General features: G+C 46.4%; 1 long non-coding RNA gene across 1 annotated transcript; it reads left to right on the forward strand.

Moving 5' to 3' along the window:
• Positions 1-24,131: 24,131 nt before the first annotated feature.
• Positions 24,132-54,229, forward strand: LOC146186696 (uncharacterized). The gene is made up of 3 exons (XR_014707874.1): positions 24,132-24,264; positions 37,249-37,409; positions 54,160-54,229. It is a non-coding gene; the product is annotated as an uncharacterized LOC146186696 (long non-coding RNA).
• Positions 54,230-72,089: the final 17,860 nt, after the last annotated feature.

The raw sequence follows: 72,089 nt of genomic DNA on the forward strand, positions 1-72,089 counted from the left end.
ATGAGATTGCGAACTTTACAGCCGTCCACTAACAGCGCAGATACTACAGGCGCGTCGCGCGGTAATTTCAGCGAAGAAAGCAAGGATAATCAAAACCTCATGGTGCCAAGGCAAAAATGCTCTTGCTACTGTTGATATTAGCCAGGGGCTTCTTGCTTACCAACAAGACTCATTCGCCACTCTCTGTGAACAATGATTTGAGGGTGCAATGACCTTTAAAGCGGAATACTTTGTGCGTCATTTACGCGAGCTGTTTACAAGCGAAAAGAAAAAAATCACTCTCTACTTCCTTGACATAAATAGTTGTGAGCATCCAACACTTTGTAATTCTCGACGCGTTCCGCGTTCAGTTAGCTGTGCGAAAACAGCATATAAATAATAACGTCGCCCATTTTCTTTGGCAGGCAGCTTGTGCGTCTTGATCGTACTCTCCGGCTATCATGTCACGCGGGACCAGACGCTGCATGCACGCCGTGTAGGTGGTGTATTTCCATGTATCGTTTTTGTTATAATCCCTGAGGCTCACAAAAAAAGACACACAGTGCTGTGTACATCCACTTGACAGAAAATATGTTGAGTCGAATACTCGAGAAAAAGCCAGTTTGAGTGGGAAACGCTTGACTGGTGGTTTGCTTTTTTCCAGGGTAGGAGAAAGGTGCCCTTTTCCTCTGTGTTTTTCCCTTTCCCTCTAAAAGGAGACTTAAATCTTTTATCGATTCATGTAAAGCCCGGGAACATATGCTTATTTTGTCTGCAAAAAAGGCGCCTGCACATTGCAATATCAAGCTTTTGACAAGCTTGGCCAAAATGCCCCTGCCGTGCTTTTTGCCTGGCCTGTGATTGCAGATGACTGCGGCGTCACCTCGGCTGCCTTGTTGGTTTGTAAACATGGAGGAGGTCTATAAAACGCCGGTAAACTTGATGCGTTGACCTGAACGTTGGTTGTGTTCAACAAAGGCGCGCATGTGTTAAGCGTGCCGCAGCAACGCTGAGGCGCACACATTTCTGCACTCTAGGTTATGCACTAGTACTGGACTTTTTCACACTGTTGTTGCTTGATTACCACTTTATAATAATTCCCACCCAGATGTGCACGCAAACCATGCTTTTTGCCGCTCGTTCACGTTCAAATATTTCAAATTTCTAGCCACCAGAAGTTAGGCCTACTTCACCGAATGTAGAGTTCCACGTGACCCCGTTTGGACGTCGATATTACCCCTCACGACTATTTCAACAGAAGTTCGCTGGCAGCTATCTTGTCTACAAATAACGCACTTATTAGTTCTAATTATTTATCTAATTAGCCCACATCCATCATTTCGTCTCTTGGACACCTTTGTTTATGCTCTAACCGTTGGCAACATTTTTTTTGCCGATATAAGTGCTAGTTCCTCTTTTACATCTCGAAAAAGGTCCAGCTGACGCAAAACCCGCCTGCATAACGATAGAATGCTTATGCATTAAAAAACGAACTTTCGGCAAGAGGGGCTGCCCAAATCTTTCAGGAGAAGTGGGTGGGATGTGCACATATGTCAATTCCATGGGAATGTGAGCAGCGGTATATGGGCGGCCTGCATCTCTCTCAAGTAGGGCTCATCGGGGCGTCTGTCAGCAGCCAACTTTAGGCCGATGTCGGCCCTGTTGCAGCACCCGCATCCAGCCAACCGAAGCTGGTCTACTCAGCCACATCAGACTCACCAGGACCAGGGGCCCTATTATTGTTTAAGCAATACTGCGCCAGGTTTCGAGTCGTCGCCTATACACGCCACGCTTGACTTTGAGACACAGCTGCGTCGACACCGGAACCGCGCTGTAAGGTAAGGGAGGGGGGGGGGGAGTGTTAGCATTAGAACGAAAGCTGACGCACCGCTCTCTTCCGTCCTCTCGCACTTCGCACTCCTGGCGTTCCCCGGATCGCACTCTCTCACCGCATGCGATGCAAGCAAGGTCCGATGTTGCATGCGCGCGTCGAAATCCAAGCACGTGCGCCAAAGAGATGGTCGAGACGCACCACTCAGGATCCAAGGGGCAGACGGCCGCCTCCTAGGGTAAGGAATTGCGCAGTAATCAAATACACAATAAAAGACGATCGCTAACATGAGTGAAAGTGGAAAGAGAGAAATAGGAGTTCGCGTCGGGGTAAATCAGTTGCTATGCAGTCTTACAAGGAGAAGCATTGGCGATGCTACACTGCATGCCGAACTTTAAGCGCAATATTGCAGTATTCCTTGCGTAACTTACCAGATATACCAGAGCTAAACTACTGCAAATTTTTTTCGACAATTCGCCATTTTGATCAAATTGTGACGTTCGCGTGACGTGTGCAGTAGGACGACGCCAGGTTACGTAAGCACACAATCAGGCTAAGCATTCTAAAGAAAAAGAGAAATGAAATGACAGAAAAATGCGCGCTATCATCTCCTACAGTATTTGAGCGCTCAGCATGAAAAACGACTCTTCTTTTGCAGGAACCGAGCCGATGCGGTGCATTCCGCGATTCGGAGAGCGGGTGAAGTATGTGTAGGCATTGCAGTATTAGTAAGTCGTAACATAATTGCTGTCAGACATTTGACAGCAGCTATGCCCGGAGAGGCTGTGCGTGTTTTAGCTGAAGGGCAAGAAAGGCAAGGCAATATGCGCAGAGGGTTGGCGAAGAATGGGCGCGGAAAGTAGCATTGCTCCTCACAACCGCCGTTAACCACTCACATTCACTTATCAGTGGCTTTTAAATGCAATAACTAAAATGTTTAAAGACTTCGTAAAAATAAGGAATTGACAGATTTCCAAAGCAGCTCCAGAACTAACGAAGAGGCGCCGGCGCAGCCGGCAGGGTCCATGTCTGCGAATGACGCTCGCAGTCTCAAAGTATCAATTACTGTGAGGTACTGGCTGTGCTACCGATCTTTTTTGAAAAGCCGCTTTATGACCAGATACCGTCAGTTAGCCAAGTCTGCTTAGTTGCTAACATATTGTGTCGGCTTTAGTTGTGTAGAGCGCAGAAAGCAGCGCAGAGAGAGAGATGAAGAGAGAGTGTCTTACACACACACACACACACACACACACACACACACACACACACACACACACACACACACACACACACACACACACACACACACACACACACACACACACACACACACACACACACACACACACACACACACACACACACACACACACACACACACACACACACACACACACACACACACACACACACACACACACACACACACACACACACACACACACACACACACACACACACACACACACACACACACACACACACACACACACACACACACACACACACACACACACACACACACACACACACACACACACACACACACACACACACACACACACACACACACACACACACAAAGTGAAAAGCATACGCTGGACCTTACACATAGTCGGTTAAAAGTTCCTGCTCTGGTGTAAACAAATGCAAAAGACGCCCAAGAATAAGAAAGAAGCAGAAGAGCGTAATAGCAGAAAAGTTATTTACGCAATACCCAGGCTACCGTACACGTGCAGAGGAGGATAAATGGAGAATAAGTAAAGAAAGCGAAAGATAACTGAGGAAATCGTGGTACGAAACTGGGGCAGCGCCGCGTGCGTGTATTCCTCACTGTCGAAACGGTATAATGCAAATAAATAAATTGAGATTTTTTTCCGGTTGCATTTAAAGTGCAATCAATACAAAATGCCACTCAAGTACATTATATTATTAAAGCATACCATCATAACGTACTCTGGAGTACCTTTTCTATAAAATAAGCTAATGTTGAGCCCACATGCATATTAAAACAAAACTTTACATACGAAACACATCTTATGTGGCAGGCAAATATGTGCCATGTACATTGCATATACATGTTCTTATTAAACTAGAAGCTGAGAGTATCGTTGCTTGCTTTTCCTATCGTGGAAAGGCTGTTCAATTCATTAACATTGCAGTGAGTGCATAGTGCTAGGCAAAAATGCCGTGTTTAGGATCGACGTTTAAGACATTCTTTAGGGATACCTCGCTGCCTGTCGCGCTAAGTTCCTGCACAGCCATCGAGCCATATGACCCCTCAGGTTGTACTCACAAACCGACCATACAGATAATTAAAAGCATAGGTGCTCTCTGAAATTCATGATGGTTTGGTGGGCGCTGGTAAACAGAGCCAAAGAGAAGAAAACACGGGATTGGCGCATTTCTTTCTCTTCTTTTCTTCTCTTTGTCTCTGTGTTAAATAGCGCGCAACAAGCCATCATGAACAGCCTACAAGTCGCCCAACTTTCATTTCCGTTGCTCTCTGAATTGCCTCGTCTCGCGCAGATCAACTGCTTACGTTAGCGGGCCACATTGCTAGCTTGGCAATAACGGCACGGATCGATGGTTTCTCTATAAAAGCAAAGCATTTGCAACGGTACGGTAGCTGCGACTCTCGTGCGACTGTAAATTTGCATCTTAATTATTAGTCCTCTAAAATATGAAGCAGTTGAAAAGTACCCTTATGACGTCGTTTTAGTGCTTTCTGCAATAACAACAAAATGTCTCAGCTTACTTCACCACCCAATAAACTGTCTACCAAACTGCGGTGTGCTTACAGCCGTACAAAATGAACGTCGAATTCGCCATATTTAAAACGCATCCACCTCAAGTGGTTCTAAATGTGGCGCCCAACTTTGGTCATTTACAGCAATGGCGGCACATTCTTTACGTGATGACACGTGATTATGAGAGCATCATATAATGTTTATGCATGACGTATTTCCCGCCACACGACGTCAGCCAATCAGATTTCAGGAGGCGGCTCTTGGCAGTGGGCAGTTCATTTCAGCCCATTTTTAATACAAGCATAATTGCTTCCCTTTCTATCATCTATACCTCTGTTTTCACACCACAATCATTTAGAAATACCATCCAGAGATCATGAATAGCGCCGTTAAAGATCAGTTTTACGTCACCGCGAAAAGCTATTTCGACAGACCGCAGTTTCGCGCCACAAATTTGAAACACGTGACTTTTCTGACAACCACTCAAAGCAACAGCATGGCGCCGAACAGTGGCCATGTGTGTCGATAATAGGGCCCCAGAGCCCCATTTTAATGCCCTCGTTGTGCTGCATGGGTGTTTATGCCCACAAACAAATGCTATCTGCAAAAGCAGCTAATTAAAGATCAGCAAAATTTGCAGTACTTGAAACTGTGCTCCTACAAAACATGTTACACTGAAGTTGGCTGTGATCTATGGTTTGCCCGTGCTCGGCCCTTTTCATTATCGCCAATGAAAACGCACCGAGTAGAGCTTGCGTACCTAGATTGGTTCGAGGACGGGCATTGACTTTGTTTTAGAATCTCGGAGCATTAGTAGTCGACCTCGAGCCAACCGACTTCGACGTCGTGGAGTAATATTGGCCTTATAATAGTTGACCATCGGCAGTCGGCGTAGCGCCATGTAGTGTACTGCCGAATTTTTCAGCCTCCTGCCGAACATAGGATATGCATACACAATGTGATTCGCACGCATGGCTGATCCACTGCCTTAGTCTAGCCACATCGGCAGTGCGTCGGCGGTAGTAGCTTGACCTTTGTTTATCCATACCTCTGCGGCAATCTACTCGTTCATGTCCTTAGTATCGCCCTATCATGGTCCGCAGTTCGATGGTGCATTAAATATTTTGTAACGGCAACATATTTGGAGGCAATGTTTGTGCTTGGGACGCGCTCTTTACCATTCAAGCCATGCCACGTATAAAAGCTGAGGATGTTCGTGTAATCGAAAACCAGCCTATGCTTAATTACGGAGCTTAAAAGTTTCAGTCCGACAAAAGCTCGCAACAAAAGCACATTTTTTCGCCATTTTCTTGAAATAACCGAAACAGGCCAGGACAATTTATAGTACACTGTAAAATTTTTATCCAAATTATTGAGCTCGCGCGCCACGCAAGAAGGTGAAATCAGGCATAGATTGAGGTGATCAGTTTATGCCAGCTTTAGCGTTGTGGTGCCCTGCTCCAAGCACGAGGCAGCGCAGCGCGTCAGCCACATTTTAAGGGCGCGCTACTTCCCGGCACTCTTTTTGCATCTCCCACTGGTCCTCTCCGCTCCCGCCGACGGAAACCGGTCCTTGATCGGTCCCCGCTCGGACCCCTTAAAATCATCCCTTGCCCTACTCCCGGATGCCAGTGCATCCGGGAGTGAGGCAAGGGACGTGGCAGAGCCCGCACAGATTCCCGATGCAGCCGCTCTTATGCAGCACATGACCGCAAAGTTTATGCTAGCAAGTCACCTCGGTTCGGTGGCTAGCGCCGCTGACGGGAAACCGGCTCATGATCAGTCCACGCTCGCACCCCATAAAACAAGGCGCGCGGGCGTCTCGCTCCCTCTACGCGCTCTTGCTGCCCGCTTCCTGGCTGCTCTACCGACCTGACAACGGCACAACCTCCTGACCCCCCGATTTTCCTGACGAGCATATTTGCCCCTGAGGGAAAGATACTTGCTTCACGGCCCGCTGCTTGTGTTTCTTGCGTCTCCCTCGGGTAGAGGAATCGCCCACAAAATGGCACCCATGAGGAGAATTTCTCTGCTTCGAGAGAGCGCACGGCAAGGCTCACGGCAAGCGTCCTTTTTGTGATAGGCGCACCGCCATTTATAATTTAGGGTTATAGGGTGTGTAGATGACGCGGAATGTAGTATTGTGGTGTTTGTACAGCGTTTAAATTTTGTTTTAGGTTATGTGTGTGTGTTTTAGTGTAGACCGGTTTGGGTTTGAAGGTTTATTTTTTGCATATCTTGTAGAAAGACCTGAGGGTTGTCACTGCGATTAGTATTTGCGACTGGCCTGCTGTCACGAAATCGGCGCCCATTTTCATCAAGCCGGCACGGCGCGAGGCCCGCGCGGCGTCGCGTGGAAAGCATGTAGAGAAAAGCCCCCTTCCCCGCGCGGGAGAGCGCGTAGCTTTGTACGCGTTGCCGTCACCCTCTTTCCCATTGCCCGGGGAGGACGGTGGTTCATCGGCCTGGAATGTGCCAGGCCTTTCGAGAACTTTCTATGGGACCTGGTCAATGACGACGCGCGGCTCAACGGGAGGAGAAGAGGGAGCTATAACCAGCGAAGCTATGTGTGTGTGTGCGCTAGCTTTGACTTGTGCTAACAAACAGACGCGGCGCGCCCTATTTAAAGAGACCGCGCCGCTTGATGAGTCAGTCAGTCAGTTCGTCAGTGTTTTGCGACGTATTCGCCTGTGCTTCGGCTGGACTCCCGGGGATCACCCGCTGCTGGCAAGCCCACGGACCTGCAAGGGAGCGGCGCTCGTCTCGTATGGCGGCCACATCGTGACTCTTGAGGCGTCGGACTGCAACAGTGCCCGGTGAACAATTTGGTGTTTGTTTATGTCTCTCTCGTGTTTGATCTGTTGTAAAGCCTGTGTTATTGATTCATTCTGTAGTTGCATGCTTAGCGTTTGTTATTCTGTGAACCTCTCGTCTGTTGTATTTCAAGTGATCTTGTGTATTCCTCTGTATCGTCTCTTGCTGTACATAAATTGTGTTTTGTTTGTTACTTCTGACTCCGATCCTTACTCTGGTTTGAACCGGCGACCGCTGGGCACCAAACGACCACCCCCTTCTGTCACTACAAGGTAGCTGAATTCCGGCTGAGCTTGCCACGCAATTCGAGGGCATCTCCTTTGCGACCGGAGCAGCTACCCCCACTCACTCTAAGGGTGTCTGGGAGTGTGCGCACCGTTAAGGGCGCATCGTTAATAATACCCCCTTAATTATTAACGGGTGACACCTGCTGACGCGGACTAGCATTTGCGCGCGAGAAGTTTTGCTTCTTTCTGGTAGCCACAGTTTGAGGGAGGCATGCCGCCGAGGAAAGACGTGGCAGATAGGGTCACGCCTTCGGATGCCGGTGCATCCGGGAGTGAGGCAAGGGCCGCGGTCGAGCCCGCACAGGTTCCCGATGCAGCCGCTCTTATGCAGCATATGACCGCTTTGTTGTCTGTGTTAGCCCGTCACCTCGGTTCGATGGCTAGCGCCGCCGAGGGGAAACCGGTTCATGATCGGTCCACGCTCGCACCTCATAAGAGCAGGCGCGCGGGCGTCTCGCTCCCTCTTCGCTCTCCTACTGCCCGCTTGCTGTCCGCTTGCTGCTCGCTTCCTGGCTGCTCTTCCGACCTGACAACGGCAGTCCGACAATGGCAGATTTCACAGATCGCTTCTGCGCGGAGTTCTTACCGCCCGATTAGCGTCGGATGCTTGAGGCGCTCGCGTTGCCCACACAGTACACAGAGGGGAGCCTCCTCGAGTATCTACGCGCAATGCAGGAGCTCTACAAGAAGGTAGATTCCGTGGCAACCGATATCGATCAGGTCGCGCGCGCGATCAGGGAGTATCATCCGCGCTTCAAGCCTTATTTGCGGGGAGGTGGTTTTGCGAACCTCGAGGCCCTAGCATAGTACAGGAAGTATAGTGCAGGCGGATTTACCAAGACTACGCGCCGCGCGCCAGCGGCGCAGACTTAATACCTTCAGGGCAGGAAAGGCCAGCGGAAGGCTCCGCTTATTCCTCGCGCACTTGACCCCTACGCGTTCGAGCAGCGGCGTCGAGCTAGGCTTATTAGCGGCGTCCGCGTAGGCGCGAAGAGAGGGGAAAGATGTCCCCAACCACTTCGTGTAACACTGAATCCCCCGACCGCACTACAGGTAAACGATCGGCGTTGCTGGAATTGCAACCAGCCGGGTCACGGGGCACCCGACTGTTAAGCTAGGTGTATGCAGGAAAACGCGGACCGCTGGCGGAGATAATTGATAGCACCAGACTTCAGCCGTCGCCGGAAGAATTCTGTGGTAGCCACGGCGGAAAATGGAAAGTGTACTCCCACGCCGCGTCACCGTACGACCGCACCGTGGAGCAGAGGATTTTGGTCCCCTCACCTGTAGAGCGCAAGGAGTGTTGTCGAGCTCAAGCCATTTCATGCTAGTGCGGTTAGCTGATCAAATCTAATCTGCACTCGTTGACAGGGGCTCAACTCTGTCACTGATCGGTGATGACGTGTTCGAGGCCTGCCGTAGATGTAATATCCGCGAGCCGAAACCTCTTTGAGCTTAGAAGCCGGGACGGTAAAAGCGGAGGGACCAGTGCGTCTTGTGGTGCGCTTTGACGGCAGAAAGCGGAGGCATCGCTTCGTCTACCTGCCAGGTTTAGCCATACCAGTCGTTCTGGGAAGGGATTTTCTTTGAAACGAAGGCATTGTGCTCAATATGGGGGAGAACGGCTATCGCTCCCCTCCGTCTCCCCTTCCCCCACATTTTCTTTGTTAGCGCACCCAGGCAGGAATGCATCGCCCAGCGGTCGAGCGTTCACACTTTTGGGGCAGACGGCTCCCCCGCGATGCTGAAAGGTAGCCCATTAGGAGAAATTATCGCGTCTTTCTCAGGACACGGTAGTCAGCGCCGAAGGCTTGCGGAAACGTTACTTCCGTTTTCGGATTGCTTCACAGAGAAACCAGGCCGAAACGACGTGCTTCCGCACGAGATTGAAACTAGTGATGCGCGCCCTTTCAGATGTAACCCGCGGCTGTTAAGCGCGCATAAGAGACAATGTTCGACAGCGCCCTTGACGAGAAGGTTGATAACGGCGCGTTGAGACCCTCACAAAGTCCTCAGGCGTCCCTAGTGGTTCTAGCGCGAAGAAAGATGGTTCGGTCAGGCAGGGTGTTAATTATCGAAAACACAGCTAACTGACGCCTACGGTTGCTTACCCTTTCCAGTCCATCGAGGCTGTGATGTACGCGTTAGAAAGTACCTGCAGATTGAGGTGGCGGAAGGTGCCATTAAAAAAATCGCATACACCAGCCAGCGCGGGCTCTTCAAATTTACCCGACTACAGTTTCGTTTGTCCTAATGCCCCGAGCACGTTTATGCGATTGATGGACATCGTGTTGGGCGACGCAAGGTTCAACTACCCGATGGCGTACCTTGACGACGTCGTGATATTCTTATAGTCATTCGAAGTGCACATCATTCACCGGAATTTTGTTCTTGAAAGATTGCGACGTGCGTGTCTAACGACCAATCGAAAGAAAGTGCAGTTGTCATCAAAGTGAGTGAACCTCTTGGACTTTGTGGTTGATGATGGCACTTTGAGATCGAACGATGACAAACTGCAGCCAAGTCTCAACTCCCCCTGCCCGATGGAAGTGCAAAGCTTGCAGAGGTTTTTGAGAATGGTTGCTTTCTACAGGCAATTAATCCCTCGTAGTTCGGAGCTCGCAATGCCGTTGAACGTGCTGTTGCGTGAAGGCTCGAAGTTGGTCTGGGGCAGGGAACGGAACGATGCGTCTGTTGCCTTGGTTCGGGCGATAGAGAATACCGCTAATTTGCGCCTCCCTGACATGAACAAGCAGTTTGTCTTGCAGACAGGTGATAGCGATGCTGGTGTTAGAGCTGTTTTGTTGCAGTAACACGAGGGCAAGCTGCACCCTGTTGCGTTCGCTAACCGCATGCTCACACCGGCGGAGCGGAATTACTCCGTGACCGAAAAGGAATGCCCGGCGATAATGTTCGCATTGTCAATGTTCGATATGTTCCTAGATGGAGCGGGCTTCACCGTGCAGATAGATCACCAGGCACTTTCGTGGTTAATGAGGCTGAACAATCCCGCAAGTAGACCAGAGAGATGGGCGCTGACGTTGCAACGTTACGCGCAATGCATCGAGTACTGCCGGGGTAGCACATATAGTGGCCGACGCTTTCTCGCGCGCACCGTGGAAGGCTGCGGAAGCGCATCAGAGGCGCAGTCAAGCACTGCTGAAAGCGGCGTCGCCGCTATTGGAGGAGAGGAGAGGGCGGACGCGAGTGTCGCGCCCAGCGTAGTTAAAGACAACCAGGAGGCGGACAGAGGTGCCGCGCTGTGCTGCGAGAAAGAGAATGCGCAGCAGCTGGGGGCGGCAACTGCTCGCCAGCCAAGGAGCGAGGCAGAGAAAAATCTGTCTTGGGGAGTAGCGGTCAGTAGAGAGGAGCTGATTGAGGCCCAAAAAGCAGACGGTCTATGCCAGCAGGTTCTGACAGAGCTTGCGAGTAGTGCAGCTTGCACCGGGAATGCTTGCAGCGAGTACGACGCGTAACTGCAGGGGATGATGTTTACTGCTCCTCTATATCCCCCAACTTGACGAGGAAGAGGGGATTAAATCCCTTTTTTGAGTCGTGGTCCCGAGAAAGTTGTGGAAATGAATCCTCTGGTACTTTCATGACTCAGCGCTGGCAGGCCACGGCAGCGGCAGTAAGACTTACAAGTTATGCAGTGTCGTGACCTGGCCAGGTATGAGAAAGAATGTGCTGGTTTACGCCCGTACATGTCCTGTTTGCCAGGTAGCCCAGCGCCTCGGGCGGGGAAGCCCGCTGGCATGATGAAACCGGTAGCTAGAAACTACCCATGGCAAGTGGTAGCGTGCGATATCATGGGACTCCTCCGTCGGTCCGCGCGGAAACCAATATATCCTTTTAATAGCGGGTCACTATTGCATGTGGGTTGAGGTATTCCCCCTTATGAAGCTTGTGTCGGAAAGAATTTGGGAGAAACTGTTGGAGACGTTCACTCGTTTCGGTTTCCATATGTCATAAAATCGGCGTACAATTTTACTAAGCCGGCGCGACGAGAGGCCCGCGCGTCGCCGCATCGAAACATCCGCAAAGTTCTAAAAAACCTCTTTCCCGGCGCGAGAGAGCGCGTAACTTTGTAGGCGTCGGCGTCACCCTCTTTCTCGTCACCCGGCAATGATGGTGATTCATTAGTCCGAATATTGCCACACGTCTCCAGAAAATTCTACGGGGCCTAGCCAATTATGATGCGCAGCTCGACGGCAGGAAAAGAGAGCGCTGTAACCAGTGAAGCGAAGTGTGTGTGCGCTCTAGCCTTGGCGCGTGTTAACAGACAGACGCGGTGCGCCCTATTTATTGAGGTCGCGCTGCTTGTATAGTCAGGCAGTCAGTGATTGCGGCATGTTCGCTAGTGCTTCGGCTGGACTCCCGGGGATCACCCGCTGCTGGCAAGCCCACGGACCTGTGAGAGAGCGGCGCTCGTCTTGTATAGCGGCCACATCGTGACTCTCTAGGCGTCGGACTGCAACTATGCCCGGTGCACAATTTGGCCTTTGTTTATGTGACTCTCTCGTGTATTGTTCTGTATTGTAAGCCTCTGTGTTATTGAATGCCTGGTTTGGTGACTGTGTCTATCGCCATTGAGCCCAAATGACTGCTATTGTCAAAACGCACATGAAAACACCTTACTACTGAGATTTTCTACAAGAAGTTCACTAGATATCTTTATGGATAAGGGATTTGCTTAGGTAATTGCTGATAGATTCAGGACAACCTTAGAAATCAATAAAAGAAAGTACCAAGGGGAACTTCGGTAGTTGACAGTATCAAAATACACAGGCTTTCATTTTCAGGAGCCCTATCACAAATCTTCTGAATGGTGGTAGCAGCAGCGATCATCTTACTTTATTATGGTAGTGGAATTTTAACAGATGCTGGAATGAGGGCACGATAGATAAAGATATAGTAGAAGTGAGATAATGGCAAGCTGGATATGATATCGCATGATGCATATAGAAATGTCGTTTATGGAGTACCCTGGATGGTGCATAGTATATGGCTTAGCCGCCATGATGCGCCACGTGCCTAGCGCCGCGCGACAGCCGTGTTTGGTGCCGACGACGACGAAGCGGTGGTTGGCACGAGCGGCGCGCTGGTGCTGGACTCTGTGACTGTGATCGGAACTACAAGCCGACCTTATTCTCGGGTCCTCGGCTACGTGTACCTTCACGGCTCCCTGTGACTTCAGTCGTGACACTGGTGGATGTGCCATCGATGATCCTTTCTCCTGCGGACAACCCAACGGGGCTGCCTCTCGCGACCACTCCGGTCCATCGTACCAGCCGACGGCTCCGAGGCTTGCCCCCCGAGGCCTTCCCTATTGACGAAGAGACTCTAGCTGTGGCAACGACACCGCCCGCCCGTACCATGACTGTCCCTTTCACCCCTTCGTCCTGTCTCATCCTTCAGACCCCACGTACCCCTAAACTATTTCACGGTAAGCAGTTTGAAGACGCCGAGGACTAGCTAGCTCACTACGAAAGGGTCGCGACGTTTAACGGCTGGGACGACGCTGGGAAAATGCGGAACGTCTACTTCAGCCTTGAAGACGCTGCTCGGACATGGTTCGAGAACCGCGAGGCCACATTCTCTACGTGGCCGGCCTTCCAAAGCCAGCTCCTCGGTACGTACGCCAACAGTGACCGCCGAGAGAATGTCGAGCATGCCCTGACCTTTCGAGTTCAGCGTCAGAACGAAGGGGTCGCAATGTACGTTGAAGACGTCATGCGCCTTTGCCATCGCGCCGACTCGTCCTTGAGTGAGGAGAAGAAGGTGCGGCACCTGATGCACGGCGTCAAAGACCAGCTGTTTTCCGACCTCGTGCGGAACCTGCCCACCACCGTCGCGGCGTTTCTGGCTGAAGCTGGGATCATGGAGAAACTGCTACAACAGTGATGCAGCCAGTACGCTCGGCCGCTGAATTCCATCTCCACACTACCGCCGTCTGACAGAACCGACTACAATCCCGGGGCAGATATGAGCTCCCTTCGCGACCTCATTCGCACCGTGGTTCGCGAGGAGCTCCAGCAACTTCATGGATCATTTACTCCTGGCGCGGCTTCCCTGGCCAGCATCATCCGTGAGGAGGTCCAGAACGCACTCACGCTACCGACAAGCACAGTCGTTCCTCCACCACCCCCGGGCCCCACCCAGCGGATGACTTATGCTGATGTCCCACGCCGCCCAGCCCTGCTACCTACCCCTTCGCCTTACACGCCACCTCAGGTCACTGTGCACGCTGCGGAACCACTGCCCCTTTGGGTAGATCGGCGCCAGGCGCCCCGGAAGACTGATCTCTGGCGCGCTCCAGATAACCGCCCTCTCTGCTACCACTGTAGCGAGGCAGGTCACCTCTACCGGCAGTGCCCTTATCGTCAGATGGGCCTTAGAGGATTTTCCCCCGACAGCCCTCGTCCATGGCCTGGTCAGCGGCCTCAGGACATCGCCGAGTACGTCACTCTCCAGCGTAGTCTGCCACATTCTCCTCGTTGCGAGTCGCGCTCGCCTTCGCCTCGTCGCTCTTCACCCTCTGGGCCACCGTATACCGCTGGACACCATGGTTCCTCGAGCCCTAATCGGGAAAACTAGCTCCGGCGACCTTTGGGGGCGAGGCCGCCGCACACCGATTCGCCGGAAAGCTTCCACCACCGCACCGCTCGATTCGCCCCGACGTCGAACACCGAATTCCTGTCCAGTTTTCGCCGCACATACCAGATCGCCCCGACGTCGTCCGCATCGCCGACCAGTTATCACCGCCGTGTCACTTAAATTGTCCCGACGCAGAAAACACAACTGCCGCCCAGCTTCCGTCGCCGCACCGCTTGCTTCACTCCGGTCTGCCGTTGACATTGAATTGTCCCGACGCCGACCACCCAGCCGCCGTCCAGCTTCCGCCGCCACACCGCTCACTTCACTCCGAACCGACGTCGACAGGCCCTGGTCTTGGCCGGGTCTCCCTGGACATCCCTGTCATCGTCGACACGAAGGAGGTCAGCGCTTTAATTGATACGGGAGCCGATTATTCTAACTTAGCGGGCGGCTTACAAGGACACTGAAAAAGGCGATGACGCCATGGAACGGACCAGACATACGGACGGCAGGCGGACATGTGGTTGTACCACTGGGTATGTGTACAGCCCGGGTTACGGTGCGAGGCTGCACATTTATTGCGACTTTTCTTGTTCTACGCGAATGCTCTCGTGATGTTATTCTTGGCATCGACTTCCTTCGTGAGCAAGGTGCCACTATAGATCTACCGAACCGCTTGGTGACGTTTTCTGCCAAACTGACCACTGAAAAGCAAGAGTACCGCGGGTCCCACTCGACGCTGCGAATTGCCGATGGTAGCCTCACAGTACCACCACGCGCCAGCATCCTCGCCAGAGTTACTTGTGACGAGCCACATCACGGCCTCCGGGTTGTTGAGTCTAATGTCTCCCTCTCACTCGCCTTGGGAGTTTCTGTGGCAAGAGGTCTTTGTTTCCTTCGTGGAAGAGAGACGGAGGTGGTTGTCACCAATTTCTCCAATGAACATCGACATCTGTTCCGTGGCATTGTCATTGCTTACGTCGACCATCTGCACGAAGTCGCCGAATGTTTTGCTTCAGAGGAAGCTACGCCTAGCACTGAACCAGATGATGCCGTACACGCTGTCGACATCAATTCTAGCCTTTCCTCCGTTGAAAAGAGGCAACTCCAAGATCTATTGCTGGAGTTTCGTGTGTGCTTCACGTCTTCATCTAAACTGCAGCAAACGTCGGTCATTAAACACCGGATTATCACGCATGAAGGCACTCGACCCATCCATCAGCAGCCCTATCGTGTGTCTCCTCGGGAGAGAGACGCTATCCAACAGCAAGTCAAGGAGATGCTCGCCGATGGCGTCATTCAACCATAAAGCAGCCCATGGTCGTCGCCTGTAGTCCTCGTTAAAAAGAAAGACGGAACACTTCGTTTCTGCGTTGACTATCGGAAACTTAACAGTATGACAAAGAAGGACGTCTGTCCGCTGCCAGGGATTGACGACTCTCTCGACCGACTTTGCCGAGCCAAGTACTTCCCCTCCATTGACCTCAGGAGTGGTTATTGGCAAATTGAAGTTGATGAGAGGGACCGTGAAAAAACTACCTTCGTAACACCAGATGGGCTCTATGAATTCCGCGTCCTCCCATTCGGGCTCTGCTGTGCTCCTGCCACCTTCCAGCCGATGATGAACACTGTGCTCGCAGGTCTTAAGTGGCAGACATGCCTTGTTTATCTCGACGACGTGATAATTTTTTCAGCGACGTTCATGGAACGCCTGCGCCGCCTGAGAGCTGTTCTCGAAGCTGTCCGGTCTGCCAACCTTTCTCTCAAGCCTCAAAAGTGCCACTTCGGGTTCACCGAATTGAAGTTTCTTGGGCACATCGTGAGTGCTGATGACATCCGAGCTGACCCTGAGAAACTTGCTGCCGTTGCTGCCTTTCCCATCCCCGCCCACAAAAAAGCAGTCCGACGGTTTTGGGGGCTGTGCTCCTATTATCTTCGCTTTATCAAAAACTTTGCACAGATGGCCAGCCCTCTGACTCTCCTGACTCGAGATGACGCATCTTTTCCTGGGGCGCCGAGCAGCAGATGGCTTTCGACGAGTTACGACGCCGGCTCCAGTCACCCCCGATCCTGGCACATTTCGACGATTATGCCGACACAGAGTTACACACGGATGCGAGCAACGTCGGCCTTGGTGCCGTTCTAGTTCAGCACCAAGACGGGGTCGAGAAAGTAATTGCCTACGCCAGCCGTGCACTTTCCCGTGCTGAGTGTAACTATTCCACCACTGAAAAAGAATGTTTGGCGGTAGTGTGGGCCGCTGCCAAGTTCCGCCCGTACCTTTATGGCCATCCGTTTCGTGTCATCACTGACCATCACTCAATGTGTTGGCTGAAAAACTTAAAGGATCCTTGTGGCCGCTTAGAACGTTGGGTATTGCGCCTGCAGGAGTTCGATTTCAATGTTATTTATAAATCTGGCCGGAAGCACACCGATGCTGATAGCCTGTCCTGCGCGCCCGTCGGCCCTCCGTCAGATGCCACCGACGATGATAGCTTCCTCGGAGCAGTCACTACGTCCCATCTCGCCTCCAAACAGCGTGCCGACGACGAGATGCGACTGATTATTGACCATCTTGAAGGTGGGCATCCTACAATACCCCGGTATCTTGCTCGGGGGTTGTCGTCGTATTGCCTCCGCAATGGGGTGCTTTATAAGAAGAATTCTACGTCGAGTGCGAAAACATACCTGCTAGTCATACCGGCTGATCTAGGGCACGAAATCCTCCTGGCCTGCCACGACGAACTAACTTCAGGGCATCTTGGCTTCACACGCACCCTAAACCGAGTACGGTAGAACTATTACTGGCCACATCTTTCTCCGAGCGTTAGACGTTACGTACAGACTTGTCGACAATGCCAGCGGCGAAAAAAACCCACGCTCAAGCCATCCGGTATGTTACAATCTATTTAACCACCCCTCACACCCTTCGAGCAAGTGGGCATGGACCTTTTAGACCCATTTTCTTTATCCTCGAACGGACACAAGTGGATCGTAGTCGCCACAGACTACTTAACCCGCTACGCTGAAACGAAGGCCCTTGCCCGAGGTACTGCCAGCGAAGTTGCTCGATTCTTTATGAACGACATTGTGCTCAGACACGGTGCACCGTCGACCATCATTACTGACCGAGGAAAGGCGTTTACAGCTCGGCTACTGCTGGACGCCTTAACTCTCAGCCATACCGAGCATCGCACAACAGCGTATCACCCTCAGACAAATGGATTAACGGAACGACTAAACAAAACTTTGGCGGACATGATCTCAATGTACATCGACGTTGAGCATAAAATGTAGGACGAGATCCTGCCGTATGTCACCTTCGCCTACAATATGGCGCCGCAGGAAACCACGAAGTTTACGCCTTTCCGTCTCGTATATGGCAGAGAGGCCCGCACGATGTTGGACGCGATGCTCCCGTGCGGGGAAGAAGCGGTCGAACCCGACGCCGCCCATTTCGCAGAACAGGCCGAGCAAGCCCGTCAGCTGACCCGCTTGCACATCAAGGAGCAGCATGCCACCGACGCTCGACACTATAACATTCGGCACAGGGAAGTCCACTACGAACCAGGGGACCAAGTGTGGGTGTGGACCCCCGTGCGCCACAAAGGCTTGAGCGAGAAACTACTCCACCGCTATTTCGAACCCTATAAAGTCCTCCGTCGCTTAAACAGCGTTAATTACGAAGTCATTCCAGATGGAACTGTGACCTTCAGTGTTCGACGCCAGCGGCCTGAAATTGTGCATGTGGTCTGCTTAAAGGCGTACTTTTCGCGTGACTGAGCGTTTCCTGCAAGTGAAACCTTGTTTTATTGTACAGTTTATCTCGCGCCTAATTTTTTTTCTCCTCTCACCTTGTCATCGGGACGATGTTTTTTTTCACGGGGGGGGGGAATAATGCCACGTGCCTAGCGCCGCGCGAAAGCCGTGTTTGGTGCCGACGACGACGAAGCGGTGGTTGGCACGAGCGGCGCGCTGGTGCTGGACTCTGTGACTCTGTGATCGGAACTACAAGCCGACCTTATTCTCGGGTCCTCTGCTACGTGTACCTTCACGGCTCCCTGTGACTTCAGTCGTGACAGATGAAAAGTAGAAAATCTATCATGGCATGGTATTTAAGCGAAATGTCAATGGCTCCGTAGGCCATTATTGTTCTCCAGGAGGCATGAACGAAAATCAATGAACATATCAAATTGTAGGCTAGAGACACATCACAACCTTTTCTAAGGTTGAGGTTACACCTTCCCCACTCTTTCTTGGTTCAGATGTATTTCGATATCAGCAAGAAGGCTTAGGTACTTCCGGGCATCCCCAATCTTGGGATGTGGATGAACGTGAACCAATGGGTGGAGGTAGACGAACATCATGAAGGATTCCGAAACATTACTGCAGATAGCATAAATTTGATGTAAAGTTCATTTTTGTGCAAGTGTGATCTGTAGGCGTTTTTCAAGGAATGAAAAAAAATTGCAATAATAAAACAAAAACCATGCTGCGCTGACCAGTAAGAAATGCGTGGTCAAGTATAATAAACACCGCTTAAACGTAATATTAACAGATGACTTCTTCACACACCCGGGTCCTCCACTATGGTGTTAAAAGCCTGAGTTGCTTTCGGGCGTTAAAACGTATAAGCCGAATAAAAAAAAAATGTTAAAGAAAAGTTGAGAAAAATTATGCCAGTTCTCAATTCCAGAAGCTCGTGTTAACATTGGGAAGAGAACGAATTCTATGAGACAATGTTCTGTGGCCATGTAATGCACGATACATATGCGCCCCAGCCACCTTCATGGATCCATCATTCGCACATTCATGAGCTACTGCTTTAAGCTCGGCGCGGCTCATGCGCTTGTATCATCCCTCATGTAGTTGTGGAAATTTCTCCCAAAGAAAAGTAAACATCCAGACTACATATCGCAGTCAGACTGGCATGTTTTGAGACAAATTGCTGCAGCTTCATGATGGCCGAGTTTCGTTGCTGCTTACCCAAAACGGAAAATAAAACGGCGCGGCGACACAAAGAAGACATACAGAACTGTCTAGTGAAACATGACACCAAGATAACCAGGAGCTATATGCGATGAGGCGAGCAAACTGGCTCACCGCTTGCTTTAAAATGCGGCCCGTGACGTGGAACCCAGCCTAGGCGAATCGTGTGTGCGCCTGACCATCAGGGACCGTAAAGGAACGAAACGGCAAATGCTGCCCGCGCACGTATTCTACTAGCGTGCCCCTATTCTCCATTCATCCGATGACGAGCTAGGCCGACTGCTGCTGCGGTTCCGAGAAATTATTGAAGATAGTAGAAAACAGCACCAACGATACTCACCGCCGGCGAAGTGGTGGTCGAAAGCCAACCAACATATATCCTACGACCGCCACCGACGAGCACCGTCTGGTGTCCGACGTAGGCTGCTCATCACGACCCAGATGTGATAGCCGAATGCCCGCACTGTGAAGAGAGTCGTTGCTCTTTATCTCACATGTTTTACACATTCCGATGTAGTCCTCACTTTCCTCCCCATCCCATACCCACTTAAGAGGCTTGGGAGACCTTCCTCCTCGGGTGCCCGTCGGTTGGGGCTCAAAAGGCCCTGTCCCGCCAGTTCACGAGGTGGGATCGCACTTGCCGCGGCACTGACTGGGGCTACTTACCAAATGAGGATGGGTTTCGACGCCGATACGCCGCCGCGGACTGAGTAAAAAGCTCTAGCAGCGCTACTTCGGACCATACAGAATACCTCGATGCATCGCACAGCTCGACTACGAGGTCATCCCCGGCGGTCCAAGCACATCCTTAAGGCGCCGGGAGCGCCCATAGGTCACCCATGTTGTGCGTCTCAAACCTTATTGCGCTCACTATTTGTTTTAAAATCTACTGTTTTGTTTACATTTCTGCTATTTTATAATCGTCTGGTAGATGTCTTTTTAAAGGTGCAATAATGTCGCAAAACATTCTAATCTGTATTTGTTCTTTTTCGACACCAGCCTGGATGGGGCTTTATCACTCTTATTCTCGCACGAGTATCAATTCTTAGTTCTTTGTTTCATCGTTCTCTTTGCCGCGAAACGCACCTTTTTGAGTTTCTTTGCCGCGCAAGATGCTGTGCGATGTTTCCCGAAGATTCCGGCCGCTCGCGTATATTTTTGCATTCTTCTAGTTCGTGTTAGTCACTGTTTGCGGGTTTATCACGATCTTTCTTTGCAGCCTTTAAACAAGCGCTAACGCATAACCGCATTCTTAGTTCGACGATCGACGAGCGCGTTTACTGTTCGCGGCGCCGCCTATTCGCTTAGTTCTATTAGGGGCGCAAGTCAGCCCAAACAGAGAGTTTTTTTCTAGTGCAACACCAGCCTCTTTATTTGTGCCTGCCGGGCTTGGTCACCACTACGTGGCTCTGGTGGAGGTGCTGGACTTCCGGTTTCGCACACCTCCGACAAGCCTAGACAAGAGCCCTGTTCGTGTCACCTCGGGAGACCTGCCTACAGCCCACCGAACCAGCCGCCGATTGCAAGTGCTTCAGGCTCATTAAAAAAAAAAGACTAGTGCATTTATTTATTTATTCAAATAACTCACAGGCTCCTTGTGCATAGGAGAATTGTGAGTGGGACATACAAATGAAGTAACGAAATGTAAGAACAAATACAACAAATAAAATAAAACGTTAGACAATTGTTACCAGAAAGTATTCAACACAAAAGACTAAACGGAAATAAACAATTATGCAAAAATTAAAACAAGGTTACATAGGACAAAACACAGGCACCAATTGAAGCTAACATGAGGGTAATAATGTGAATTTTCCCCTTGTAACACAACCGCTCGGCAAAATTCTTTCATTTCAGATATAACATCCGAGTGGAATCACTTGCCAGCAGATGCTGCACTCACTGACGATCTCGAGCATTTTAATTAGAAAAAGTTGAGTGATTGCTTTTCTTGCTCATGAAATGTGTGCCCTTCGGTTAGTATTGCCACATGAACTCTGTGTCGCTGATTTGTAGTTTGTTTTTGTTGGTTTTTCTTTTTTCTCGTTTTCTTTCTCCATTAATTGTTCAAATTTGTAATAACTCAGTGCAGTGAAGAATTTGTGTAAGGTGGTAACCCATGATTGTATTCATTTTTTGTTATCTGTGCTTGCCCCTCCCCTCAATAATGCCCGCAGAGCCTTGAGGGTATTTTAAATAGATAAATAAATACAATGTCAAAAAGTTATTGTTTCTAAAATTGTATAGATATTAAGCAATTATGCCATTTATTATTTCTCTTAACGCTGCAGTGTCACTGATATTAGTACCGTCGTCAGGAAGGTTATTCCGGAGGCTTCTGGCGCTTGGGAAAGCAGACAAGTTAAATGATTTGGTATGACCGAAACTGCGTATGAAGCTATTGTGATAGTGAAGGCAATGAGATGTAAGGCAGGGCTGTGACAAAGGCAACGTGTTTCCGCGAGAATTGTATACCATTTTATGAAATAAACAGAGAAGTGCGATTGTTCGTGGTGACTCTAAAGATGGAATAGGTAGGGATAACTTGATCTTAGTCAAACTGGAATGATGGGTATATTTGCGAGCGATGAACCGTGCAGCGTGGTTTCATACACATTCAAGACGATGTATTAAGTATGCTTGATGAGGCGACCGGACGGGCGGAGAGAATTCAAGTTGTGGGTGAACAAATGTCTGATAAGCAAGTTTTCAAGTGGCAGAAGGCGTAGCGTGAAGATTGCGTTTTAGACATCCGAGAGTGCGTGAAGCCTTTGCTGTGATTTTATTTATGTGTGTGTCGACCAGGACAGATTAGCGGTGAAATGCATGACAAGATATATGTATGAAGACGCCGCAGAGACTCGTTGATTATTTAGCGAATAGGTGAAAGTTGAATTAGATATTTTTCGGCTGAAAGTCATGAGTTTGAATTTTACCGCATTAACGGTTATTAGCTGTCATTAACACGGACACAGACAAAACAGAAGACAGGACGTCCTGTCTTTTATGTCTGTGTCCGTGGTAAATGCGCTTGTCTTTTTATTAATGATGACACACCAACTAGACCAGCTTTCTGCCATGGCTCCAACCTCAACACGGCCTATACCAGTTTATCGAGTGAGTTGCGCCAATAAAAGAGCTCAATGAATCGGCGGCGACTATAGAAGCAAGACTACTCGACGATTACCGATCTGAGAATGTCTTCAGAATTTGGCAGCGCTCAATTTAAGTGGGCGAAGATTCATCTGGATAACTGGCCAAGAAAACCTGAAAACATCTAGATCGATGTCGAAACAGTCGTGCTTCGTTGCGACCATTGTTGAAACGTTTCGTCGCATCTTGCTCTACAAAGAAAGTGATACAGTAATGCCTCACATGAATGAGCAGAAACAGAAGTAAAGCTTTAAATGGTTCGCGGCGGTATCAATAGACGTTCCTAGGCAGGCTTCCAGATTTGTTTTCTGTATATTTGCAGACACACCCAAATCATTTCACGTAAACAATTTGTTGAGAATGCTGTGCAAACTTCAGAAGACATATTTTTCTATACAGCGGCAGTTCAGCAGAAATCGGCCAATAGGCTCAAAACAGTAACTAAAATATGCGAAACATGCCTCATACTTTTTTGTTTTCAAAATGAACACTGATTGTGTTTTCTACTGCATTTTCGACTGCATGAAGAAAAATTCGTTGAGAACTTTGACAGCAGACAATTCCTACCCGTTGAAAGCTTATTCGATTCCCAATGCTGTGTTTATTACGGCATATTACAATGCCCATAATTCGTGAATATTAAAAATGGTGCCATGACGCATGACCTCTTTCCTCAGTTACTATAGAGCGACCGCACTGGAAAATAATGTTTCCGTGCTCGAATCCCGAATAACGACAGAACATTGAACGCGCGGAAAAGTTGATACTGGTCAATATGTACATTCTGAGATTAAACCGTGATTATTTGTTTTTTGTGGATTGCAGAGATGTTTATGGCAGCTGGAACAGTCGTACAGGCTCTTCGGTATTAAATAAAGTTTTGCTGACCAAAATGAATATTTTCACCGAGAGCCTGCCCTGCCTCCAAGGCTCAATTAATGCATGCAAAGAAGTGCTTGAAAACCTGCTTGCGCGAAATGCCCGTAAAAGAACGTGGAGACCAGTTTAAAAAGTTGGGAGAGGGGTGTGAGTGCAGCAATATCATCACTCAATCATGATTTGTGGGCTCATGCCCATCAAACAGCACAAAAACATACGCCTTCTGACGGCGCAAACTGCAGCACATTTGAAACATGGCATGCTCTCTATTTTAATGCATTGCCTCTGCGAACCAAACAAAGAGAGAATTGCCCGTTTTTTAATGCCCGTGCATTCCCTCTATGTCTAAAATGATAATCGAACGACCTGCAACATGAAAATACAATTTGTAGGGTTAGTTGATTTTATCCTATTTTTAATATTTTCCTTATTTTCGCATCGAAGTTTTTATTAAATGCTCGTCAGGAATTCTCTGAAAGCATGATCATGTGTTCTTTACTGTCATCTTGTTCACTTTCTTACACGTGGTTAGAGTCAGCAGCATTATTGCAGTGTTGCACAAAGGATGACTAACCTTCTTTATCTAATATATATATATATATATATATATATATATATATATATATATATATATATATATATATAATACGCTGGAAACATTTGTGTGGTTCGCCTGAAAATTAATATGTTATAGCAAAGCACATTGTTCGATAGCTGCCTAATTTAATTCTACACCGCTATGTCAAAAACGCGAAACAATAGCGATTTGACTGGTTGAAACATGTGTACGGGCTGCGAGTGGGGTATATAGCGCAATATCGGGAATTATGTGCAGAACCTCCTCCGAAATCTGTCTGAAAGCAACAAAATGACTGTCTTAGTAAAACTTTTTTTGTGCCTGCAAGTCGTGAAAGTGTTTGGAGCTGAAACAGGCACTAGCTGTTCCGCTGCGCAAACAAATGGTGACCACATAGATGGCTATAAGGTAAGAAAAGTTTTCTGGCTGCTTAATTTTTAGACTTTTCCGTGTGATGATTTTATGTGATGAACCTGGAAAACTTGCCTCTAAAGCAATAAAGATTACGGAATGCCTGCAGTGGCTTGTAGCACTTGCAATTTGTTGGAAACATTGTGACTTATATCTAAGATGGGCACATTCTAATGGTTATATTTATCGCCCAGGCCAAATAATAAATGCATCAATGCAATAGCTTCTTTTCAACATGATGTCTTCAGCGCCGGCATAAGCGAAAATTGGGATGAGTCGTAAAGCAATCAAATCACAGAGATCGGAGGAATAAAACGAGAACCCAAATGTGCTCAAAGGGATATTAAGTTAAAAATTAGGACAAATTATCATAGCTGTGTTTTTTCATAGCTTAGTTTACTTTGATACTTTAAGTACTACATTTATTATAAACGCTGGGCTTGGAAGCGTAATTGAATCCTTCAGCTCAGTTCAGTCGTTCAGTCGTCTCCGACTCTTCGTGACCCTATTGACCATGTCACGCCACGCTTTCCGGTCTCTCACTATCTTCCTAACATCACATAACTTCATCTGCAGTGCCTCGAGGATGCCATCTAACCATCGCGTTCGCTGCCTACCCCTTCTCCGGCAACCCTCAACCTTTCCCAACATCAAATCTTTCTCCAGCGACTCCTCTCTTCTCATCAGATGACCAAAGTAGCTGAGCTTTAACTTTAGAATTTGACTCTCCAATGAGCAGTCAGCGTTTATGGTTGACAATATCGACTGATTTGATCTTCTGGCAGTCCAAGGAACTCTCAAGAGTCTTCGCCAGCACCACAATTCAAACGCATCAATTCTTCGGCGGTCAGCCTTTTTCACAGTCCAACTCTCGCATCCATACATCACAACTGGAAAGACCATAGCACGAGATATACGGATCTTGGTTGGCAGACTAATGTCTCTGCTCTTTACTAGGCGGTCAAGGCTAACCATTGCTCTCTTTCCCAGAAGCAGGCGTCTCCTAATTTCATGGCTGCAGTCTCCTTCCGAGGTAATCTTGGAGCCCAAGAAGAGAAAATCTGTCACTGCTTCCACTTCTTGTCCCTTGATGCTCCAGGACTTGATAGGGCAAGACGCCCTGATCTTTGTCTTTTTAATGTGCAGTTTAAGCCCAAACTTCTCACTCTCTTCTTGTACGCGCATCAGAAGTCTCTTGAGTTCCGCTTCACTTTCTGCAATTAAAGTGGTATCATCCGCATATCTAAGGTTGTTGATACGTTTTCCAGCAATCTTCACTCCAGCTGAAGACTCGTCCAGACCGGCCTTCCTCATGATGCACTCTGCATATAGGTTAAATAGGCAGGGCGACAGTATGCAGCCTTGCCTCACTCCTTTCTCAATCGGAAACCAATCAGTAAGACCATGCCCAGTTCTGACTGTGGCCTCTTGCCCTTCATACAGGTTCCTGAGGAGACAGATGAGGTGAATTGGAGCTTCCATCTCTTGGAGAGCTTGCCACAATCTGCTGTGATCTACGCAGTCAAACGCTTTCGCATAATCAAGAAAGCAGAAGTAGATGGGTTTCTGGAACTCTCTTGCTTTTTCCATGATCCAGCGAAGGTTGGCAACTTGGTCTCTAGTTCCTCTGCCCTTGCGAAACCCAGCTTGCACGTCCGGAAGCTCCCGATCCACATACTGCTGCAGCCTACCTTGGAGGATTTTCAACATCACCTTGCTAGCATGCGAAATAAGCGCGATCGTGCGGTAGTTGGAACAATCCTTGGCACTGCCTTTCTTTGGAATGGGGATGTAAACTGACCTCCTCCAATCCTGTGGCCACTGCAGGGTTGTCCAAATCTTCTGACATAATGCATGCAGAATGTTAACAGCGTCATGGTTGAGGTTTTGAAGCAACTCAGCTGGAATGCTATCAATTCCGCTAGCTTTGTTCTTAGCAAGGCTGGCTAAGGCCCATTCAACTTCACTCTTCAGGATGCCCGGCTCAAGATCAATTATCACAACCGTCTTATGTTGGGTTTGCACATTCAAGTCCTTCTTGTACAGTTCTTCTGTGTATTCCTGCCACCTCTTCTTTATCTCTGCGGCTTCAGTGAGGTCCTTGCCTCGTTTGTTCTTTATCACGCCCATCTTAGCACAGAAGCTTCCTTTGATATCTTTGATTGTCTTATACCGAGCTCTTGTGTTCCTTAATTGGCTGTTGTCCTCAACTGCTTGGCACTGTATGTTCAGGAAGGCATTCTTATCTCTCCTTGCTATTTTCTGAAAATCCGCATTGAGAACCTTGTATCTTTCTCTTTCCCCCATAACTTTTGCCATCCTCCTTTCCTCAGCTATTTGCAAAGCCTCTTCAGATAACCAGTTTGCTTTCTTGCATTTCTCTTGCTTTGGAACTACCTTAGTAGCAACTTCTTGTATTATATCATGAACATCAGACCACATCTCTTCGGGCTCTTTGTCTTCTAGATCTAATTCTTGAAATCGATTCCTCACTTCCACAGCATATTCTAATGGAACTTGATCCAGATTATACCTGAAAGGCCTTCTAGTTTTCTGCGTTTTCCTCAATCGAAGCTTAATCTTGGCAACAAGAAGCTGATGATCGGTGCCACAATCGGCCCCAGGCCTTGTTTTTACTGCTTGTATAGCGCTTCTCCATCTCTGCCGGCAAATAATATAATCGATCTGATTCCTGTACAGACCGTCCGGTGAAGTCCATGTGTACAGGCGCCTCTTGTGCTGTTGAAAATGAGTATTCGCTATGGTCAGGTTGTTTTCTTGACAAAACTCTACTAGCCTCTGCCCAGCTTCATTTGGCTCACCAAGACCGAACTTGCCTGTAATTCCGGATATTTCTTGACTCCCTACCTTGGCATTCCAATCTCCTATGAGAAAAACGACGTCTGATGATGGGGTGCGGTCTAAAAGGCATTGTAGGTCCGCATAAAATCCCTCAACGTCAGCTTCTTCAGCAGTAGTGGTCGGTGCATAGACTTGGATAACTGTTATGTTGAAAGGGTGACCTTGGATCCGAAGTGAAATCATTCGGTCGTTTTTGGGGTTGTACCCTAGCACTGCTTTGCCCATTCTTCTGTTTACTATGAGAGCGACCCCATTCCTTCTCTTGGATTCGTGCCCACAATAAAAGACATAATGGTCGCCGGAGTTAAATTCTCCCATTCCGGTCCACTTGAGCTCGCTGATACCCAAGATATCAATGTTCAATCTGTCCATTTCTCGCTTGACAATATCCAGTTTACCTTGCGTCATAGATCTTACATTCCATGTTGCTATGTGATACATCCCCTTGCAACATCGGACTTTCCGGTCGCTTCCCGACACATCCACAACTGAGCGTCCTTTTGGCTTTAGCCCAGCCGCTTCATTCGTCCTGGAGCTACTAGGAATCGCCCTTTGTTCATCCCCAGTAACATGTGGGACGCCTTCCAACCTGGGGGGCTCATCTTCCGGCGCCATATCATTAATGGTATTGTGACTGGCCATAGGGTTTTCTTGGCAGGAAATACTGGAGTGGGTTGCCATTACCTTCTCCAGTGAATCACATTTTGTCAGAATTCTCTGCCGTGACCTGTCTATCTTGGGTGGCCCTACACAGCAGAGCTCACGACTTCATCGAGTTTCGCAAGCCCCTCCGCCACGACAAGGCAGTGATCCTTCAGCAGAATGCAAATTGGTTTAGGCTTGAACCAGAAGCTCACTTATGAGTAGCTTGATTAACGTGGTCGCCAAACGGGTGTGAGCGGTAATGCGCAAGACCAAGGATCTGCACGAGGTTCAACTAACCTGGGCCCTACCAATGTCCTGTCACACAAGCGCTGCTGCTAGAAATGTAGAATTGTGTTTTTTAATGAAGATTATTCTTTACTGCAGCATCAGAAACCAGGCCCACATGATATGTTGGAAGCATAAAGCAGTGACTTTTCATTATCTGCGCAGCTGTCTACTGCACTATTTAGGAGTTTAATTCGTACGACTAAACGACATGTTATAGGCAATGGTGGCTGCGTCAAAAACACAATAAAGTGTGTGCATAAAAATTTCGCTCTCTCTTTCACCTCTCATACTTTATATATCGTTGTGGCTAAATCGAAACGTGTACTGGAAAAGAGCAATTGCTACCTTGGGCACATTAACTAGCTTCGCTCCAGATTGAAAAATGACTTCAAGCGTTGGCTAAAATTATCACTAATGGGAGCGCTCCCAAAGCTAGCAGGAAGTAATTGGAGCTGTACCATCTATCACACCTGCTGGATGTTATTCAATTACCCATTTAGAGCAGTCACCACCGTCCACTGAAACGAGGGCTGAATGAATAGCGTTTACTACCTCTACAAAATGATGCTTCATTTGCTGGTTTATATGTTCACAGTGTTGGTAACCCAGCACCTCCACCAGGTTTGTCACGGGGTTGGTAACTGGGGCTAGCTTAAGAGAGCCGGTACAGGTGAAAATCAACGGTCACAGTTTTAAGATACATCCTGCGAGGGCGGAGCCGATTCACTTCAAAGTCTCACTCCGAGCGCCCCCTGGCAATATTAACTTCTCAAAGTACAAAATGATACTTACCCACTCTATGCGGGTTCTCAACAATAACTCTTTTGTAAATATTATGAGTCTAACGTTATCATGGGACGCTCCGAAACATTGTGTATAATGCAGGAAAAATGTGTTTGTACATTTCTTTCAAAACGTTTTATTTCAGCTGTATATTTATTTCAATTTTCTTGAGCATAGTTTTTCTTGAATTGTAATGATGGATATAAGTAGGGTGAAGCTTCTATCATTATATTCTCTCAATATATTCTATCTATCGAACATAGAGTATGTGTATGTCGCAGAAACACATTAGCCTATTCAAACTGTTTGCATATGTGTGACAGAAATTAAGCTACAATTTGCGAAACTAAGCTTTCAAGCAGCTTAAAGTTTACGTCTATCGTTGGAAGCGTCATCTCAAGCAAAAACATAGTCAGCAGAGAAAGAACTGCTGCACTCATATGAGACTCCTTTACGTAGAATGGCAAAACCTCGTGTATGTCGCAGTTGCAACGCTGCCCACAACTCATGACAGCACTGACATGGAGGTGGGGCTAAATAACTTTAGAAGCGGAGCGAGACGTTGTGAGGTGATTGCCAACCATATGTATACAGGAATCCCAAAGATGACGAAGAGCATTCATCACGTATGAGGCCGCCAAGCAACTGCTGCATAACACCTAATATGAGGTGGAGTACTTCGGTTGCCTCAGGATTGGCAGAGTCCGCCAGATTGCAAATTCGTATCATAACCTTTATGAACATAACAAACCCCGCTTTAGTGGGTGAAACATTAAGCAATGGACGACAGTTGTGTTTGCAGGCTTCGCACAGAAGCGAGATTCCGAAGGGGCGACCAAGGTCAAGGGGCAGCTTGACGCGGGCAGATTTATGACGGTCGCGCGGGCGATCGCTTCTCGGAAGTGAGCCCAGAACACATGGCAGCGGGCGACGCTGCCGGCCCTGTCCGTCCCGCGAGGGAGGCAGAGCAGTGCAAGTAGAAGGCGCAGCGTAAGCGCGTGGTTGTGGGTTCGGCGCTAACTGCGGTGTTTCCCGGTTCGAGTGGAGAGGGCGCGGAGGCCATAAATCCCAAAACGAGGCGTAACACGGACCTGGGAGAACGCGCTGTTGACATGTCTTCCCGGGAAGACGCCTGTGTGTCCCTTTGAATCCGCCACCCGCGCGCAACCGACCAAGAGCAGGGATCGGAATGTTTGGGCCTGAGGTTTGCGCGTCTGTGTTTTTATGTATTTTCGGAAGTGTAACCGTCGACGCCGTTTGTCTTTGCGACTGCTTGGCGCCTCTTGCGTGGGAGGATTTTGGAGAGGGAAAAGTTGCAGATGTATGCATTTGTGTGCGCAACCACTCGCCGCTTAGTGCGTGCTTTGTGTGTGTTTTATTTGACATGCGTAGGAGAGGGGTATATGTGGCACAATGATTGGCCAACCCATTTCAAAAGACTGCACGTTATTGGCCACAGAGTGACTAGTCGTTGATTGGTCAACAGACTAGATTGGAATTTGAGCGCCAAGGAAGGAGCGTTGAGACAGTTTGGCTCGGAGAGAGTTGGGCTCAGACGAGGGCCGAGGGCAGAGGGGTTGTTCGAGGAGGGAGGCTAGGCTGACGGAGGTCTTCTCAAGGGGCTCCGGCCTAAAGTATAGCAGGAGGCCAAGGCCTGATTCTACTGGCCTCTGACCTCCGTTCGTGCACCCAGTTGCAGTTAGCCCTCTATGTTTGACGTCGCATCTGACGACGTTATTGTAAATGGTTTGTAAACAAGTGTAAATAAATGTGTACAGTCGAGAAAGGAAGTCGTCATCTCCACACCGCGATGTGTCGCTGAGCCACGGTCGCAGCGGGGGTCACCAACGCCACTCGGTACGAGCGAAGGCAGCAGAAGAAACAGCAAGAACACCTGTTGAACAGGGAAGCCCATCGATTCCCCACGCCCTTCGCCAGTTCTGTTTAACTACGACTTCGCTTACGTGGCAAGAAACAGATGACGCAAAGCAATTCGTCGGAGAATCACGCCTAGTGTTTCTCGAAACGTCAGGATGAGACTGGCAGTGAAAAATACAAGTTGTTCAGGTATAAGTTGGAGCATTATCTCATGATAGCCCCCCCCCCCCCCCTCCCATAAGCTACACTAGCCAACAAATATTCTTTTGCCGCTAAAAAACAATAAACGTTGAAGGTGGCGGCGGCCGATAGTAGCATAGGAGTAGAGCAAAATTTCAGGGCTTCACCATCTCTCTCATCGAAGTGTGTGTGGGGGGGGGGGGGGGGCGGAGTTTATCCGCTGTTTGTTTTAAGCTTCTAAACTTTCTTAATGACCTGCTTTCTTCAGGCGTACTAACGTTCCAAAATTTATCAATTATTGTGGTGCCTGTGTGTCAATTATAATATTTGTGAAGCTATCCTATTGCACAGACCAGCGTCTTCCAGTGTGAAACAAGTAAGATTTTGCGCTGGTTTTGCACTGGATCTGCTGGGCACGCTGGAGGTCTGCGATATTCACTGGAGAAGTAACGGCAAGACACTGGTTGCATTGGTACGATGGGAGAAAAACGCTGGGATTAGGTTTTTGACGTTAGGTGTGTCGCTGGCATCCGCGATGCACTGGGAGAAGCGCTGTATGTGCGCTGGGACCGTACTGGTCTCAGTGCTCCAGTATAGCCGGTGCAGCCGACGGCGTCGACCGGGGTACCATCCCTCAGGGGCCAAGATGGCAACAGCGTACTCGCAATCGACCATCGGGGCGCATATGAAAAGTATGGTTCAAGCAAGCGCTTTTTGTTTGGAAGTCGTTGTGCACCTGTAAGAAAACAAAGGCAGTATATTTTTCTAGAGTTTCCATGTTTCGATAGGTCGTTTGGAGCGTTTCGAGAGAGACCACGACCGCCGCGCCTCTGATATCTCATGACACACTGACGATTAACGTACAACTAAAACTGGAATTGAATAATGGGGGCTACCCTGCATAATAAACTTCATAGCTGATCTTAGGGCACTCTAACACAATCATTACTGCCAGATTGTTGAATGCGGGCTCACTCGCAGGCTAGCAGAGCCTGCACCACGGCTCAGTATAAATAAACAGCAGAAAGAAAAAAATCAAACGAAGAAGAGAGTAGTTTACCGAGCGATGTGCCCATGAGAGAAAAAAAAAAACATACAGCGCTTGGAATGCATAATATTTTGCTTTTGCGCTCCTTCTTACTCTGCGTATAGAGTAGCCGAGCCTTCGGTCATCGCAACAATTCCCGAAATGTTTACGTACAAATAAGATTTAGTTACACGCAAAATCGAGTCGTCGCTGCTGCGCTTGCCAGTATTGAAGCTCGGTCGCACTTTTTTTCCTTGAAGGTTTGTATTAAAGCTCCGTGGTCAGCGAAAATTACGCGCGCAGTAGCAGAGCACCACCGAAGAGCTGGCATTGGTATATTTACCAGCGTTGTCAAACTCCACTTGTAAAAATGATTCCAGTGCTCAAAATAGCACGCATAGCATCCAGAACATTAGTTGCAAATCGTGAGAGCAGGCAGCAAGCTCCAATGATCAAAAAGTTGTAATCGTTAGAGCGGCAGCAAGGGACTATAAACTGCGAAACATGAAGTCCACACCTTATAAATGCGGTCATGACATAAAATGCAAAAATGTTTCGAAACGTTCCTGTTGTCGATCTAAAGGGATTTTAGAACAACAAGGCCGGCCCCTGGCAGGCTTATTATATCAATGCCTCGTCTGTGTTTGTGTTGTCATGGCAAAGGTCAGGCAATGAAGAAAAAGAAAATTTGGCGTGGCCGAGTGATTAGCGTGGAGAGCTAGTTATTGACTATACTCCGTTTCATACATCAGGTGCAACGCAGCGAAAGCTACGCATGTAGTCCGCAAGGAAAAAAACAGGAGGCGTATCACTACGCGCTCGTTCTGTAGGCGAGTGGTTCCTGCCGAAACGGGCTCTATTCCGAGCATACACGTTTGCAATAAGATGCTTCGCATGCTTAGACATCTTCACAGAGCGGAGCTTATAGAAAAAATGCGCACCAAAGAACCATTTTCTCAAAAAGAGATGCGCAGCGCGGAGGGCACAGCCAGCGCCATCTGGTGGCACAGCTGGCAAGGTTGCGGGGCAGCAAGACGCGACACGAACAAAAACGACATAAAAAAACTTACAAATCAACCGCATCCGAGCTTTTCTCCCTAAAAGAGGTGCTTTTTATGAAGTTGATGGCAAATGTAAAATGTATTAAGCTTGCAGACAAAGCAACTATTATTTTCTCTCGTCAGGAGCAGGCACTATTTTTTAGCGTGGATGCGGAGAGCGCAAACAAGAGCTGTAGCTTTGCCAGTGTTGCACTTGATGTATGAAACGGAGTATAGGTGCCTAGGTACCGATTTCGAAGCGCGCTAGGTGCTACTCTGTTTTTCTTCTTTTTTATTACTTCTTTAAGGTTTTTTTAATGTACCTAACTTGCTTCGTTACTTTTTACCGCAGAAGTTTTATCCCAGACCTTTTTTTCTCCGGGCGAACAGTGCCGCCCGTGCGGAGCGTGCCAGTATGCTGCGTCCCAGTGCGCCCAGTTTCCAGCGTCATACTGGGACCATAAAGAGGTATGGCGCTGGGGCGCTGGGACAAAGTGACACTGGTTTTTGCAATAGGGATCCCAAGCCGAAACGCAGAGTCACGTTCTCTTCACACGCTAGCGGCGTCAGCGGCTTCAGTCAGTCGCTACTATCTGTTCTTCGCGCAACTTTTTTATGGGTCCTCGCACTGCCTCCCGCAAGATCCCGATAAATTAATTCCTGTCTTCATTTCTCTGACCACAAATCTTATTTTCTTTCATGATAGCCTTGAACGTTTAGTGGAGTGTTTCTGGAAGGAATACGTGAAAAATTAAAAACGTTGTTTGCATTGTACATGCGTGTCTTGCTCGAAATCCGCTATTGAAAAGGTGAAACAGCTGATCAGCTGCTCTCAAATCTCGCGTTAGGCAGTAAAATATTCGTCGGCAATTCTTTTTCTACAACTGCGCTGCATTTCGAGTAGTTTAGGCAGACTGCGCCGACCGGTGCCAATTAAATTTTGCCGCTGGTGATGAGGCGCGGTGCGTACGTCTTGTGGCCAACCGGCTGCTCAGGCGCGGTTCATGAAGATCCAGCAGTTTCCAACCACGGCAAGGTGCAATATGTTGTGTTTCTGCGAAACTGACTTACATTTGAATAGTTTGGCTCAGCACACAGGATAAAGTGGCATTTGAGGGAACCAAGGCACGCCGTTGCACACACATCGCATGCTTGCCGGCCGGCGCGGCCAGGCCTTACGCGGTTTGCCGAACAGCTAGTGTTGCTTAGTGTCGCATTTAACAGGGCAACCGTAAGGTGACAAAGGTTTCATTCATGTCAAACTGCGCAGCATTTCGGGCAGCTTAGCTCAGCAAGATCGTCTGCGCTTCACAAAGTCGCGTATAAAGGGCAAGTCAACACTGCGTGCTCACCGGCCGCGGTGAGGCCAGGCCGCGTTGGCCTCGCCTGATGCGGTTTTGTGAACGGCTAGTTTTGCGTGTTGTCGGGTTGCATTTAACGTGATAACGTTAAAGTGAGAAATATTTTATTGTGCTGCAAGCTTCATTGCTTCAGTTGTTCGGTGCTTTTGAAGAACGGTGTTAGTTTCGTGGTTGTTATTTCACTCACTGTAGAAATGCATTTTCAAATAGCTAGGTACGGTTAGCCTGCATTTCCTTACCTGTGCGGTGCATGAGTACATTTTGTATCAATTTTACGAATTACAGCTTTCCTGTTCTGGACCATAACTGCTGCTAACCAAATGTCAGCACGCACCCACATGCACATATGTGTGCGCAGTGCAGTGCAGTGGCCTTAAAGTTCATTGCAACCTTCTGCTTCATGTTGATTCATTTTCCAACAGCGCTGTATGAACTCATGAACTACAGCCGAAGCACGAAAAATGCGACGAATGAACGGTGTGGCCTTCCCCCAGCATAAGTACTCCTGTCTGTCCTGAACAATACAAGTTACTCTTACTAAGATAGCCGCGACTGTGATCGTGTACTTTCTGTGTAATGCCTTTTTTTTATATAGCATTTGCCATAATTCGGAAATCAACGTCATGCTATTTTTCGCCTCTACCTAAGTATTGGTCCTCACCTTGTGTATTTTATTTTCTGTATACTGTCCATGTTGCCAAATGTGTACCAAGTTTTGTCAATGCCTCTTTCTACATCTGTTGCATCTGTTATGTGCTTTATATGCAGCAAAATAAATATTAATATCGCAAATCACTAGGTATCTTTTCTGCAATACTCTTTTGCAAAACGCTGTGACATAGCTGCGTTTATGGCCAGTTTAGAGCACTGGGAATCTATTTTTTTAATTTGTTATTCATGATGAAAGTCTATACAAACACTATCAGACTATGTAAAATCAAAATAAAGCGCCAAAAGGGCAGGGTGCAGCGCATGCTAGAATTCAAATCGCGCGCCTTTCACAAAGACCGGAAGTAGTTGCCGCCGGCCGCTTGGTGCGCTATAGTCAAATGGGCCATTGTGCCCAATGAGAGTGTCCGCTCTTTACGAATCTCTTTCTCTATGAGCAAGTCTCGCGGCCTTTTACTGCCCGGCGGGGGGGCAGCGCGGGACGGCCAGCCAGCGTCACGTGCCAGCGGGACGTGCCAGTACCTCCTTAAAGCTTCCAGAAATGGCCTAGGCGTATTTGCGTCAGTTCCTGCCACGTGAAGAGCAATGTTTCTTGTGCCGCCGCTAGTGCTTTAGCCCTATAGCTCTCCCCATTCATTCCGCAGTGTGTTTTGTTTTGCTGCGATAAAGCCCTGACCCTCGGAATGTTTTATCCTTAGTAGTTTATGGTTGCACGCGTCGACAGCATGTTTCCAGCACAGTGGGTTTCTTCTGCTTGTTGTTCCTTTTTATACTGCGCTTTTCCGTTTATTCGGAAATAAACTGTTGTTTTTAAAAGAGGCTGGGTTTGTCACTCGTAAGGCGAGACCATGGCTCGTGGACCCGTTTCCTAAAGGCGGGGCCTTCAATATATAGATATGAAAGAATGAAGCTACGGTTCGTGAAGTGCGTAATAAAACCTTTTTCTGCCGTTAGAAAAACACCTATTTGCATGCGAACGCACATAGGTGTTTGCCGACAATTTTTGCCTACAATGGAAGATTCTGAGGCGCTATGTAACCTTTTCGTGCTCATGGGACTTTTAGCCTGTGGAGAGCCGCATGAGAGATCGCCACGCAGAGCCACCACGTTCATCGAAGTCTCTCTTCAGAGAACAATGTGCTATTGTGCGGAGGGTGTATGCTGCGCCGGACAGACCTCCTGTCTAGTTACCTTTACTAGGTGCATGTATATGTCTCCTGGAATTTTTGTGTGTACCCAATGTGAGAACTCGATGCTGGTGTAACTGTGTATTGACAGGTTACGGGATGCGACCTGGTTAAATTGGCTCGAAGTAATTCCATGCAATAAAGAAAAGAAATCCGGGGCGTGGTGCAGTGGTAAAGCTGGACTGGGATTCCCAAGGGAGGAGGTTCGATTCCCCGGTTGAAGACAAGGTTTAATAATTTTTTTTAAAGTATCGAATTCACGGGTAATTGGGCATAAAACTTCTGGTTGGTCGCTTTGAATTTAGCGGCTGGTGACATCCCTTTTCTGTTGACCCATCAGGTACGCAGCTCTCGCGAACAGCTTTTGTCGATGACAGTATGAGCCATTAAAGGTTTTCTCCTCAGATCAACCAACTATGACCGTGTAATCGGCTTGTGGATAATCACGTAAAATTCATCTAAAAATATCTAGCATGAAGCATTGTTTGCTTGGTCATGAGATGAGAAATAATTGTGGAATTTGAAGCTAGTTTTTTCACGATGTATGTTTCAACTAACACTGCAAATCATTTCATTCGAAAAAAATCAGTACACCATGAACCTGTGGATTGAGTGCAAGGCAATAACAAATCACACCACATGGTCAGCTGCCACGTTGCGGTTCTGCTTGGGTCAATATGAAGTGCCTTTCTATAACTTGACGCACCCTTCACCTATGCTTTTCATGAAAACTGCCAGGTTTTTGAGCGCTGCGCTCAAAATATGTCACACTGAACAACCCTATAATTTTCATCTAAAGTGAAACCTCCGATACAAAATGCACCTAATGGTTTAGTTACATCAAGATAATTATTGCGCCTCCTTATTCAAATGGGGCTGCCTAAACATTGGTAAATATAAGCGTGTAATAAACTTGGTGGACAGCTTTAGCCCTAAATTACAGGAATTATATAATAAGAAGGCACGTCGCAAAACATTACGAAAGTCAAATACGTAGTGTCACAGCATCCTTTTCAGCTTTCTGCGAGCAACACCTTTGATTTGAATTTATTCTGTTCTAGCTTTTACAGAAGAATGCCACGTTCCGCCTGTCCAAAACAACATTCCAAATCCTCAACAACAATACGTATCGTTGTATCACTGCAACAACGATTGACAAGGTAGACAGCAGTCATGAAGTTACCGAAGAGGTTCGTTACCAGGTGATGCCTTTTGACAAATGGTAAGTTGCCATGCTATTTGGGATATTTAAAAAACGCGCTAAATTGCCAGCATTTTTGAGCAAGAAAATGTTTTCTCTGAAAGTACAGATACATTGTGCATTAACCCTCCGCGTAGGTAATCGCGTATACCGAGAGTGTAGTTTTAAATAATTGGTAGCATTTCTTCATGGCACATACTTGAATTAGAAGTTAAAACTCAGGCACACTAACACAAACTAACCAGTTCCCGGAGGGTCGATATAATGGCCGCTTAGTTTAATAATTTTGCAGTAGAAGCTACGACAGGTAGGTTTTCAAGCCGGCGGCGTCGGACTATAGAAGACGAAGAAAAATTTAGTGGTGAATTACCTCGGGTTAACCCTAGCTGCATTGCGATAGCAACGGCAGAATCTTCATTTGCCTGCAACATTATTTCCCTATCACATCCTATAATTAATAATTAAATTCACCTTAGAATAAGTGCTTCGGCAGATCTTCTTTCCGGACGCTTTTAGTTTTCTACAATTGATAGTAAAACTGCACCCGTTCGCTATTTATGACACTTCTACTACTCTGGATTAGCGCAGGAGAAAGATCAAACGCGTGAGTAAGCTACGCGTAATTTAGACCATTCCAATAGCGCATTCATAACGGCAAATTACAAAAATAAATATTCGCTCGCAACTAAAAATCATGTCCCAGAAAGCTTAACTTAACTCTGAGTTTTGAATACAGTATGTAAAAGAAACTGATATCTTCAGACACACAACACACGCGATGAAGTTGTAACCTGAAAATCACACAAAACACGCGTCATGTTTTACAGGGCCACGTTTTTCTTTTGCAATACAAATTGGCCACCTCTGCGCCGTAAATTTTGTCATTGTGACCAGAGTTTATGGATACAAAATAGAGCGCTGAAAATTCAGTTCAGAACTGACTGGCGTGGTGCGGTCGACATAAATGACTTTCCTTTCTCGCAAGCATATCGGTTATTAACATGAAGATCAAGGCTGACGACATATCGCATCAAATCATGCAAAAAAAATGGTATCTTACCGTACGGCTAGCGCAGATTCGCAGACCTCAGTTGCAACAATCAAAAATGAATGTTGCCACGCAAAGTACACCCCAGTGATCTGATGCATTATTACACCTGTTAAGAAAAAAATAGCTATCTTACAGGGAGACAGAGCAAGAAATAAGCTCAGAAACCTCAGGTATGAACGCACAACTTAAAATGCTGGTGGTACTCACAGATATCCTCTTTCAGGCATGGCCATTAAAACGAATCGGATCTTTCACAAGGCTTGGTTTTTCGGTGCTGCTGTCCAAAGCTGCGGGAGCTCGAGCAGCTCGAGCGGGTGCGGATTGTGTGGACGGCCGGACGCCTCTGAATCAGCTGCTTGTGTCGAGTTTCGAGGCACGGTTAGAAGAAAGCAGAAGGATCCTTGTGTTTTCTCTCTCGCTTTTTTTTTTTTGCATGAGATCTGTCGAAAGAGCAGGCATAAAGCTCGAAAGGGTTGAGAGAAATGAAAGAGGTACCATAGGACCGCACGAGCCCAGAAGGCTGCCGGCCAGGAATGTTGGCGGGAAGGAAGGGAAGAGTGCGGGGAGTAGAGTGGGGGGCATTGTGAGCAACGCATGCCTAGCCGGGAGGAAAGAGGGCAGTGAAGGTCGTTGCTTTTCCGCGATGACTGCTTCACGGGGAGAAAAGGCTACTAGTCGGGAAGTTGAAAGCGGTTTAGAGAATTACTTTAGTCAAGGCCCTCGGGCGGAGAGGTGACAAAAGGACGAGAGAATGGAAACCATATGTTGTTTGCGCCAAGCTTGTGAACAGGAATGCTCGGAGTTTTGCCCTTGGCTTCGCTAAAACGAGGAGTGCGTTCGGAGCTCTTTTGTCGCCTCGACTGTTGGCTCGGTAACGTTTTCAGTGGGATGATAACTTCGCAACATTTTTTTTTGTTAATGCAGAATGCATTTTTCCTCAGTGTTTCAAATAATAATCAGGTACGTAAAACAATCTTCAGTTTTCACGCAATCGTTCTCGGTTCGAACAAATGAACATATTTTTTCCTAAAGATGGCACACAGGTCGCTGTTCATGACGGAGTGCTCTTGAAATGTCATCACGCGCAACAGAGCGATGCAGCAGCCCGTATACGTGCTGCATTCCTAATAAGGAAAAGTAAAGCGAGAACGACCATAACTACGCGTACTTCAACGTTAAAAATTCCCATGTTATTTATTTTTTTTTTTTTCAAATCAAGTCGATGTTTAGAGCAAGAAAAAATCCGCATAGAACTAAGCGGGGGCATATAAAGCAGCAAGAAATACAAAATACTCGACGAGCTGAGATCTGAAGAACTGAATTAGCAGTAAAGAAAAAATAGAAAGAAAGCAAGGGTCAACATTGAGACTATATCTAGGAACTTGGGACAAGGTGTAGTCATCAGAATCTTTTAGCCCGCGGATGCTGCGCTTGTGAAAGCGGCAAAATATTTCAGAAAGGATACCAATTCTCAATCATGTGTTTAATTCTTCGAGAGTGATGTTATCTAAAAAGGCCCCAAAACTGCTTAAAGAATGCACTCGCATTGCTTTTAATATATATGAATTGCCATTAGCTGCCTGGTTGACATGGTGGGATAGAATTATTTAGTTCTCTGTAGAGAAACGCCTTCGGTGCGGTGATTATATGGTTGAATAATAAGGCAATGAATACCTGAAGAACAGTTTCGGAACAGAGCTTAGGAGAACGCTGTCAAACGCTGTAGTCATATGCATCATTGTGAGCCATGTATTGCAGCTTTTAAACATAAATAACTTCCGTAAAGAGCATCGTTATAATGCAATTTCAATTTTGTTACCATATATATGCTGGCGACACATGAGCGCTCATTCATTGCACTGTAGGTAACTATATTTAATTTTTTTTTCGTTTGCTTTGCCCTATGTAGTGCTGTTGATTTTTTGATTATCTTCCACATGCACACAACTTTTTGGCAGTGTGCAATTTACGTCGCATTAGAATACGAACCGTTCCAGGACAGTTCAGATTAATTTTCTTGTCAAGTGAATTAGCTAGACATATGTAGAATATATGTTGCTTGTATTTTTTTAGCTGTAATATGTTATGCGCTGCTGCACCGGTGGCCAAAGTCGGTCAGTCCTTATCTGTCTGTTGCTGAAGCCCACAGCAGAGCCCAAAAGAGTACAGGAATAAGATGCAAATTTGTGTTTAGTAGATATTAGAACTCGAAGGCCGTGAAAGCAGCCCAACATATCTGTCTATAAGAATAGCTTATAGTCGGTGCTCATGCTGAATGCCAGAAACAGCTAGCGTATTGTCGAGTCATGCAGTGCGGGTTTGAGTGGCTAGCGCGATCAATCTCTCCCACCTCTGCTATCGCTTCAACATGTTGGGTTTCTTCCCATCATGTAAAAAAGGCGGAAATAACGATGCTACCCGTACGTGTTTTCAATCATGGACAAGCGTTTACAGAGTGTGGATTCGCCGGATATATATTCGATCATTTCTGCGTTTACTATCCAAGCGTAACTGTTCAAGCTCCTCACACGTTCTGTTGCGTTCTTTTCCTTTGAGTACCTTGTGTTTCTTGACTGCGCAGGAGTTTTTTCGCGGACACTCATCTATTAAACTTTTACTTGTGAGATGTGTGCCCGAGCATGCGCGCATGCTTGTCCACTTGTATGCGCGCATATGTAGGCCCATGGAACAAAATCCCGTGCGCGAGAGTTGTGCGCGAAATGTGTTCAGGACCTGTGCGTGGATATATCTGTGTATCGGATCTGTGCACTGATGTGTCAATCACTTCCAATTAACCTTAATTTACGAGATCAGAAAAACAAATCATCTCCACCGGGAATCGAACTCCCAGCCTAGCTAGCGCTTTAACCAACTGCGCTAAACCCTGGATCGCGAAACTAGCACGATATATAATTCTCCTTGTCTGCCGTGAGGATAGCGGCGAGAATGAAGCTTCAATTAGTGATAATGACAATGACAGCATTAATAGCAATGACACTGCGTTTATTTGATAACGATAACGATACGCGATGCACCATATGCAGCATTATTCTTGCCATCGCAAATTTCGGCAGTGTAGATTCCACGTGCTGTCAAAATTTTTTCAACACTTGGCTAAAATTTGGAACACTATCTGTGTTAGTATACGTCCACACGTGATCGACATCCGGCCATATAGTCTGCAGGAATTGTCTCGAAGAGATTATATGCAGAATTTTGCATAAAAATCGTGCCTAAAATCGTAAATAAAAGAGTAGTCTACTAAAAATGTCAAATATAATCGCAAGTCATATACAACAATTAGCAAATCACAGAAAATGTATTCAGAAAAATATATTCCACATTTTCCATGATGGACGCTTCTGTGCATTTTGTGTGTTCAGCTCAAACAAACAATTTTAGGACAATCTATACATTATACAAAATAAACATTACATATATGGTGGCCCAAATTACGTATGACGCATGAATATCTTCTACAGTTGAATGTAAACTGACGTCCCGGCCTGCGAAAAATTTAGTTGGGACGAAGTTATCTCTAAAACACTCATACATGTACATTGAAAAATGTATGTGTCGGTCAGAACTGCTTCTGCTGTTTTTTTAGCCCCTTATCCTGAAATGTGCAGTGGTGGAGGGCCATCAAAGCTCGTTAGACAATATCCACCACTAGAAACCATGATATTGTGAGCCTTCCGTGGATATTCTTTAATTTGTTCATGCCATGATCTTCCTCTTTCATTTGTACATACCATCATCATCGTCCCGTGACGCCGGCTCCGGCACGCGCCTGGGTTTCTGTCATCGGATTAAAAACGCTAGACAAGGCTTCGCTGGCCTTGCCGTCACGACCTTGCCGTTTCAACCTAGGCTTCTTTCACAAGTGGTGGAGGATAAATTCGATCCCCTTGCTGCCTTGGGCCCTGTCTCTCGCTGGAGCTACGTTCAGGTCGCCGTTTGGCAACTTCCACCATAATCATGTCCACCGAGAGCAATCCCAACCAGGCCGGACCTTCTACCTCGGCTGCACCGAAGCCTCCTACTCTGCCCCCACGTCAACGTGACCCGCCGCTGTTGGCTGGTCGTCGCGACGAAGACGTCGATGACTGGCTCGACACATATGAACGCTGCAGTGCCTATAACCTGTGGGACGATGCTATTAAATTTCTGAACGTTTCGTTCTATCTCATTGAGGTCACCAGAAACTGGTTCATTAATCGCGAACCCCACACTACTAACTGGACCATTTTCAAACAGCAGTTCCGACAATACTTCGCCGACCCGGCAGTTCGGACTGAGATCGCGAGAAACAAGCTCGCTTCCCGCCTTCAAGGTCCTGATGAATCATATGCGTCTTACGTAGAGGCTGTTCTTGCACTTTGTCGGCGCATTAGTCCCACCATGACAGAACCTGAACGTGTGAACCACGTCTTAAAAGGGATCAATTCTATGGCTTATCATACCTTAGTTGCCCAGAATCCTTCAAGTGTTGATTCAATTATAATGACCTGTCAACGCCTCGACCAGCTGCAGTCCTCTCGATTACAGCCCAGCTTCGCAACTGGTCCGACCTCTGCTGACCTTGATCTGCGGGCAATGATTCGAGCAATCATCCGCGAGGAGCTCCAAGCCCTCAACCCTTTTTGTCGACATGGGTGCGATCATTCCTCCGCACCTTCTAATGACGCCGTTCTCCGCAACATGATTAAAGAACAGTTATCAACTATCAGCCACCCTATGGCATCCGAACCTTCTGCAAACCGTCCAGCGCCGACCTACGCGCACGTCGCTGCATCCCCCCTTCTTTGATTTTCCCGCCCCGACCGGCACCAACTTACAATCACGTCAATGCAATGGCGATGGCTCAACCTACACCACCCTATTACGCACCTTGACGCCCTTCCCGACCATTCTGCTATTACTGTGGTATTAGAGGACATATATCCCGCTTATGTCGTCGCCGCCTTCAGAACGAGCGCCGTGGTTACGACACCTTTGAAACTGACATGCCTTCAACCTCATATGATCAACGCCGGTCTATTCCAAGCCCACCTCGACGATCCTCCCCACCTCCAGTATCTTCCTCTGAGCCTCGTGGGAACCATGTATCCCGACGCCGGTCCACATCCCCATATTGCCGCTCAGTTTCCCCTCTCCGCCCCGCAACCATTCTCCCTGTCCGCCATCCGGAAAACTAAGTGTTGCAGTTTCCGAAGGTCAAACTGTACTCTGCGAACTTACTAAACGTCCTCCTGATCGCCCGTATAATGTGATTGCTGTTATCGCTGAAGGTTTACCGGTCGAAGCTTTGGTTGATACAGGGGCTGCAATTACCTGTCATTCACGCTGATTTGTGCTACTCTTTGCGAAAAGTGACAAAACCATATGATGGGCCTGAACTCCGTGGAGCCAATGACGTCACTTTGCGCCCTTCAGCGAAGTGCACCGTACGCGTTGTTATCGACGGCATCCGCCTTCATGTGCAGTTTGCTGTGCTCTCACCTTGTGCGCACCTGATGATTTTTAGATGGGATTTTTTGTCAACCGCTTCAGCGTTAATTTCTTGTGGTGACCGTGTTATCTATATGACAGACAGCGATTTTTCATCTGACTTTTTGGAACATCATCCCGTCGTTGCTGCCGCTGATACTGTTTTGCCTCCTCAGTGCGAAAAACTGCTTACTGGTGTTTCTGACCACATCACTGACGGGGACGTACTCATAGCACCATCATATAGTCATCTTGCAGGCGGCATCGCTTTCCCGTCAAGACTTGTCCGGTTCTACAACGGCTCAGCGACAATACTGGCCACTAACACTTCACGTGAATCTCTCGTGCTCCTAAAAGGAACTTCTCTGCATTGCATGGTGGATGTTCAACCTTTTTCTCTGATGGTGCTAACCGCCCCTCCGCCTCAGCAAAGTGTTTCGTCAGACGTCTCTCTTTCTGTTCTGGCAAAGACTGTTAATCCTAAACTTACGCCAAACCAACGCCAAGAACTGCTGACATTGCTTCGACACCACCAAGCCATTTTTGATGCCACTTCCACACCACTGGGACGGACTAGTGTTGCGCACCATCGCATCGTTACTGAAGGTAACTCTATCGTTCGCCAACGACCTTATCGGGTTTCCATCTCTGAACGAAAAGTAGTTGAAGAAAATGTAAATGATATGTTCCATCGCAATATAATTCGTCCTCAACAAGCCCATGGTCCTCCCCAGTAGTGCTAGTTAAAAAAAGGACGGCTCGGTACGCTTTTGTGTTGATTACCGCGCACTTAATAAAATTACCCGCAAAGATGTATATCCGATGCCACGAATTGATGACGCCCTTGACTCTCTCTAAGGCCCCGAATATTTCTCGACCTTGGACATCCGCTCAGGTTATTGGCAATTACGTATGCACGAGGACGACAAAGAAAAAACCGCTTTCGCAACACCCGATGGCCTTTACGAATTTAATGTTAAGCCTTTCGGACTTTGTAACGCACCAGCGACATTTGAAAGAATGATCGATACTGTGCTTCGTGGCCTAAAATGGAGAACCTGTTTGTGTTACTTGGACGACATTGTTATCTTTTCGGATACCTTTAATGACCATCTCACGCGCCTGGATGAAGTCCTCACCTGTCTCGCTTCGGCAGGCCTTCAGCGCAACACCAAGAAGTGCCACTTTGCACAGAAGGAAATTAGAATGTTGGGACATCTGGTCAGCCATGACGGCATTCGCCCAGATCCTGAAAAAATAACCGCGGTCTTGAACTTTGCTCGTCCACAACGGACTATAGATTTGCGCAGTTTCCTCGGCCTCGCCTCTTATTTCCGGCATTCTATAAGGCATTTTGCAACTATTGCTGCACCACTTCATGAGCTACTTAAAGCACGCAGCCCTTTCGTATGGACGGAGCAGTGCAAAACTGCTTTTAATGACCTAAAGCACGCATCAGATCTTGTTCTTGGCCACTTCACTGACAGCGCTCCAGCTATCCTGCACACCGATGCCAGTGGTCACGGTCTCGGCGCTGTACTTCTGCAGCGCGATGCAACATCGCGTGAGAAAGTGATTGCCTTTGCTAGTCGGACTCTGACTCCAGCTGAGAAAAACTACACCATTACCGAGCAGGAGTGTCTTGCCGTCGTCTGGGCTGTCCAAAAATTTCGCCCTTACCTATACGGTCGGCACTTCACAGTTGTGACCGACCACCATGCTCTTTGCTGGTTGTCTTCAATCAAAAATTTGACAGGCCGACTTGGCCGCTGGATTCTACGCCTGCAAGAATACCATTTCGACGTCACTTATAAATCTGGTCGCCAACACCAAGACGCCGACGCTCTCTCTCGCTGCCCACTTACGGAATCAGTCTGCTGTTTTTCTTCGCAACGCATTTCTACCTCTGACCACAGCCGACCATCTCTTCCCCCGACGCATACAACAGTTTCTTTTGACGATTCTGAGCACAAACACGCACTCCGCTCGCAGCAATGAGCTGACGCCTACTGCCGTCCTATCATCGACCGCCTTATCGGCGCTTCGGACCCACCCAATGCTAGGCTTCGCCGACAGCTTCGCTATTTCAAGCTCGAAGATGGCATCCTACTCCGTTACGTGTATTGCCCTGATGGAACTCGCTGGATCCCAGTCATGCCGCGTGTGCTTCGCCCACGTATAGTGGCGGCTCTCCACGATGACGCTACTGCAGGCCACCTTGGGTTTGACAAAACCTACGACCGCGTGAGAAAACGATTGTTTTGGCCTGGCTTATCTTCCACCGTTGCCAAATACATCGCATCCTGCCCTCTGTGCCAACGCCGCAAACGGCTGACTTCTTCGCCCGCTGGCCTTCTACAACCTCTTCCTTGTCCCGCCACGCCATTCGACATAGTCGACATCGACTTATATGGTCCCCTATCTCTCCCCGATGGGGATAACCATTGGATTATAGCAGCTGTCGACCACCTCACACGCTACGCTGAGACAGCACCTGTACCGACTGGTTCCGCTCAAGAAGTAGCAAATTTCTTTTTGCGATCAATTGTATTGCGTCATGGCGCTCCTCGGGTGCTCTTAAGTGACCGGGGTACAGCCTTCTTATCGAAAGTCGTTGCCGATGTTCTTCACGCGTCATCCACCCTTCATAAGACAACCTCAAGCTACCATCCCCAGGTTAACGGTCTGACTGAGCGATTTCATAGCACCTTGTCAGACCTTATATCCATGTACATCACACCAGATCATCAAAATTGGGACACTATTCTACCATTAGTCACATTCGCCTATAACACAGCAGTACAACGGACTACCGGTTATTCTCCATTTTTCCTCGTTTATGTCCATCCTCCCACTACAATTCTCGACGCTTCCTTCTTCTCTACGCCCGACTACTCCACATCAGTACCTACCCATGTTTTATCTCGTGTGGCCAAATGCCGCCATCTTGCCCGCCTCAACACGGCAGCGTGCCAGGAAGATCGCCAGACTCGCTATGATTCTACACATCGAGTGGTCTCTTTTCGTCCTGGCGACGAAGTACTGCTTTATATGCCATTGCGCACCCCTGGCCTTAGTGACAAATTCCACCCCCGCTACGTAGGTCGCTATGAGGTCATAAGCCAAACTTCCCCAGTGAATTACACAGTGACGCCTGCTGATCCCCCAGCTGATCGACGCCACCGTGGAACTGAAATTGTTCATGTGTCTCGCTTGAAACCGTTTGTGCGCCGCGATGCATCGCTTAGTTAGGAGCGGCCAGGCTGGCCGCTTCCAACCCCCCGGGCAGATTGTGTGAGCCTTCCGTGGATGTTCTTTAATTTGTTCATTCCATGATCTTCCTCTTTCATTTGTACATACCATCATCATCGTCCCGTGCGCCGGCTCCGGCACGCACCTGGGTTTTTTGTCATCGGATTAAAAACGCTAGACAAGGCATCGCTGGCCTTGCCGTCACGACCTTGCCATCTCAATCTAGCCTTAATTCACAATATATACAATGTTGGGATGCTACCAAAGCTGACGGTACAATATTGACCAATCTATGTCAAGATAATTCAATGTTGACAAGCCATCCATATTGGCAGAACATTATTGCCCAACATACCATTAGGGTGCAATGCTGGCTGGCCATCACAGTCCATCAAACAATATTGAATATAGCGCAGTATGTATACATTGTTGGCAGGCCGTCATGACAGGCTGGTCACTATTGCCCAATATATGCCAAGATTTATTTATTGCTGACAAGACAACCATAATGGCCGCACAATATTAACCAATTTACGCCTATATATGTGCAATGCTGGCTAGCCATCAAAGCTCATTAGATAATATTGACCACTATAAACCAAGATATATAGAATGGTAGGATGCCACCAAAGCTGGTGGGGCAATATTTGCCAATGTATGCCAAGATATATTCAATGTTGACAAGACAACCATAATGGCCGGACAATATTAACCAAGCTATACCATGATATGTGCAATGCTGGCTAACTATCACAGTCCATCAAACATTATTGACCACTATAAGCCAATCTGTATACATTGTTGGCAGGCCACAATGACTGTCAGAACAGTATTGACCAATGCATGCCAATATATATTCAATGTAGACAAGACAGCCATATTAGAGAACAATATTGCCCAATCTATGCTATGATATGTGCAATGCTGGCCAGCCATCAAGGCTGATTAGACAATATCGACCACTAGAAACCAAGATATTACAATGTAAGGAAGTCGCCAAAATTGGTTGGACAATATTGACCACTGTATGCCTAGATATATTCAATATTGAGAAGCCATTGTTATTGACCGGAAAATGTTTACCAGGTTATACCATGGTGTGTAAGATATTACCAAACCATTGTAGCTTGTTGGCCAATAATGACCAGGTTGCCTCATTGTGTATACAATAATGGCAAATGCTCAATATGCATGGGCAATACTGACCGCTGTTAGCTGGTTGAATGCGAATAACTTCTTACCAGTCGCTACCCATATTTTTTAGGCCTATTTCACTGTTGTGCTAAAACCCTGGAGCACATCATTGCCAAACACATCTCTGTTTTTCTTGACAATCATAATTGATAAGCGTCAGCACGGTTTTCGTAAAAGGGCTATCTACTGTAACTCAGCTACTTGAAACAATTCACGACCTTGCCGCAGCCTTAGATAATCATAATCAATTTGACATTATTTTTTTAGACTTCGAAATAGCCTTCGATCGCGTATCTCATAGTAAACTACTGTTGAAGCTAAAATCTTTACTGAAAAATGATACCTTGCTTGCATAGATAGAAGCTTATCTGTCCTTTCGTCATCAGAGTGTTAAGGTTGGCAATGTGTCCTCCAGACCTGTTTCAGTTGAGTCAGGAATCCCTCAGGGATCGGTACTAGGACCACTCTTCGCCTTGATTTTTATTAACGACATCGCTTGTAAAATCCCAGTGAAAATCAAACTTTTCGCAGATGACTGCGTGATTTACCATAAAATCCATAGTTTTGAAGATCAGGTAGACTTAAACACATCTCTGGCCAAAATACAAGAATGGTGCCCAACGTGGCAAATGGCTATAAATAACAAAAAACAGTCGCTATGACAATCACTCGTAAAAAACAACCATTGCTTTTTACATATTGTCTCGGAAACCATGCCTTAGCTGCAGTATCAAGTTTTAAATATCTTGAATAATAATCACAAGCAATCTCAGATGGAACCAACACGTAGGATACGTTGAAAAGAAGGCAATGAAAGGGCTCGGTTATCTGAGAAGAACACTGGGAAATACAACGCGCGACATAAAACTTTTGGCTTACAAAACGTACATCAGACCTATATTGGAATACGCTGCCGCTATTTGGGACCCCTACACACAAACCAACATCATCAAACTTGAAAGCGTACAACGTAAATTAGTAAGATTCATTTATAACGCATATAACTGGCGCACCTCTCCAACCCAACTCTTACTAGATGCCAGCCTGGAAAGCTTAGCATTAAGAAGTTACCGGGAAAGAATGAAGTTTTTTACTTGCGTTATCATGACGAATTAGGAATTGATAAAACGCTTTATATTGAAACCGCTAACCCACGCACATGTTCCTATCACCCTAAAAAAGTTAAAGAATACTCCTCTAAAACCAACATTTTTAAAGAATCATTCTTTCCTAGAACAACTCACCAGTGGAAAACCTTACCTGCTGATGTTGTCCAATGCACAAGTGTATCTTCATTCTGTCACGCGCTGTCCTCAATATATTGACACATTTGGTGTATTGTATTCACATCGTGGCGTCGCTTGGTGGTCTAACGTTGACTTGTATTTATGATGAGTAGTTACGGCTCCGTGTATTGACGCTATGTATGCATTGTGTAAATTGTATGTTTTGCAAAGCATTGTATGCCTGCTCCTGCCTAAAGCCTGACACTCAGGCTGGCAGTATGCTCGTAAATAAAAATAAATAAAAAATATCGAATATGGGTGAAGTTCACTGGGCCAATAATGGTTATGTTACAGCGTGGCTGCGCATTATTGGCAGCTCATTGGCACCATTGGGCAACTTGTGGGCCAGTAATCCCCAATCAATGCCCATTACTGAGCCGATGACATGTGCTACCTGGGTCTTTTTCGCTGCTTTTGGACGTCAAACGTGGCCCTTCCAAGAACGACGCGAATTGACGAAACCTGGCACAGTATTGCCATTGTAATAAAAGGAGACAGATAACTGGGTAGTTGGCAGAGGCGAGCCACAACAAAGAGATTCTAGGGCAGAAGCTTCGTTCGAATGTTCTGTGCGGTCTGGAGTTCGGCTTAGAGAGGATGTCATACCATTAGAAGTCTTCTAGACCCGAATGACAATGGTCAACGACGAGAGGCAATGTGTGCTGTTATGTGAAGTGTTTCCCCTATGACATAAATAAAGCTGAAACCATAGAGTAAAATACTATGTGCAAAAGCAATGTCTACTTTGAAGCCGAACCTAAGCGTAGCCTTGCAGATTACGTTCGCGTAACTCGTGGTTTAAGCACAAGCTAAACCACAAGCATTTTTTTATTTTTTTAATTCGTTGTAGCTAACTGCCTATGAATTCCCAACTTATTTTGCATGAAAGTCGGGCGCTAGATTCGTGTTCCTCTGTCAAGGCTCTGATATGAGAAGACAGAGAGCGCCAGAGCTATTCCTTGGGTTATCCACGGTGCGTTTTTGTGTGTTTTCAAACACCTTGATTTCGCAATTGACTGTTGCACACAGATGAAAAAGAATTCGGCCTTCAGTACTCATTAGGAGTATAATATAGCCGGCATGAATAGCCCCAGTAGCACACAATAAGTGGCCACCCTGGGGAACTTGTGTGCTAGTTGGTCTGGGACATGTACTATAAACCCATGCGCCCCTTTATGGATGGAGTGGGCAAGCCCAAATCTGGCTTGCCCCTCTTCAACCCATTAGGACATCATATAGGCGTGACAAGAAATAAGAATAAGATATTTCTACTACAGGTCCCCAAAGTGCCCTCGTGGGGAACTTTACGGCCGATGCAAATAAAAATTTGGTGTTTATGTAGACTAAGCCTGGGCTAGGCTAAATGTAGCTGTACACTCAAAAGTCCAATATGTCCCGCATGGGCCATATGGGCATGCACGCAAGTTGCCTACGTCGGTTCCTTGTGGGATGCTCGAAGGAAGCTCAGAAGGACTTCCCTCGGCTGACGGATAGTCTTTCCAAATTGAGGTGCCCACACCAAACATTAATATGTTCGGCTTGTGCTGTGGCGGGGTTGGAACGCGACCATAGCCGTTTACTGCCCACATCAGTCAAATCGGGAGCGCTCTATGACAAATACAACACAAATTTGGGCATCAAGGCATTAGTCCATCCACTCGAAAGCGAGGCTGAAAAGCAGACATGACCGCACCGTACCCACACGGGCCTTTTGTAGGGTATCTGCGGGAATTTGCACCATATATTCCGGTTGTCTGCAGTACGTATAAGTTTAGCACTGTTGAGGTTGCCCATGGTAGGCCAAACTGGGCCCAAATTGGCAATTAGCCAGGCTTAAAACTCTGACACCCCTCCATTCAATTCTTAAAGGTGTCAATTTTTTTATGTGATTCATAAAATGCGTGTCGGTTCTTCCCTCTTCAGGAGGTTTCATATAAAAGTTCCCAGCATATTAATCTCTTCCTGAAAACTTTATCATTTTTATTCTCCGACTATGCAAATTGTGCATTATTGTCAGAAAATCAGAAAATATGAAACAGTAATTGTTCTGCATTATGAATATATACTGAACTACCTCTGAATATTGCCAGTGCCATTATGGGCCGATAATTAGCGCTGAAATAAAGCTTACCGATGAGGGGAATATCTCGGATAGGCGCTTGAACATATTGTTGGGAAAGAACTTCTTCCACGTGGCTACGCACATAATACCAGATAAAGAAACAGTAATCAATATTTCACACTTAATTGAACTTGGGCAACCCCGAAAATATTAACTTCCACCTATGAGGGGAACACGTAGGACAGTCCAAACCGGGCTTTCTTTTGTAGAGCCCGCGCCGGTACTATTCTCGTATTGGAAGTTTACCTGACGTGGGTATACACCATCATTTGGGGGTCATGCGCCTATATAAATAAAGGACTGAATCACTTGGTATTCTTTCCACAAGGCTATGTGGGCCGAGTGTGGGCATCTCTATTCGGGCTGCCCTGACGGGTACGAGTTGGGACTGATGATGGGATCAGTGCACAGCCTAGGGCCCTTCTGGTCACGAGTTGCAAATCCCGCGTGGCGCCCGAAGGGATGATACATGGGGCCGGCATAGAAGGCCCCAAGGGCTCAGCATCGGTCCCCACATTATATAGGCAAAGTTCTGCTACTTGATTAGTACACCGTCCTCGTGGCGGTTTTTCTCGCTTTAGGTTGCAGACTATTTTGTAATGGAGGAACGTTGAAGTAAACGTACCAAATACTTTCATATAGAATTCAAACATAAAAATAGACGCTTTCTGTTATCGAGGTTATTTTCTTTAGTTGTCGATATTCTTAAAGAAAAAAGTTGCGGACAATCAGGAAAATGTAGTGATCACCCCTTTACCACATATAGCAGTGAGTAAACGTGAATTGAAATTTTTATTCTAATTTTCAAAAGCCGGCCACTCATAGCACAAATAGGCCTGCCCGTTTAAACTAGGAACAATTTTCATACTTTGTTTTCACGTAGCGTGAGATACAAAATAGAGCGAACTAAAGGAAGGGAAAATATAACCAGTTATAGGGGCCACAGATTTCGTCGCAGAGCCACTGCTAGCAACAGTAATATTGCCACTGTGACTCAGACGCTTCACAGGTAAGGTATTACGCGCAAGCGGAAAGCAATGAATTATGCCATGACACCGTGATGTAGGCCCAATAAGGCACGTTAGGACTGCCAAGAGCGTCGCTTCTATCTGTGACTTACCGGCGGTGGTGACTGCTCCCTAGTGCGGCTTCATGAGGTGTCCGTTTATGCAAGAGGCATTATGGATGTCGCTTGCCGCGAAGAGAAATGTTAACCTGAAATTTATCAATGTGAATAGGAGCAGCGACATTGGAGCAGGATGGAAAGATTTTAACACAAATTTTGTGTCAGAAAAACCGTGCCTGACTTTATTAACTGCAAACTTTACTCATCCGATGCCTATGTCTCCTTTACATAAGCGGCCATGGCCCACGTACGTGTGCATGGCATTTTATTCAGTCAGAATATCATCACGAAAAATTTTGGAGGACTCTTATGCTCCGCCTCAAAGAGCTCAACGCAATAGCCTTTAAACCACCATGCTTTCGAGCCGACGAATAGATGCATAAGCCTTTGAATCGGGTGTGGATTGCACCATCTGCTGTGGCGGCGCCGTATGATCGTAACAACTTTCCAGTGAGCGCCGCATCGCGATAAGCAAATCGTAAATGTTCTTTATTACTCACATAACTATTACTTCCACAATTAGTGTCTAATGACGCACCTAACACTAGCTGACAGTCATAAGGCAACGCATGCATTAAGTATATCTTTTTTTTTCGGAAACAAGCACAGCGGCTCTGTGGCAGAGTGGTTGCGTACTCGCCTTGCACTGCAAATGAATCGTGTTCTACTCCGAGGGTTTCAGCTAGGCTTTCTTGTTTCTTTACTTCTCATTTTTTAATTAAAACCACAACGCCCATACCAGCTTCTCAGCGCCACGGGGCCCTTAATACTATTGCGTTAAATGGAGAGAGGGCAATGTGAGCATGGCCGTGTTTCCTGCAAGACATTGAAGATAGTTATATACTGAGGAGTGAAAGGGGACAAACAGTGAGCGGCTTTTTATCACTACCGGCCTACTGGCTCAGCTTCACTCTCAAATACTGCGAATCGCAAACGGGCAGATCACGTATTCTGCGCCATCTCACAATCGGCGTGCGTCATGCGCGACGTCTTCGTGTTGATAGTCATCTCGCCAGCCAGCCATCACTGACCGCCTTTGACTTCATTCAGGTATGAGGTTATAACCGTATGCTTAACAGACGCGCTGCAGTAGCAGAACTTGAAACGCGTGCTTTGAAGAGACTCAGTCACTAAATACTGCGTCTCCGTTTGCATTTCGCCGATATCGTAACGTAATAATCTAGCTTCTATGATTATCAGAGAAGCAGCAGTGTGCACCAATAAACTGTATATATTTTGTTTTTGTTAAGGTACTCATTTCAACAACGTTTCCAATTTATCTACGGAAAGGAGGGATACGACACCATGATCAGCATCGATAACAGCAGTAAGAACAAGTTTTTGTCTGATACTGCATGCTTTCGTCCTCACAGAGTAACAGAAATAAAGTAGAACAAAGGGTATATTGACTATATTTTTCTAATATTTTGCGAAAATTAGCGCTTCCCACCAGTGCAGCCTTCACGTATTCTCACGCCGAGTTGTTGCTGTTGTGTTTGCACATACATAAAACAATAAGTTTTATTCCAGCCAATATGGTCATACATTGGGCCGCAATGCATAATCAGTGCATTGGTATGATAAGGGGTATCAGATAATTATTCCGGATGCCCGGAAACAAGAAATATGTCTTTTTAAATGTTTTTTGAGTTCTCATAGGAGACTGGAATGCTAAGGTGGGCAGTGAAGAAATATCCGGAATTACAGGCAAGTTCGGTCTTGGTGAGCCAAATGAAGCTGGGCAGAGGCTAGTAGAGTTTTGTCAAGAAAACAACCTGACCATAGCGAATACTCATTTTCAACAGCACAACAGACGCCTGTACACATGGACTTCACAGGACGGTCTGTACAGGAATCAGAGCAATATTCTTTGCCGGCAGAGATGGAGAAGCGCTCATACAAGCAGTAAAAACAAGGCCTGGGGCCGATTGTGGCAAATTTAAGCTTTGATTGAGGACAACGCAAAAAAACTAGGCCTTCCATGTATGATTTGGATCAAATTCCATCAGAATATTTTGTGTAATTGCGGAAACGATTTCAAGAATTAGATCTAGAAGACAGAGAGCCTGAAGAGGTGTGGACTGATATTCGTGATATAATACCAGAAGTTGCTACTAAGGTAGTTCCAAACCAATGAAATGCAAGAAAGCAAACTGGTTAATTATCTGAAGAAGCTTTGCAAATAGCTGAGGAAAGGAGGATGGCAAAAGGAATGGGGAAAAGAGAAAGATACAAGGTTCTCAATGCGGATTTTCAGAAAATAGAGGGGAGAGATAATATTACGAACCGACAAGCCGATGAAAACAGGAGACAGAACATGACCGATGGCGATGGTAGATGACGTTTAATGAATATTCGCGGGCCTAGCGCGAGCGCTCCTGCCCGCGCCACTGCCCGATTCTTCTTCCTTGTCGTCCGTAACATAACCCGGGGCCACTGAGCGATCGTCCCGATTGTGGACGAGAAAGTTTAGCGATGTTAATGATTTGATGGCATGATGATGGGCGTGTCTGGATGCTTGAAGAAGAAGAGGAAGTAGGAAGAATAGAACGGCTTGCCGGTACGATGTCTGATGCGAGGGTGATCCGCCTCCCCTGGAGCTGTCAACCATCCGTCACCAGAGTCCATGGGACCGACGGCTCGAGGTCACGTCGGGCAGCTTGGGCGGGGGTTGCGTGTTCGTCTCCATCGGTTCCTTCGGGTCTTTCGGGTCCTTCGTCTTGGTTCTGATTGGTCTGTCTGTTCTCCTTGTCTTCAGGTCTGGGATGGGGGCTGGGCGGTGGTAGGTGTTCAGATCTGGTCTTGAAGGGCTGGGGCGAAGCTGCTCGGCGATGTCCCTGGGCCCTGAGTGATGATCCTGGCTTGAAGATGGCGTCGATGCTCCAAGGTGAGGATGGCGATGCCGTACGCCGCACCTCCAACCAAATGTTACGAAGCGACAAGCCGATGAAAACAGGAGACAGAACATGACCGATGGCGATGGTAGATGACTTTTAATGAATATTCGCGGGCCAAGAGCGAGTGCTCCTGCCCGCGCCACTGCCCGATTCTTCTTCCTTGTCTTCCGTAACAATAAGAATGCGTTCCTGAACATACAGTGCCAAGCAGTTGAGGAGAACAGCCAGTTAAGGAACACAAGAGCTCTGTATAAGACAATCAAAGATATCAAAGGAAGCTTCTGTGCTAAGCTGGGCATGATAAAGAACAAACGAGGCAAGAACCTCACTGAAGCCTCAGAGATAAAGAAGAGGTGGCAGTAATACACAGAAAAATTGTTCAAGAAGGATCCGGATGTGCAAACCCAACATAAGATGGTTGTGATTACTGATCTCGAGCCGGGCATCCTGAAGAGTGAAGTTGAATGGGCCTTAGCCAACCTTGCTAAGAACAAAGCTAGCGGAATTGATGGCATTCCAGCTGGGTTGCTTCAAAACCTCAACCATGAAGATGTTAACATTCCGCATACATTATGTCAGAAGATTTGGACAACACTGCAGTGGCCACAGGATTGAAGGAGGTCAGTTTAAATCCCCATTCCAAAGAAAGGCAGTGCCAAAGATTGCTCCAACTACCGCACGATCGCGCTTATTTCGCATGGTAGCAAGGTGATGTTGAAAATCCTCCGAAGTAGGCTGCAGCAGTATGTGGATCGGGAGCTTCCGGAAGTGCAAGCTGGGTTTCGCAAGGGCAGAGGTACTAGAGACCAGATTGCCAACCTTCGCTGGATATGCAAAAAGCAAGAGAGTTCCAGAAACCCATCTACTTCTGCTTTATTGATTATGCAAAAGCGTTTGACTGCATGGATCAAAGCAGATTGTGGCAAGCTCTCCAAGAGATGGGATTTCCAATTTACCTCATCTGTATCCTCAGGAACCTGTATGAAGGGCACGAGGCCACAGTCAGAACTAGGCATGGTATTACTGATTGGTTTCCAATTGAGAAAGGAGTGAGACAAGGCTGCATACTATCGCCCTGCCTATTTAACCTATATGCAGAGTGCATCATGAGAAAGGCCGGTCTGGGCGAGTCTTCAGCTGGAGTGAAGATTGCCGGAAAACGTATCAACAACCTTAGATATGCGGATGATACCACTTTAATGGGAGAAAGAGAAGTGGAACTCAAGAGACTTCTGATGCGCGCACAAGAAGAGAGTGAAAAGTTTGGGCTTAAACTGAACAATAAAAAGACAAAGATCATGGCGTCTTGACCTATCAAGTCCTGAAGCATCAAGGGACAAGAAGTGGAAGCAGTGACAGATTTTCTCTTATTGGGCTCCAAGATTATCCCGGAAGGAGACTGCAGCCATGAAATTAGGAGACGCCTGCTTTTGGGAAAGGGAGCCATGGTTAGCCTTTACCGCCTAGTAAAGAGTAGAGACATTAGTCTGCCAACCAAGGTCCGTATAACTCGTGCTATGGTCTTTCCAGTTGTGATGTATGGATATGGATGCGAGAGTTGGACTGTGAAGAAGGCTGACCACCGAAGAACTGACGCATTTGAATTGTGGTGCTGGCGGAGACTCTTGAGAGATTCTTGGACTGCCAGAAGATCAAATCGTCGATATTGTCGACCATAAACCATGACTGCTCACTGGAGGGCAAACTCTAGTTAAATCTCACCTGCTTTGGTCATCTTATGAGAAGAGAGGAGTCGCTGGAGAAAGATTTAATGTAGGAAAAGGTAGAGGGTCGCCGGGGAAGGGGTAGGCAGCGAATGCGATGGTTAGATGGCATCCTTGAGGGGCTGCAGATGAAGGTATGTGATGTTAGGAAGATAGCGAGAGACCGGAAAGCGTGGCGTGACATGGTTCATAGGGTCACGAAGAGTCGGACACGACTGAACGACTGAAGTGAACTCAGTACAAACCTTTTTATATCAAGTAATAGCTCCGCTAAACAATGAGAGCTTGATTTGCTTTCAAATGATAGTTTCCACAATATTCCATTTTGTTTTGGTCACTTTTCCGACTCTGTGTCGATGTTCCCTCGCTGATTTTAAATTGAGCATATAGGAGCGCAGCGTACGTTCTTATTTTGATGACTGCTGGGCACAACTGCTGTTACCGCCCTGCCGAGATGCTTAATCTTTATTAGTATACAAATTAGCACAATACAGAGTAAACATAGGTGAAGCCTGTCTCGTCCCCGACCCCAATCTGTCGCTTTCAGCATTCTCACACCAGATAACAATATTGTAATACATGACGAAAAATGTGTGATTACTACAATACCAATCGTTCTTAGAGGTATTCAGAGAACTAAAAAAAGTGAGCACTTCCGTCAGCGCGACCCTACTGCTTACATTCTTACACAGATTAAGAAAGAACGCTTTAGAACAAAACTAATAAAACGGCAAAATGCTTGTATTTCTAAAACTGTCTTGCTGAGAAAACGGTGGCAAGTTTTATATGTAAAAAGTAAGTCTCTTTAGCAAAACTCCACCACGAGTCTCAAAGTATTGATTGCAAAGTATTGCAAACTTACGAAATGCTCTAAGAGAAGTATTGCAATTCGGAAAATGAGAGCCTGGGTTTCTTTTATCAAATAGTCTGGTCATAAAATTTTAGCCTCACAGTTGCTTATGTAGCTGTTCTGCACATGCACAATAACACACAGCGGTAACAATACAAGCCCTAAACGCCTAAAAGCTCGTATTTCTGAAAATACATTCCATGAACGAAATGCATTACGACAAAAATGTTGCTTCAAAAAATCACTTGAGTTCCCATGATCAGCTACATATTGAACTAAAGTGGTTATCGACTTTTAGCTCATTATGCAGCTGCTCATGCTTTTTATGCTATTTAGTAAAAACAAGATGGTACTCTGTCATGTAACATTCGTTAATCAGCCATGTGCAAAATATATTGATTCCAGGGCTTTCATATTAATATGTTACATTGGGTTCTGTACAGTGGTTTCTGTAGCCGCATTGGACAGTCTACTTGAGTTATTTATTGTATTTTAGTCGCCTGCTCCGTCCATCTGGCGGAAGAGGCCGCAACAAGCCAAGGGCTACTTGCCAACTTCTAATCCGCGGGCGCATGACTCCCCGTCTTCCCCAGCACGCGTGCCGGGGGCGGGGAAGAGGACGTCCATTTCCGAAAGAAATAAAAGTTGTGCAACCAACCATTGTGGCCTGCTCCAGTTCACGACCAGAATATTTCTGCCTGAGTATTAGGTTGGTGTAATTTACAGAGAATAACACAGAGAGCTATGTAACGAAAAATGATATAGATGAAACATTTATAGATGAATCGCGTGCAGAGGGGGTCAGAGAAACAGCTTGAGTTATTGACCAGCTAGTAGAAATCCAGTAAAAGATGTTGGCATGGGTAGGGAAACTATTGCGAAGAAAGGGTTGCCCATGGTCACTAAGGGTCCATGGTAAATTGTATTTAAATTGAAAGAAAGCGTAACAGGGGGTGCCAGCAAAATAGGTGGGTCGATGAAGTTAAGTTTGCATGTGTTAGTGAATGCAGCTAGAACAGGACCGGTTTAGCAGCAGGAATATTACAGATGCCTTCTTCTTGCAGCAGGCATTGTCCGGCCGGTGTTCATGATTCCTTGCGAATATGAAACATCAAGCAGCGCCTTGCAGAAGAGCCAAATATAAAAAGCTACCATGACTTCCTGAGTAAATGTGGCTGCTTTTAGCAAGCAAATCTCTGTCACTGCCAACAATTTGTGCAAACAGATGGTTCGCTCAGCTGCAATGATTACAATATAATTCCATATGAAAAACTCGCACGTGTATCATAAATGTGCTTATGTTAATTACCATGGTCACAATAACTGCACTCAATGCAAGGCATAGATGTGCTTCATAATCTTCCAATTAAATTGGTCGTGGCTAGGTCTGTATACATGATCTCCAAAAATGTCCTAAACACCTCGTTCTACCTACCTTTTTACCGCCTCCTATATGTCCCGTCTATTGGAATCACCTGAGTTACATTTAATGAACCATGGCTATAGCATTACATTCCTGTCCATGCTGTTTCTTTGTGAATTTGTCCAGAATATCATTAACATGCGTTTTCCTACTAATCAGTCTGCGGGTTTGTGTTAAAGTTAAACCCATAATTTTTCATTTCATGGAACTGCGCGTCACCAGTAGATTAGGAGCGATGCTTTCCAATAGCCTCCTAGTTTCCTTCCCATAGGAGAGTTCTGGCATGTTTCAGCCCTTACTAGTTTTTATTTTGTGGATATCAGCAAGCTGTCTGTTCCGATATCAAAGCGCCTGCCATATACGCTGCATCCCAATAGTTTTCTTTTAGGTATTTCATTTTAGTAGTCCTGGTGTGTGGTGACTACCGGTCCTAAGTAGACCCATTCCGCTAGGACTACAAAGCATCGCTACCTGTCTTAAATTGTCGTTCCCTTCCGAGGTCGTTGAACATTAGTTTAGTTTTCTGGATGTTACGTTTGACGTACTTATTTGCTTTTACTGTGCAGGTTAATACTCAGTAATTGCAATTTGTCCTATGAGTTACTTAGCACAGACTAATTTTGTACTCTGAAATAACCATTATGTCACACAGTTTCCAACTCTGCCGCTTGAATGGCAGTGCAAAACTGCGCGGTCTCTTTTTAAAGTACAGTGCCGTGAACCACTTTTATCGGCGCGTGTGATTGCAGTCATTTTTAGCCATACCATCTGTATAAACAACGGGACAATTTTTTAATCCTAGATGTGCAAATTAAGAAATATGCCAAAAAGCTAGCATGCTTTTCCTGCCACAAAAGAAAAGCAAAAGTTAGCTTGTCCGGTGAATATCATATTTTGTACTGGTGACCGGCGTATTTTCACATAGACCTATTTTCTCATCCCGCAAACCGCTTCGTCACTCATTTCATATTCGTTTTCGTTAATCACTTTAACGGCGATGCTCCATGACGCACTTCATTATCGTGCCGCTACGCATAGGAAGTCAATTTCGTTCTTCAATGGGAGCTTCGACGTCATAATGAAACGCTATCTACCAGAATCCTTGACAGCACAGGCTTATATCTCTCGGGTAAAGTTATTGTTATTTACGAAATTGTTTACGCTGTTAACATAGCCGGGTAGTTTTGTTCTTAGCACACTGTAGAATCTTTTCAATGCATTGCAGGGTTGGTGCCAGATTTCTCCAATATTGCTGTGATGTGCTCTCTCCTTCTATCTCATTCATAATCACGCTTTGAACTTAAAAAGAATTTCTCATTTTTTGAATGACAGGTGTGCCTCATGCAACTTATAAATTTCTTTTGGCCGAAAGTAACTGCACTGTCATTAAATATGTAAGCATGGAAGGTAACGATGAAGGTAAGTAACACAGGCAAGCATTTGCATTCTGTCCCGATTATACTCGAGTTTAGTGGTTCCTTGGCAACGAAGCTCGACTTGTGTCTCTTCTTCTAAAATAAGAGCAAAGTGTTTTTACTCCCTGGGTTTTGTACACGCTGAAAATACGATTAAAAGCTTCAATATACTTTATTAAAATGCAATAGTTATAAATGACCTGCCTTTTGGACAATCTGATGTCTTTGTCGTGAGCAAAAGTCGCGGAATCCGATTCCTAGTTGACCGTTAAGGGGTGACATGACCAGGCCGATATGGTTGGATGGATACGTTACGACAGAAAATTTAATGACGACTAATAAAGGAGGAAGAGTGGGAATCATGACGGGTGAATGAGATGGAAATCAAAGTTCTCATAATGCCTGAGTTTATAATTAGAGAAACTATTCTTTTAACCTCGCAAGCATGCTTGTGCAGCATGGTTAAAGCGGTGCTGAACATTATTTTTCGGCGAAAGACGCAAGGACAACTCGGGTACATACACAGACCACGAAGCCAAACCCGCAAAGAGAGCAAAGCGCTAGCGTCAGATATTCCGATATTCCCCTACCGAGGCACTTTTTACCTCTCGACTTTGCGGCGATGACAGACTATCAATATCATAGACTCCTAACCCTACGAATAGTCTCGGTGTAGAATAGTGTATAACAGGTAAATTCGCATGTAGGACTTGATGCAAGACTCATGTACCATGCCCCTTTGTAGTTATCACCTGGTAGGCACCAGGAACCAGAGAATGATGTCCTAAATATCCATGGTACCTTGCGCCGCATAATGTAAGCGCCATTATGAAAGGACAGTTCTGGAAGCTGAATAAAGTAAGATGACGGCCGAAGCCGATCAAGAAAACTTAGGAGAGAAAAAAGGTTGTGGGACAGTTATGGTAGTCATTCTATGAGGTCTGCGAAGAATATGGTTAGTATTCTCTTAATCAGTTGCATTGTAGAAGCACTCTACTGCGTCTAGTGCATTTTCAGAAGGCGGGAAATAAGGAACTGTCATCTGTACACTCAGATGTACTATGGGGTTGGGGCCTTGGCATATGTGAAGTGCAACATTGACAGTGATATGGCGGCAGGAGTGGTATGCGAAGGCAAGGAAGGGGCAAACCAGTATCTCGGTCACAATAATTTTATGAAACATGAATTCAGCGTATCACTTTATCTCTAGTAGTTAAGGAATTTTAGGAGACCGCTCAATTAGTGAAGATTAGTGAAAGGATAAACGGCCAATGTGGGCTATAGCTTTCTTGAAACGCAGCGTTCATGGTAACTACAAAGATTGTAAGGAGATCTATGGCTTATTAAAAGATTGGGAAGAAAGTGGGCAAAGTTAGTTGCTGTAATGTTTGGTAGTAAGCACTTGACAGCATAGCGAGTAGCAAGCTTGTAAAATATGCTGACTGTAGCTTTCGCGACTTAGACGCAGAAAGCAAACACAAAATGTCGAATCCGCGCAAGTAGTAAGTCTCTACAGAAATGGCGGTAGTTTAAGCACTTCTTCAGAGCGTGTAGTGGGGGTTGTGTTGCGGGGCCGCTGGTCACATCCACCAACATAGGTGCACACCGAACAGCATGGACGAGTTACGCGAAACACCCAGATGTTCAGCAGGGGAACCAATATAATGTATGAGAGAATATTAGTGGGATGAGTTCGTATGTATCAGAGTGGTTGCGGCGACTCGGATCACCATTCTTTACTGGAATGAAATAATTTTGACCAACACAGAACAGCAAGCCACAGCATCGGTGGCCGATCAGTTGAGGCAATAAATTTAAAGCGCAGCACTTGTGTGGCTGCGTTATTCATTGAGGCTTCGTTAAGGAGCAAAGCGGTAATGGGCCAGCAGGCGGTATCTAGTTCCATCCAACCAAACTAGCTCACACCCTTATGATCATAGTCCTGGAGTATGTGAAACGATAATGCAACAGGGAAAATTAGGATGTGGCCCTGTATGTACTCGTTATGCGGAACAGTTACTGATCCATATTCTTGGGCCAATACTATGTAATTGACATATGTTGCAGAGTCAAATAATATATTCCTTAGCAATGGCCCAATCGTCCCTATAATTAATTAGTGAAACATCCAGAAGAGAAGATTACCTGCGCGTATACTATGAAATGAAGAAAATGACGCTGCTTAAGAAAAGAATGAAGGCGTTTCCGTGGGTTAAAACAGCCTACAGCCAACTTCGGGTCCCCTGCGGCCTTCCATCGCCGTAATTATCAGCAGTATTATACCCACTGATAGACAAATGCCTCTCCAATATTACTCCAACTAAACCGGTTGTGTACCAGCTGCATCCCCTTTGCCCCTGCAAAATTTTTAACCACATCCACTAGACTTTTTGCCTCCCCAGCTATGATTTCCTTCCGTTCGAATCAAATGTGTTGCCCCTTGCAACCATCGGGCTTCCTCTCTTCGCACTACATATTTCGCCCATGCAAATATCTTCTTGATTTTCACTAGATTGACAATAACTCGAATTATTTCTGTCACCAATATTGTTCACTTTCTATATATCCTTGTTATGCCTGCCATTTTCCGTTCGGTGGCTGTCTCTATTGTCCTCAGCTCAAGTAAACGTTTTCTTCGCATTACGTTCCCTACCCATGCTAACTTCTTTTACTGAATTTCTACTAGCTGGTCAATAACTCAAGCTGTTTCTCTGACTCCCTCTGCACGCGAGTCATCTATAAGCGCTTTATCTATGTCAAATGAGGCCGCCTTGGCTAAACCGCTTTGTCTCAGACTAGATGTAATATGGTGGAAATACATGCTGTCGCGCATAGTACCTAAAACAGTTCCGTGAAGAATTTGAAGGCAAGTGAAATAGCAAATGGCCTTTATGTGCAAAAAATTTAACACCCTGCTCACATGGCGCGGACCTTACAAAACCGCTTTACGTCCCACATCGGTATTGGCGCATATTGAAACTTGCGCGTTCATATGTTAACAAAATTTATCAGAAATTAAGAATGATAGCTGACATACATAATGCGGGATCTTTCTTCGACCGATAGCACTGGCCCGAACAGGGCTACCGAATTATGTCACTATGGGTCATACATTGACTGTAGCAGGGGTGGAACCGCCGAACTGTCTGCTAACTATTGCGCACACTTTTTCCAACCTGTAACTCTTACTAGACATTACTCTAATTATTATTATAGATTATTCGTATAACAATTATAGGCATGTTCAGTTGGTTATAGAAATCCCATGGCTTTGTTCTCGACTCATGTTTATTGCAATATAATGATTTGACGGTTCACACGCGCAAGTTACTCATTAATAAGTCGCCTTGTGCAGCCCGACTCTGCACATCATTATCCTTCAGAACTCACAACTTCGCTGCTTGAACAATTTGGATTATGAGTTCTATGAAATTACTTTGGTCATATGAATTTACTGTGAAATTTCATCCTTTAGCTGCTTAGAAATGGTAGACGCATTTAAGATAAGTACACCATTATGACCATGCATAGGCAATTCAAGATCTTCAACTTCTGATGGCCATAAGTTACCTGTGTCAAGTCCCTATGGGAATAATGAGGGCAAGCCCAAGTGGCGCTTGCCACTGACATCAAGGGTAAACCCTGCTTTAAAACGGCTACCCAGATCTTTCCGATGCAGGACCAGCGGGAGAAAATTGCGTGATGTGCACGTTTGGCAATACGGGTGCAAGTAGGATACCTACATCGGTCATAAGTATGACCTATCGGGGCGTTCGTCAGCAGTTGACTGATCACGCCTGCATCAGCCTTCGTGGCAACACCCGCAGGGAGCCCACCGGGGCCTTACCGCATGCCCACATTGGACACACTGGGGCGCTCACTTCATAGCCCACTTTGTACTACATGGGTTAAAGTCATATAAAAGCCTTCACCAGCAAGTCTCTCATTTTCCTTAGAACAATGCGAACATCATTCTCAGCAAGCCCACTGGAGTGTGAGAATTGCGTGCTTGAATTGATGCATCTTAAACCATTACTGACCTTAAAGGAATCTAATTTCCTACAAGAAATGTACAGTCCATTGTACGTAAAGTCCCTCAATAAACTAAAAATATCCTCTGCTAATATCGCTGTCCGACTCCTCTCAGGCGCTCTCCTTCGGCGTTCGACCCTCCCATTAGCCAAGTGCCGTCACCTGTTTTCAAGCGCTTTTTTCTTCTTGTGTTGGCTGCCTACTTTCCATCGGTATAAAACGACGCGCGCGCGTCGCATATCGTCTTGTATTTTATTACGGCTGGCGCTTCTTTCACGATCTCTTTTACGTTCCTTCGTTCGAAATGCTATGTTGTTCCTCTTTCTGGTGTAGCACAGTTGGGGATGATGTCAAACGGTTGTTCATAATGCCGTCTGCAAATCGAGATGTGGCGCGGAGGAAGGTTTCGCGGTTCAGCCTGGTGGACTCTAACTCAACTATATGGCCGCTGCTTTGTGAGTTAAGTGAGCAATAGCCATCATAGCACTTCAAATCCTCCGTTGCACCACAACTCATCACCTCCCAGATACCTACATCATATGGACTCCGGGACACACTCACTTGGAAGGAAACGAGGCCGCCAAAGCCTCAGTCCGAGGATTTGCTAACCGGACACCACTTCCAGAGGAATTTCGGAGACACAGGATGTACCTAAGAAATATTCTGACATCCTCCTGCATTACAGACTTGGCAGAAGAAAATATTCCCCACCCCACAAGAAACCTACCAAAGAAGACGCAGTCACCGTCCGAAAAATTCAAACCAACAGCCACGTCCACGGCACCTTACTACACAGAATCTCGCCCACCACCTATAGATACGAATGCGCATTTTGTAACGTACCAAACACCTTACAACATATTGTGTGGGGATGCGAGGGACCAAATGGTACTATAACCATCATGGTCTTAGCCGAAGAGCAGTGGGATAGATCAGCTGTCAAGCCCCAGCCTGGAGGATCAGCGTAGTCTGGTCAACCGGACTCGGGAGATGGCTCGGGCCCACGGATTCTTGGACTGAGGAGGCTGCCAACCTAGGGCTGAATATTTCACGCCTACTCCGAGTAAATGTTCGTCTCTCTCTCTCTTATCTCTACACTAATATGCCGCCACACAGTCTGTACGGATTTTCTCATTTTTTTCGCCTTGCCAAGTGCGACATGCCCGCGCGTCATATTTTTTTTACTCTTTTCTTGTTATACATCTAAGTAGAGAATAAGATCCTTGGTTTTTAGGTACTCAGACATGCTTTCTGAGATGTTGTCGTTTTCGTGAATCTAAGGTAACTGCATATTTTGAGCGTGTCGCAGCATTTAACGAAACAGTGAAAGCTCTTAGGAGACCCGATAAAGCCCCATATTTCGTGCTATGCTTTCGTTTGCTGTGCCAGTTGTTGATTTCACACGCCACGCATGCAATCACTGGTAGATCTGCAGGTGACATTGAAAACACATGGAGGACAACGGCTGCCATGCTTCTCAAGTTTACCGGCAGCTCACAAACCAGTAAAATCTGCAATAAACCATACACAGACTGTTGCTAAATTTTTCCCGTTTGCCGACTAGCTACCATTTGTTTAAAGCGTGCCGCTCAGTTTGACCAAAGGGTGACGAACTACGGACGCACGGAGGTGAAGGTAACTAGAACCAACGCCGAAATCGCGTACGTGTGTGTAAGGCATTTACAGCTGAAATTATTCTGTCGGGAATTCCCTGTCATCATCCTGTATTGATATTTCAACAGCAAGTAATATTTTAGCCGCAACAAATTGCGACAAAATACAAGCTGAAATGATCTGGTGAGATCTGGCGCCAGCGCTTTCACCGCCGCACAGCCGCCTCGATCGGCGCTCGCGTTGGGGGGGGGCTGCCACGCGCGCCGATCTAGGCGACCGCGACCGGCGCCGGCTCTGGAGGGAGCGCGCTAGCCCTGCACCGCGTAGGTGGAGCCACGGTCGAAACATGAGCGGAGGAGCGGCGGCGCCGGAGGAGGAGAGAGGAGATGGCGCTACTTTTAGTTTATTGGGGGGTTTTATTTATACGCCATGAGCTGAAGAGATATTTCATGCATGAAATGCGCGTGTGCTGCTCAACTTAAAGGTAGCTTGAATAGTCATCATGAACGACATAGTTTGTACCTGGAATCTTGCTGAAGTACACAACCATCTCTCCGTGGGGCGTCTCGATGTTGTCACGTAAGCAGACGCTCTTGTGATTGGGCATAAAAATGAACCTAACATGCCTTACAGCACTCTACATATACCAGTCTTGTTGCATTTGTAGTGTATGCCACCTACCACTGATATTTCCGGGGAGATAGCTTGAGCTGGCGAGCAAAGTGCTGATGATAAATTATAGCTTCCAATATATTGAAGAGAATCGGGCCCTTTTCAGTATTTAAACAGCTTCTTGTTTTCAGTAATTTAATAGACTGTACATTTTTATTTCATTTTGTGCTAACAGAAAACGACATTTCTAACCTGACCATGGCAGCCGCGTTTCTTTTGGAGACAGGATGAATAATCGTGCCTGTGTGTCATATCAGTGAATATTAGTGATCCTCATATGGTCGGACATATTCAAGCCTCTGCATATCGCTCCTTCTTTCTTCTTTCATTTCGCCTTCCTCGCTTGTCTAAGGTATGCATTGTGGTGTGTGACAGATAAGAGCCTTTCTTTCATAATAATCAATTTTGAATTAGGAAGCTCATTCGTAGAAAACGAAGGGCCTAATATCAATTTGACATCTACTGAGAATATGGTTCAAGCAAGAATTGACAATTCATATCTGACTATGCAGCCTGGAGTAGCCGACCTTAGGCTTTTAAAACTCATTCGGAACTGCTATACGCTTACATTGCAGTGGACGAATGCCATGTGCCAGCTCTTTTGCTGAGCTAATCTGTTGCTGTGTCAATGGCTCGACTACCGGCGATGTGCGTTCATCGTCTTCGTGACCGTTAGTGGCCGCATACAAGAATGCCACACTTGAAATTTATTAAGCATGAGAATTGAAGTAGATAATGAAGCGCGTCATCCTAGCGTCAGCGGAAGTAATTAGCGCAATCTTCATAGAGGGCGTGGCGCAAGATATCAACGCACCTTTGGCTGCAAAGGTGCGCCTTCCCCTACAGGCGTGGCTTATTTACTTAGCTTGCTTAATATAAACACCGCCCAAGGTCACATTTCACCCCGTCTTTTAAGTTTCCTAAAATGCTGACGCGCCATAGCACGGTGAGAATAGCTACCAACTTTATGTGCCGCTTTTTAAATATGAAAATTTATCATTTGTTAGGTATTTTTCATCTCTAAAATTCGGAACTGATCTGAGTAAACGCCAACCTGCTGTAGTTATTATTTTCCGAACTTCACTCGTATTTGACTATCAATGAATGGATATTTAGTCACTGTTTGTGTGCCTCTATTGATGTGCTCATGTTGCCTGCTGTCGTGTCATATATGCGTTGAGGCGCATGTAAGCGTTTTCTTTCAATCCTATCCATACTTACATGGGAAAAGAAATTGAGGAATGAATAGGAATGAATTAGAATGCGCAGGGATGACGCAACGTTGTCTTGTTTCTTTAGTTCCACTGGGAAATGTTGAAAAAAAAATTGGCATCGCCTCGGTGTATCCTTTGTGATCATTTCGGTTACTCAATTGGTAAGCATGTTGTACATGTTTAGTTTTTGTGACTTGCGGTACTAGCCCCATAGCCTCCACTGTAGGTGGTGAGATGTGTAACCGCAGTTCCTCTGCGAAACACTAATTATAATTACATGATAAATCCCACTGAAGAGTGTCGCGAGTTCACTATCAATACACAGGGAAAAGCTTACGTTTCCACTGAAACTGTGGTTACTCACTAGCATCGCGTGGCTGATTTGCATTCAGTAATGTGCCGCAATCTGCCTCTAAAAGAGGGCTATAGAGGTTTCCAGAAATTGCATAGTTAAACTAAATTTGTCGCAAAGTTTATTTTAGATAAGACAGTGGCAGTGTACAAAAAGCATTTTTGTCTCTCATGGTTTAGCTTTCTTTTGCAGCTTGTTACTTGTCATTGAGACGTAATTTTTCAGCAGCAGGACCTCACATATTGCAATGTATAGAACATTAAAAATAATAAAGATGGTCATATGTTCCCTGTAGTATATTACGCCGATCGGCATTTCACACTCAGCTAAGAAATCGCCCACCTCCCATCTGCATCCATCTTCCTGGCTTCGCTGCGCGGATGGGAGCGCCACTTTCGAAGTGCTGATGTTGTGGAAACATGGTGTCGTCACAAAACGACTAAGCCGCTCAGAGCTATGGCACAAAAACTTGCGATGGTCGCCTTGCTTCATCCTAGTAGAGTACGCGTGCTTAAATTCTATGTTTAGGCAGTTTTCGCGGACTCAAAACCCAACACAAGGAAACAATTTGCATTAAAATACGAAGTTTCTAGAAAAGATATATAGCTTCTGTTTGTAGCCACCTTTCTGCTTTTGTACAAATAATATTGCGCAATTTTGCATTCCACGTCTATAGTCCCCCTTGAGGGATTGATCACTAGCATTGAGGACAAACCATATTTTAAGTTCTCTGGTCAGTTCGCTCACTTTCTATTTTATGTGCTCGCCGTCCTCATTACCTCATTTTTGCCACCTGCCTCAGAAAGATGTCGGCATCGTTTGGATCTCCGGACAAACAGGAAGAAGGTTTAAAGTACAAAGTTTTTGAGAAAGCAGCGTAATATTTCTGCTTAGCGTTCAGGTTGTGCTTTTGGTAGGTGGCAATTAGTAATTCTCCCAATATCAAAATAAACTGCAATATGTGCTTTATTTTATTCATCTCACTGTCCGCACAAATTTCATTCAGAGAGTGTAGATGCATGTAGGAAAAGTTCGTCGTTTATAAACGCGTACAGCTCCAGTTATGGACAGCGAGTTCAAAGGATTTCTACAGTTGGTTATGTTGGTTCTAATTGTGTCGCACCTTATATATTCGCTTTTGACTAGACATGTGAAATTTTATCTGCGTTGTGCGAAACATATCGAGGAGACTGCAGCCATGAAATTAGGAGACGCCTGCTTCTGGGAAAGAGAGCAATGGTTAGCCTTGACCGCCTAGTAAAGAGCAGAGACATTGGTCTGCCAACCAAGATCCGTATAACCCGTGCTATGGTCTTTCCAGTTGTGATGTATGGATGCGAGAGTTGGACTGTGAAAAAGGCTGACCGCCGAAGAATTGACGTGTTTGAATTGTGGTGCTGGCGAAGACTCTTGAGAGTTCCTTGGACTGCCGGAAGATCAAATCAGTCGATATTGTCGACCATAAACCCTGACTGCTCATTGGAGGGTCAAATTCTAAAGTTAAAGCTCAGCTACTTTGGTCATCTGATGAGAAGAGAGGAGTCGCTGGAGAAAGATTTGATGTTGGGAAAGGTTGAGGGTCGCCGGAGAAGGGGTAGGCAGCGAACGCGATGGTTAGATGGCATTCTCGAGGCATTGCAGATGAAGCTATGTGGTGTTAAGAAGATAGTGAGAGACCGGAAAGCGTGGCGTGACATGGTCCATAGGGTCACGAAGAGTCGGACACGACTGAACGCCTGAACTGAGACTGAAACATAACGAAACTACACTATAGCAAACACGGTGATTCTCGTATTTTATTATTGGTATATATTTGTCCTTATAAGCAATACTTTCGTTGTTGACATTGGACAATTTCGTTTCAGAGAAAGCTCAGCATCAAGAACGAGAATCCAATATATATGGTGCGCAACAACATCAGCCTGACTGCATGCTGTGGGTGGAAGGTAAAGAAAGTCAACCAAGCGATGCCTGTGAAGCAAAATTTTGTCATCTTTGTGGAAGTACTGCACGGCAAAGTTTCAGCACAGTGGGATGCGACTCCGAAATTGTTAATGTTGAAGCAATTAACTAAAGCTGAACGCTGAAAATGGAAGCTAAGAAATGTAGAAGGCTTGCGCATCCGACATCATTGATATAGTTACGCTGTTTTCTGCGCCCTTTATTGACTGTTTCCTTCTGCTCTATCAATTTCTGAGTAAAACTATGTTATATGCATGGCTACATCTGTGGTTCTGTAAGCTACAAAGAACCAATGTAGTTGAATGTTGCTGAATAAAACTACTGCAACAATAATTTTATACTTAGTGCGTTATTGATTACAGAGGGGTAGTGAAGCATACCTGCCTCTCAACGCCAAGCTAAATTTTTCGCTGGGATTTCTTGTTTACATCTCAGTGCCGCACCACTATATTAGGGCGCTCTATTGAAGGACAATATGTCTATCATTAATATTGTCAGTTATTACTCGAGCGAAAACGCGCGAACGCATAATAGGGCATACGATTTGTACCACTCTAGACACTGCAATTTCTAGTGAGTGGAACAAAGGTTCGCCAGACTGCGTCCACTTTGTAGAAGTATTTCCTAGGTTTTTACATTACAGCTACATTGAGGCATGTTCAGCCAAGACATTGCTCTTAGACTGCAGAGAAGACTTACTGTAATAAAGACGAGAAGCTTGCTCCCATTGTTGCATGACGAAATATAACCCAGAATTTCGAAGCTACATTTGAGATAATTATTGAAGTTTTATAAATAAGGAGAAAAGGTAACAATGGCTGCGAACACTGAAATATTCAGGTTGAACCAAAAGCACCTAATTTGTTCTATTGATTTTGGTTACGGAGCCATCGCTTGAGCGCTGTGATAATATAGAGAAATGTTCCAGCAACGTAAAAATTACAAATTGGTGTAGCCGACTTTCAGGGGCTATAATGAAGTCAATGAAGGTAACAATATTGAACATAATATCGCGAAACATTCAA

This window comes from Amblyomma maculatum, chromosome 6 (genome assembly GCF_055883805.1).
Source record: "Amblyomma maculatum isolate TAMU_Amacu chromosome 6, ASM5588380v1, whole genome shotgun sequence".
Classification (NCBI taxonomy): Eukaryota; Metazoa; Arthropoda; class Arachnida; order Ixodida; family Ixodidae; genus Amblyomma; species Amblyomma maculatum.